Below are 72,089 nucleotides of genomic sequence, written 5' to 3'. Positions count from 1 at the left end.
GTAAGTTGCACCTTACAAATACCTCATTGTGCCTTTAATATATAAAAAAAAAGTCACTCTTGACCTAAACAAAAAATTAATTTCCACTAAAACAGCCTGACGATTGGATTCAAATTTTAAAGACATGAGGGGAGATTTGCAGCTGAGATACTGGGATTCTTGAAATCAATTATAAAGTCAGTATAACACTGCAGCAAAGCATTGACACAGAACCTGCGTTTTTGAGAGATAATATACACTTAATAATTGATATTTCAGGTGGAGAATCAGACCTATATATGGTATTAGATAAGGCCAATAAATTAGGAAGTCTGAAAACTGTCATGACTTTTCAAATTGGAAATATACATTGAACTATGTGTGGGCTTTTCAAACCAGCCTAAAGTCTGTGTGTGCATTTGTATGTGTGTGTGTCTGTGCGTGTACGTGTTTGTGTGTTTGTATTGAGGGTCCATGCCTTTATTCATCAGTACAAGTCTCACAAGGTGCCATATGAGTTGAATGCCGTTGACGTATGACCATAACATTTCCCTTTTCCATAGGTCAGCACACATTTCACTTGTTCATCGCTGTAACAATCACTTCGGTAAGGCGAGTGGCTTACAGTTATAGACTTAGCCAACTGGGACCTAGCTCCGAGAGGCACAGTCCTCTTGAAGAATCCTGTCTTTCTATTACAACCAGTCTGAGGATGTGACTTATTAGCAAATGGCGGCTGTCCCCTCAAATGGTGGGAAAAAGCCACAGTTGCTGACTTACCCAGGAGATGGAAAGTAGATTTTCTTGGAAATGAATTTTGTAATGGGGCTTTTGATTATACAGAGTTTTGGACGCTCTCTGTGTGGGTACAGGCTGATTATTACTGGTATCCTGAAAAAAAATTGCAGACCAAGGACTATCAAGGATTGAGATAAACAACATTGCCATAGTTATGTTACAGAAATGCGTTGGTGTTTAGCCATTTCAACACTGGGCTTGGGGATTGCAAGGTCTTGCAGATACTATTACTGGCGATGTATATGATCGAGAGAAGGTAGATGATGAAATTGTGAGGAATGGAAACCAGGAATTTCTAGAATACGGTAGTTTAGCATGCATCTAGGTGAAAAGGGAGACTTTAAAAAGTAGGACTGTTATAATTTGCATTCATTTTAATTTTTCTTCAAGAGAATTTAGTATTTTTTTCAGCTCCTATGGTTTTTGGATTGATTTCTCTATAAATGTAACGCCATGGTGATATGAGCTCCATGTGAACTCAGGTTTAATTTAAACTATAGATGATTTATTGAAGAATTTGCCATGTATCCATTTAATTAGATATTCAAAATATATACTTGGGTTTATCCAGGTAATCAGAAAACTATCAATTTCAACCACATTGTTTGATCCAACATAGAAATGTTTCTATTGAACTATATAATTAGTGTCATGTGGCAGATTTGAGAGATTTTTTAAAAGAACAGCTCTGTGATGCTTGTATTTATTCATGAGATGGTGTTGACCTTATTGTTAACTAATTCATTGTTAAATTAATTATTCTTTAATAATTAACTAATTTGCACCATCTATTTTTTTGAGAATTTATCGGAGACATTGTTCAATGACTCTTCAAATGTAATCGAGCCTCCTATTCAGCCAAAATGGTTTTCTTGAATTTTAAGTGTCAGAAATCACATTCCTAATCTTTTCCTATTTTTCACAAACAACCAGGAATCCCAGAGTCAAATAAGTGGTCTACCTACCTAATGTCTATATCAACTGCCTTAGGTCAACCTACAAAGTCACACCTGAAACTATCATTATCATTATTTTATTATTTACTATTTATTACATTATTTGGTTATGCTATTTTCATACCACCACTCATATCATTATTTTATAAGTAATGAGAGTTTCTAAAAGGCAAAACAAAAGAAATTGGGTACACATTTTGTCATTATATAAATACTAATACTGATTTTTTTTTAAATCATCCTTACTAATCAAAAAGAATCAAATTTTCTACATGCAGGCATTGTTATTACTTATTGTGCCCAGCTGCTAATTATCTCAAGGATTAGTTCTAAATAAAGATTTTATATTACTGCATATGTGTTTACTTTAAAAGCTATAAACCCCTCAAAGGCAGTTTATTTTTGTCTCCACTGTGGCCATCATGTTGATTTGCACACGGGGCTGGTAATCTTTTTATAAATGAATGAATGGCATTTTCATTATATTTCTGAGCATCGGTAGAAATGGTTGAATGAGAGGGTAAAAAGCTAGCAAAAATGAAAATTATATTAATAAGGTTGGAGCTCTGATTAAATGCAGAAATGAGAAACCCGGACAACAAAAATGAATTTGCTCACAACGAAAGCTCAAAGTCCATACAAAACCATGGTTTTGGGCAGCCCGGGTGGCTCAGGTGTTTAATGCTGCCTTCAGCCCAGGTTGTGAACCTGGAGACCGGGGATCGAGTCCCACGTCCGGCTCCCTGCATGGAGCCTGCTTCTCCCTCTGACTCTCTCTCTCTCTCTCTCTCTCTCTCTCTCTCTCTCAGGCTCTCATGAAAAAATAAAATCTTTATAAAAAAACCAAAAACATGGTCTTATTAGTTCAACCAAAAGTCTTTTGTAGACAGAAATAATTTCAATTTGGCATGGTTGGCAGTTATTTAAGTGCCTCCAAGAAAGTTCTTTGGATCAAAACCCGAATGCCTGAGATCTTCAGCAGCTCAGACCTCCGTGCTGGTCCCAAAAGGGTCACCAAAATGACCTTGCGAACCCCTGCTGACTACTTCAGTCTGCTGTCATCAACATCTCACTTGTAGTTGAAGAAGGTAATTAAAAGGTTTCTATGACGAGAATGTGCGTGCTTGGAGATGAGGTCCTAGGCTGTCCTGCTGTAGGATTTATGAATTAAATTTGCTTGCTGAGCTGCAGCAAAGGTGACAGCATCTCGAGTTTACAACCGTGTTTTTAATTTAGACATGTTATGCATGGCCAGAAACAACAACAGTCATTTCCTTTTACAAGCCTTATTACTTATAAATCAGGACAGTGGCAGAGCTGCATTCATGCAAAGGGATGAAGAGATAACAGTACCAAAAAACTGCCTGATTTTTAAAATCCCTTGTTTTCCAAAGAAGCAAAAATAAACCAAACAGCATTTTCTATCTTTTTTTTTCCCCACATCAAACATATCATGTGTTGAAGTACGTGGGTGACGTATACCCATGCTGCAATTTACTTTGAGTGGCACCCAGAATTAGGACGTGATGACTGGCAGGTAGAGGAGTAGAGAGACCAAGAAACCAAGTACAGGACAGTGGGAATGTCAGCATGCAGGTGGCAGGTGTGTGGATGTCCTCTGTAAAATTCTATCACATCTTCTGTATGTTTGTAAGTTTTCATAATAAAATGTTGGCAAATATGGGTTGGGAATGGAGAAACACAGCCTGAAGAGGTATTTAAAAAGCCTCCAAAGTTGTATTTCAATTATCTTTTGAGAACTGACAGCAAATTGGGTTAATTGTCAATGCGCTTGCTCCCAGTATGTCATTAAGAATCTGGAAATTGGAGCTTTTTATGCATTTGAGGGTTGCGCTGTTACTCTTTGTAGCACGAGCCAATTCTATCCATGGTAGGTAAGTTGAACTTCATGGCCTCATCCATTTATTTAATGACCTTCTGAGTTGATGACTGAATCTCAGTTGAATCGATTACATGCTGATCCAGCCCAGAGATGATTAGTGTGAGTGCTCTCCTCCGGGTACTAACTGGTCACTAAAAGCCACTGATGGCCATATACTCCTTTGCATGTTGCTCTTAACATTGTCGTTCTTGTGATTGTACACATTAGTTTCTATTAAAGGGCATCGCCAGAGGCTTTTCAACACAGTCTAGTTAGTTTAACATATCAAAATATATCACGTATCAACTATAATATATCAAAAGAAATGACTCACATGTCTGCAGATGGTCTGAGGTCCCCTTAACAGATAATACATGGAAACTGCTAAGATGATATTCTGTTTTTAGGACTGAGAAATATTGAATAATAATGTTCTAGAAGCCCGAAGCTCTGCACAAGCACATGCTTCAGGCAGGGTTGACACTTTTATTAAGACAAAATGGGGATTTAAAAAGAAAAATTTTACCAAGTTTTTCAGAAAACAAGGTGAGATTGCTGCGTTGGAGACAAATAGGGTGATATTTAAGCTTTGGGGACCTTGGATCACAAGGCCTGGACTTATAGCCTCCCGTCAGGCGCAGGAGCTCTCTGACCATGAGCAGGTCCTGCAATTCTCCGAACCTGAGCTTTCTTCACTGATATTGAGATGAGAATAGGGTTTGTTTGTTTGTTTGTTTTTAATATCTCACACTTCTTGTGAATTATCAGATAAAATGATACACAGTTACTCGCATTCTATAATGCCTGGAGAATCGTACGTAATCAATGAAAGATGATCCGTGTTATTAAAACTATCTTTCAATAACTAGTAAAGTGAGTGTTCAAAATGAGATGTTTTCTTAAACGTAAGGACAGCAAGTATCACTTTGAATTTGAAGTGCAATAGAAACAGTATATACATCCAAATTATTTAGTAAGCAATATAGATTTGTAGCTGAAAGACTGGAAAATCTAATGAATTTGTGCAGAGAACTGTTTTAAAAATAATAGATACTGCAGAGAATGGGCATCTCATTTGTCTGGGAGGGAACATTCTCTGAGAAAAGGGGTTGATTGGAAAGACACAGGTTGCTGAATTTATATTTTAAAATGTTTCTCCTTAGAAACTTTATTATTTACATTAAAAAGAAGATATTTTTATAAACAAAGTAACAGAACAATAAACCCATATATTTCCAAGAGTCACCTGTATAGAAATGCAAACACATTTTTAAAAAGCAATGATGATTCACATTAAAATTACAGATAATTACTTCTGGGGGTGGGGATGGAATAAATAAAGTGTTATAAAGTTAGTGTGGCCTGATATCTGACATTTTAAAGAGGGAAAGATATTTAACCAAGATACTTACTGCTCCTGGAGGCGGCACCTACAAACCATGGGACTAAATCTTTTAAGTAGCAAATATGTATCTTCTCACATGGTTGCAATCGATTGGTTTGTAATAACATATTCATTTACAGCATTAGTAAATAGGCAATAAAGTGTCTAGAATTTCATATCACCTGTTAAAGCACCAGAATTGATAGAATGTTTATTAATCTTGGATCATTCCTAAGGACATTTTTAATGATTAATGATATGTCATCATTCCTTAAGCCAAAAAAATAAATGCCAGGGAAATATTTTTCAACACAAATATATAGATATTGAAAAAAAACAAATATAGATATTGGAATACATTACATATTTTTAAAGTTGGCACATGGTGGATACTGGAAAGTTATACTTTTATTCTTAAACGTAGGAAGGAAAAGGATTATTATAAAACTGAACAGAACATTGTGCTACTGTGTTCTTTCCCTCACAATTAGAATCTATGTGAACAAATGGAGTAAATAACAAAAACTGATTGAGAGTAGGGACTTGAAAGAAGTGAACTGTATTGTAAAATTAATTGAGGAAAACAATTTTAAAGATACTTTTGTCTGAAGGCTATTAACTTAAAAGAAATGTCTTCTGTTCTACAAGCCCTGCTTCTTTAGTTATTTTTCTTTGGTTAGTCTATGCATTCTTTATGAACTAATTCCACGAGCGCATCCTGAGTGTTTGCGGGATGTCTGCCATTCTGTCTTGACCCAAGGAACTTACGTGAGAGACATACCGAGAGACACTAAAGCCAATCTACATTTCTGGGTTTCGGTAATTTTCATTTTTTTTTTTTTTTTTAGAAAAATCATCTGTTTCACCTGTCCGGTCAAAAATTTCAACGCAGAGTTGTGTGATATGATGAATTATGTCTCTCTCCAATGTTTAATAACCCTGTGTTTCCAAAACAAGCTAAATTGATCACATTTTAGCATTCTTAATAAACACTAAAATCTTACAGATTTTATTCAGAAATCTTGCATCTATATTTATGATGAAAGTTAATCTGAAGTACGCCTTATTGCATTAGTTTTACTAGGTGTAGGTCATGTTGTTATTCTAGATTATTAAATAGTATAAAAAACATTTTATCAGCTTTATTTTCAAAGTATTTTAGGGATAATAATATGATAATTATAATATCTTAATATATAAAAATTTATAACATTTAATGATACGTAAAATGTAAATATGCATCCATATAATATATAAATACATAAATAATATATAAGTATATATAAATTGCAGGTCTAGACTGTAAAGTCCTTTGATTCTGATGACATTTCTAAAGTTACTTTTTTACTTTTAAAACTTTCCTTAACATTTACCCTTTTTTTGTTAAAAGAAACTTACATTTTCCTAAATAATATTTCACTTAACCTACATTTTTGAAACATTTATGTAAAGCAGTGCATATTATTCTTTATTATCTCTTAAAAATTTACACAGGATTATGTTGGCAATCTGCTTTCTTTTTTGTGTTCTAGATTTCTCTTTCTTTTTTAGTCTTTAAAATATGACATCTAAAATGAATTATTATATTTGTTTATTTTAAACTTTCACTTTTAAAAAAATTTTAGGCATTTATTTTATAGTATTTTTTTCCCCTAAGTTTGGCTCTATGTGCTGAATCTTCTAGACTTATTTAATCATTTTTCCCTGATGCTACTTATATTTTTTCCACACTTCAAATGTTTATTCCAATTTAAAGGCCATGTTTTACTTCATATTTACATGAGATAGTTATTTAGTATTATTGAAGAAATGCAAAATCTTTTTTTCTAGCTCTACTGAGATATAATTGGCATATAGCTTGTGTAAGGTCATGATTTGATACACTATAAATATATCATGAAATGATTACCAAAGTGGGTTTAGTTCACACCATCGTCATCTTACATAATTTGTAGTGAGAATACTTAATATCTACTATCTTAGCAACTTGAAAGTTGCTCAGATAACTTACAATATTGTTATCTATAGTCATCATGCTGTACACTTAGATCACTGGAATTTAACTTACTCATCTTATAACTGGAAGTTTGTACACCTTGATGAACATCTCCCCATTTCTTCTAACCCCTGCACCCTGGCAATCACCATTATACTCTCTGTGTTTATAGGCTATAATTTTGGGTGTTTCCACATATAAGTGAAATCATACAAGATTTGTCTTTCCTGTGTGATTTACTCATTTAATGCAATGACTTCAATGTCCATCCATGCTATCACAAATGTCAGGAGTTCCTTCTTTCTCACAGCTAATATAATGTAATTATATATGTATATATATATATACACACACACACACATCACACACACACACACACACACACACACACACTACATCTTCTTTATCCATTCATCTATAGACAGACACTTAGGTATTCCTCTATCTTGGCTATTATGAATAATCCTGCAATAAACATGGGAATGCAGATAATTCTTCAAGATCTTTATTTCATTACCATTGGACAAATATCCAGAAGTGGCATTGCTGGATCATATGGTAGCTCTATTTTGATATTCAGTTTTAACTTTTTGAGGAAACAGCAACTATTTTCCATGGTGGCTGCATCCATCTACATCCCCACCATTAATGCACAAGGGTCCCCTTCCCTCCATGGCCTTGCCTATGTTTTTTTGTCCCTTTTCGTTTTGCTAATAGCCATCTTAACAGTTGTGAGGCAATATCTCATTGTATTTTTTATTTGCATGTTCCTGGTGATTAGTGATGCTGAGCACCTCTATATGTAACTGTTGATACTTTGAGCCACTCATTTCTCACTCTTGCGAATAAACGTATTTCTCTCCAATAAATTATTAGCTCAAAAGCCCTCCGCCTTGGGGTTTGCTTTGTAGAGGCTCCAAGTTATAATAATCCCCAATTTTAGAACAAGAAAATTAAGCCATTTAAACCCAAAAGGGTGGAAATTTTACAAAACAGTTACTAACTGAAGTCATTATAAGAAGACACTGCCTTGGGTGTCTGATCCTTAACAAGACCATTTCCTGAGGTTAATCTTTACATTCAGACTCATTAAATTGATTTTATTTAAACCTTCTAAAATAAATAAATGAATAAATAAATAAATAAATAAATAAATAAATAATAAATAGATAAAAATAAAGCTTCTATTTCTCTTATAGTCATCTAATATTGAACTAACTCAGTATTAGGAGTTTGAGCAGTAGTTTCAGTATGTCTGAATGGTTGTGTTGTACTTCCAGGGAAGCATATTCAAGGTATAATCAAGGATGAATAGGGCCTCACTCCACAAATTTTGTAGCAGCATTTAACAAAGCATACTTACATCATATAAATTGCATTGCTAAATAATATCTGTCTCAGACACACTCAGATTAAGAAGGGAAAATTTAACATCTATGCATTTGCACATCGAACAGTTATAGTAAAAAGAATTAACATTATAATATTTTAATTCAGAAATAGAAATATTTTTAACTTAAAGTGATGGTTCTCTAGATAGAGATAAGAAGTATTAAGTTCTAACATTTTTAGGCTACAAAAGTGAAAATAAAAAATAAACATGTTAAGCTAAAACATTTTTAAACTGCAATGAATTTGACTCAGTAGAGATATTTAAATGTGTTGCACATAACTTCCAGTTCATTAGAACTAACTGTTAAGAGGTTGAAGTGTAAGACTGGCCATTACTAAAAATGAACTCCCCTATCTATTTCAATATTTGAAGTATAAAGCATTGCTGGCTTGGCATGTTTATTGGCTGCACTTGGAGTATGTCTTATTATTCTGTGGATGCCCAATAAACTTTGATAGAAAAACAGATCATTCTACCATCACACTTAAATCAATCTTAAAAGACCTTTCATCTGGTCGCTAGAGTCTGATGGAGCTATAAACAAGGTTTTTCACCTGATATCTATCTATTAAAATCTAGTATTTGGAAAAAAATTATCTTTAGTTGAGAATATCAGATAAACCTATTAGAAAAATCCAAATTTTTATTTATTAGATTAATTAGATTTTGACTCAATACAATAATACTAACAGGTAGTTTTCTCTTTTATGATGGGGTGTTTCTATCCAATCAGAGATGTTAAGTGCTAATTTTCTTTAAAACCCAGATAGGCATTTAAGAGTAATATTTTAAAAGTTCATTGTCAATTACTAATACTGCCAACAAAATTCATTTTCTTCAATTGCATATTGCAGACGTGTTTTATAGATGAACCTAGATAAAAAGCACACATTTTTATTGAATGTTGATATTCTTTGAGTTTTAGGTCATAAGCCACGTAAGCCATTGGTCTAGCTTGCCCAGTTGATTTAATGATTTCAAATAACATTTTTGATATAAATGTATATATACTTATATTTATGGTTTAGGTAATAGAAAAGCATTGAATGATGGTGAAATCTTTAAAAAGCAAGAATATATTCTGTTTGGTTTTTGATATGTGATTTATAAGTTTCAAGGATCAAATAACCTGATATGCATTCTGCATTATAATATAGATACAACTGAAATCGAAAATATATGCAAATCTGTGTATGTTTATAGGAGTGTAATTGCAGTGCAATATCTTTTACAGTGTTCATGCAAAAACTAACTAACTGTTAAAATTTGCCATTGGCATGAATGACACCAAATATGTAACCTATTCTACTAATTTACAATTATTTATTTAGACTGGATAAGATTTAATTTAAAATACCCAACCGGATTGTAAACATATATTATCCTCTAGTTATGTTTTATTGCAAATAACTGGGGAAGTATTTGATATCCCAGAAACATCATGTGGAATGATGATGATAATCTCATCTGCTTTTATTAGGCTCCATAAGTTCTAAAACGTCATTAATTGCGTGCTTATTTCATAATTGTACTTTTAAACATATAACACCTAAAGTTCTACATGATTAATATATTTAACTTTTGGAGTGCCTTTCATTCCCATTACATTGGGTGGGATTGTTCTGCTTAAAGTTATAGCAACGTCACATCATGCCTATTTTCAGAATATTCCGAGCTCTTGGAAAATGCAATGTGGACATTTCAGAATACACTATGCTGATATAACTTTGAGAGAAGTGAGATATGTTTATTTTAGAGGATATCCAACTAACATATTACATAAACAAGGGATCTCTGCCCTCTCTTGAGGGCTCAGGCTCTCAGATCCATCTCCTCCAAAATCACCTTCACTCTTAACGCCTTCATGTTGTTACAGGCTTTTTTCTCCAATGGGGCCCATGGTCTTGGTCACATTCCTTTGAAAAATGAAGATGTAGACCAGACAGGATGATGGGCAGCCAAGCATGGCTTATTGAGCGATAGCAAAGTGGCAGTACAAAGCCCCCAAGGAAGGAGGGGGACCCGAGAAGGTTGCCACCAGAATTTCTAAGTCTAGGGGTTTTTATGGGCTCTATGGTGGGCTGTTTTAATCTGATTAGCTCTCCCTGCACCTGTCATCCAATTAGGATTTTGTCCTCTATCTCTCGCATGTGGAAAGGTGGAGGGCTCCTTCAGGGTGATGTAAAGTCCTTTCAAGCGTGGTTTCCTCTTAGGTGCAGGGGTCCTGTCCCTGCCTACCTGCGTTCCAACTATCCTTAATCTATGTCATTGCACAACCTTTTGTTAATCTATACACAATTGTCATCCTGTGAGCGTGTTTGATTGCCTGTTCGCAATCCACTTCCTAGTCCTCACTTTCACAGATATTGTTAGTGTTCAAGTATTCTCTCTTCCACATAACTGGCTCTGAGCTGTGCAGACTTAAGCTCATTGCCATGGAGCAGTAAGCTGGGGGCTTCTGGGAAAAAGAGTAACTTATTTTTAACCAAGTCACAAGAAACTCAATTTTCTTCAGTGGAGGGTAAATCTCCCGCTGTGAATAGGGAGCGGTGAAACAAAACATATTAAAAACCAGATTGAGGAAAATAGGGAAGAGCGTGACCAGCCAAATCTTATGCTTAATTACCTCTGGACTTCTTTTTTTTCAAGAGCTATCATTTCTCATGCTTGTTTGAACCCAGATGATTTTAGTGACCTAAAACACAAAACAAAGCAAACCTAGTAAGTATATCTACCATTTAATATTTAGTATTAGTTAACTGATCTAGAGCTTATTATCTTTCAATGTTTCACAGAAAAGATAAATCAGTCTCACAGTATGCATTGTGCTGTCTTTTCTGAGAAATATTTCTCTCAATTCTACTTCCTTTTAGTATCACTAGAAGTGGAATGTGTTTCTTCTACAAATATCTTAGTCAGTTATTTGGAAACAGAAATTAAAACAATAACATAGGTAAAAATACCAATTTTCTTTTTTTTTTTTTTTACAGCAGGAAAAAAAAAATCCCTTTTACCCCTACGTCCACATCTACATTCCAAATGCAGATTTTATATGAGCTTTATGCCACAATCTGTGTATCATCAATATGATCATCTTTGGGTACAGTAAGAATAGGGTCAATAAATGTTAAAGATGAGAGTCTATTTTATTGGTAGCAAATTAGCACCTATGAACATGTTGCAAACATATATAATACTATATTCTGTAAGAGAAATTATACCTAAAATAAAGGAAGGACTATCCTCAAGATAACCTTAAGTTATTTACAATTAATTCAGAAGAAATATCAGCGGGTTACAAAATGCTTTGCTAGGCACTGAAATTGCACCATGGAAAAAATTGCTTTTGCACATTTTCTAAAGGTACAAAATATTAATATAATTAAGTTTGCACTCTATTAAATCAAGATGATTAGAATACCAAATGAATTCTAATACACTGTGATAGAACACTACTTTCTAATGAAAAGAACAAAGATAAGAGTCAAAAACAACAGGAAAGTATACTAAAAAGGACGTTAGGTAAAATATAGTTATGCTTTCTTTTTTAGCTCTTCTGAGGAACATGTTGTATTTATGATTAATTACCAAAGTTCTTCTCATTCCTACTTCATACTTTAAAGACCATTCACATAAGCTCATTCACATAAGTTACTCTACTTATACACTACAATTTTAAGCTACTTAACTTATTGACATCTGTAACATTTTTCTAAAACATTCAAAAATCAACTACATCTTTAAGATTCTTTCACAACCAGACTGGTCTTATGGGAATTCCCACAAAATTATGGATAATTTTGTCAAGCCAGGTACTGATTACAACGATAAAAAGATCTGCTCGGATATAGCAAAATAAATATCATGAAGTTATTCCTACTGACATTTAATATTGAAACACATAGCAAAATATAATCTGAGCAATATATCTAGCCAATGTCAAAATCACCTAGAATTTGACTCTGGAATTACACATCGAGTTACTCATCTGAAAATAGAATTCCCCACTTTCGAAAATGCATTCCTTCAAGTTACTTTTAATTCAAAGGTAAATGTTAAAGTGGAGTAAGAGCTGAATTGGCTATTTTAGGATTGTAAATAAAAATATATATCATGAGAAATCCCCTAAGCTATTTATTATTTATTCAGATGCAATATATCCTGCCTGAGTTCTACTTGTTAGTTAATTATCAAACATCAAAACAATATTAAGATTTTAATTTTCCTCTCTTTTTTGTTGGATCAAGAGAGTATAAGTTGCAAATGTGTTTTTAATGCATTCCATACCCAGAAAGAAAAAGCTTACACACATTGTATAAATAAAATAAACATGCCATAGTTACTCTTAAAATCATATAATAAATTATTATTTAGTAAAGATTACATTTAGCTATTTTTGAGACATGTTGGTTCAATGTGGGTCTTTTTTTTTCTTTGAAGGAAAAATAAAACTCTCATTAGTATAAGAATGTTATAGTCTTCTTTTGTCAAAAAGTATCATAGAAAACTATTCTAATGTGTATATATGCTCAGATATGAATAACCAGCAAGTTGCAGAAATTCTTCAAAGATTTTTCATGAATTTTGAAAACAGAAATACAACATATTCACAATGTAATGCTTTCTATAATATTAAATAATGTTTTATGATGAGATTCTACTGGTCCAACTGAGGAATAATTTCTGTAATTGTGTTTGTATGACCATGAGTAAACTTCTCAACTTTTCTGAGTGTGTGCCTTGATTTTTTTTTAACCCAAGGCAAATGTAGAATTCAGCACATAATAAATGCTAAAAGACTAATAAATGTGCATTGTCAAACTAAATAAATTTGATTGCCATGCAATCAGTGTAACTGCATGAATCAAGGAGAAAATACCTAAAATAGTCTATGCTACCTTTAGACATTTTAAATTTTAACATAAATTTTAGTTCTTTGTTTTAGCATGTGCCCTTTTAATGTCAGGGATCATGAATAAATAGATTACACTTTTCTAATATCAACATAGCTCATGGCAAATCATTCCTTCACTTAATCACTATCACTTTCTGATGAATTGTATTTAATTAGCAAGGATAACTATTGCATTTGACTTGCTTTTATTACTACATTAGGTTATTTAATGTTGCTGATTGTAACTCATCATTTTCCTAGATAATAAACTCTCCTGATGACAATAACTGTGTGTTCACTATATTACCTCAAATGGAGAAAAGTATATGAGACATTAGTTACTTCATTGAATGGATCTCACTAAAGACATCAAAACTCTGACTTAAGAGGTGGAAATTAATACTTTGACATGGTTAATTGGGTAATTACTTTAATTACTGAGCCCCATGAATGAAATGAATAATAAGAGTTATTCACATGTTATATTTGGTAAGAAAAACTTTAAAAATCACCAGGTGAAATTTGTCTAAACTTCCTTTTCTGGTGATAACAGGCATGGTGAACTTAATTTAATTTTCTCAAGTTGTTATTTACAGAGATAAGAGAATTCTAACTGAAGAGTTGTTTTGAAAGTGTACCAGCATGCCCCTGGGCCTGACAGACAGAAGTGCCTATAGTGACCTCATAAAAATGAAGGGATTTTAAGGAAAATAATCTATATGTTCAAGTAAGACTATTTTCTCTTCATTATTTATTTATTGCTTGACTAGTCATTGAATATGAAGAGCCTTACATTCAAAACCTAGAAAGAAAAATACATTCAGGCATGAACAATGTGAAAGTATCACTGACAAACTAAATTTTGAAAATACAAGTCAAGCAACTCTGTATCTCATCTATATTCCGTCTATTATTTTCATCTCTTTGTTGGGTCACTTATGTCCTCAGAGTTATTTATTCCTCATAAATTTATGACCAGCTTATTAAAATATATGCATATGTGTTACATGTCAGATGAAGAATCAGGGAAGGGCTTATTATTATTAAAAACTACAATTAAATAAAATATCTAGGTCACAGGTACTTATATGTCTTAAATCTATGTATATCTAAGGTAGTCCCCAAATTTCCTTTAAAGTTATCTTATGAATTTAAAAACTGAGTTCTATATATTATATATATATATTTTTTTCTATTTGTAGAAAAATAAGTTAGATAATGTATAAAGATCTTACCCCCAAATATTCCAAGTGTTCTTAAATTATCAAAATTAACTAAAATAAGCCCTCCAATTTTAGCATCTATTGATGGCTCTTCAGGTCAACTTTAAAGAAATATTGTTTTTAAAAGATACTTTTAGTATCTGTTAAAATCAACATGATCTACATATAATATTGAATTTTCATATTTTAGAACATTAGAAAGGTACAGAAACTGTGTTAGATATATCACAATTAATTTACACCATACTGATGAGGGAGTAAAGGCAAGCTGAGGGCAAAGCACAAGCCGAACCCAGCAATAAGTCCTCTCCCCAGGTAGGATGTGTGTGATATTCCTCAGTCACTCCTGTTCCCTTAGAACAAAGGAAAGGGAAAAACAAAGATTAACTGATAGAGATCGCAGTCCTGCAGGATGTGAGTCTTCATCAGTTTGTAATATCTTAAAGATTTTCAAGAAAAAATCAATCTCTAGAAATAGACTCAATTTCCTGGGACCCTAATGTCATCCTCCCCACCATAGGATGGAAAATCCTATATAATGTGTCACTGCTCACAATTCCAGTACAACTCTTTTTGTCTACAAGTCCTGCCTCTGCACCATAATAAAAAAACACCTTTTTCCACCAAAAGCATCTCAAGAATTCTTTCTTGACCATCAGCTCTGAACCCCACCACTCCAAACCACATCTATATCATTATATTCCTCTTTTTTTTTTGAGGGGGGGGGAACAGTTGTTTTTTTTCTGTACTAAAGAGTCCTGTATTTGGGGTCTTAAAGAAATCCTTGAGACCAGATTTATCTAGTCTCTTTTTGGTTTCTTTACATTAGCGAGATTGTTTAACATAATCTAATTATTAACATAAAATTTCCTTGTATGTATCCAAATGTTTGTGGACAAACATTTCCCTAGTTATTGAATAATATTTTACTGAGTAAACTAGAAATATTTGCCCAACTATAAACAGAAAATAGTCTCTAATAACAGCATGTTTCAGTCTATTAGTGGAGCCGAAAACATCTTTGATCATCAACCATTAGGTCATATAGAGTCATAGCACATTCCCTGTTACACACTAGTTAGCTTATAGAATGGTTGAGCTGAGATTCCTGGGCTTATTTTTCATGCAAACACTAAAACATTAACAAAGTAGACTTGGAAGTCAAGGTAGCATGCTGAAGTTAGTGTCTACTCAAAGAAGACACCAAGGAAAATTTTTCACAAACATTTGAGAAACCTATAACAGACATTGATTAGAAATATAATAAAGAAATAGAAAGGCAAATAAAAATTCCCATTGTTTTAAAAATTGCTTTAAATTTGAATTTATTAGAAACTGGTTATGAAGTATAGGCTTGTGTTGGAGTGCTGGCTTCATAACTCTGTGTAGCTTAGATTCCAGTTTTGTGCCCCCTTATCTTTTCTGGTGATTGATTTGGGGAGAACAGAACTAAGATATGTCAGTTAGTACCCTCTTCTCATTTCTTTGGAGATCTATTACCTGCAGAGAGAATGTGTTCTAGTAAGCTCTTGTATAGATTAATTTTCCATATTTTATCATCCAAACATTCTTGAAATAAATTTACCATAAACATGAAGAGGTGTCATTTTTATGTATCTATGTTTCAGCATGCTATTATTTTTATATCCACGTTCATTAGAGAGAATGATGTGTGGTTATGATTTTTGTAATATCTTTGTTAAATTTAGAAAATAAGTACCAAACAACTAATCAGAAAGTGTTTCCTTTTTCTATTTTGTTTTCATCATCTTAGGTAATTACTTCCTTAGTAGTTTGGAAGAATTTATCTGGAAAACTCTCTAGGTTATAAAGTTTTTTTTATAAGTGTGTTTTGAATTAAAGATTCAATTTCCTTAATACATATAGGATTTTCTAGATGATTTATTTTCCTTCTAACAGAAAATTGTATTTCTCTAGCAATTCATCCATTTCATTTAAATTCTATAATTTATATGCAAAAAGTTTCATAGAAGTTTTCAAAAGTTTCATTTTCATATCTGTAATGTCTGTTGTGATGTCTTTTCAAAGTTATAACTTATGTTTTTAATACACAAATTACCAAATATATAATCCTACTGTTTATCTTGTCTGCTGACTCTAAGTCATGTGTATTAAGAAATATATTCTGCCAAAATCTGATAGCATTAGGATTGAAAGTTGTTCTTTCAGAGGAGTTTGATGTAGTGTGCTCCCCTGCAGTGGGTATTGAAAGGATCTCACTATTCTAAAACCATTTCATCTGCTATTAGTTTCTTGACTTTGAATTTTGAGATCTCATGACTGTCAATTTGATCCTTACATCAGGGACACCTGGGTGGCCCAGGAGTTGGGCTCCTACCTTCAGCTCAGATCGTGGTCCCAGAGACCCGAGATCGAGTCCCACGTCGGGCTCCCTGCATGGAGCCTGCTTCTCTCTCTGCCTGTGTCTCTGCCTCTCTCCCTGTGTCTCTCATGAATAAATAAATATATTTTTAAAAGATCTTTACATCAATTTATAGATTAGATGCCTGGTTTCAGTTTTCAATAGAAACCATTTTCTCTCACTTAAACCTCAGGTTAATTGAGCAAAATATCCTCATGTTTTTACTGAGCTGGTAGCAATATTTTTGCTTCTGATTTTTCTAAGTTTGTGTAAGTTCATGAGTCCTAACTTTATTTTCAGCTTCCAGGTCTATGTTTTCAATTCATACAAACACAGGTTCTCATCTCGTGTACCTTCATAGGCATGAAAACCATCTTCCCGATTACCTAGAGAAGTAAAATATAGCACTGTGCCATTTATAACTGCAGCATCAGCTCATAGCCCCACCCTCTATCCATTCCTTTTTGTATTTATAACTCCAGGGAGTTTCCATTACATTTGAGTTTACTTATTAGAATTAATTAAACATTTTAAAACATTTTACCCAAAATTCTTTGTGCTTTAAAAAGAGACATATTTCCTCATATTATTTCGTCTTTCATAATTTTGGGTGTTATTAAGATGTATAAATAATATAAAAATTTTAGCTGATGATAAGAGTTTGGTCATAGTATGAGTGATAAAATGGCTAATAGCTGCTCCTCATTTAGGAAATTGTATACTTTCTTTATATAATGATTATTAAAGCCTTTGGCATTATGAAATAAATATCAATTATATTTTAAACATAATGACACTCTTTTTTAACTTAGAAATAAAGAGAATGCACTTTCTTTCAAATACTGATAATTTTTCTGTCCTTTTAGTCGTCAACATAATGGGTTTTATAGAAATTACACATAGACTTTTTAAAAATAACAGGCAAGAAGATTGTTTTTTCTAAATGGTGAAGATAAGTAACGCGCATTATTGAATGTATTTCTTCTGTTGATGCTTTATTTAATAGATTAAGTCTGAACAATAAAAATAGAGACTCTATATAATTTTGAGTGTCATTCATTAAAATCCCATTCAAGGAAGCTTGCTCTATTTCAGGGACTTGAAAAGTAAAGAAATAATGCACCTACCTAGTTTCTTCTTTAATAAAAAGATCTACCAATATATTTTGCTGTTAAATAATTGTTATTTTACTTAATTACAAAGATAACACATACTTCGAGTTAGAAATTAACTTAGGGAAAAACACTAGATCTCAGACTTATTTCAAACACTTAATGACAACAGTACATCAAAATACCTGGGTATTTCACAGACTCAGTAAATATTTTAATGAAAGAATATATTTTAGTGCAATCCCTTTTGAATATGTAAAGAAAAGAAGACTGAGTTTTGCTCATGAATTTATACCTGGTCATTAGGTTAATTACATTTTTTGAAATAAATACTTTCTTTGAATCTGGAGCCTATTAAAACATGTACATTCATATTTTCTGCCAAATGCATATTGAATATAACATTGTTCACTTTGAAGTCATTTCAGTGTTTCTAAATTCAGATGTCCTTTAGTTCTTTAAATATCATACCAAAAAGGTATTTTTAGGAAGAAGACTTTCAAGACATTTAGCAGGTTTATCGTTAAAATTTAAAAAGAAACCACTTAAATTTTACAAAAGGTAATTGCAGGAACAAGGACCAGTCACTATGGGTAAGGGATCCAGGCTGTGAGCAAGCTAGACTCCAACAAATCAGTTTGTAATATCACTTGTCTCTACTTTTAAAACTTCTTTTTCTCCTTTCAAACAGGTTCTACTACATCAAAAGTGCAAGTTCTGGGAGTCCTTGAGTATGAAACCCGAGTCAATAAAATTGGTAATTTTCACTCATGCAATCTTTGAACACTTAAGGATAGAGAAATATTTCATTTTATTTTTAGTTCTACCTGTATAAACCACCCAATTGACCTGCTCTGCTTTTCCCAATGGTGATATCTTATAGTGTCATCAAACTCTCCTAGGATTGAAACTTCAAAAGACTCACAAAAATGAAAGAATATATACCATCAGGTCAGCAACAAACTTTTTTTTTATTATTACTTTTTATTTCTAACTGCACAGATTCAGGTTGATGACTATCATATGAGAACTTTTAAGGACTGCTAAGGTGAATTTTTGGAACAGAATGCACACGATTTCAAAGTACTTTTATTTTTTTTATATCGAGCACTACTAGCTTCAGAATATGCTTGGTCAACATATATTAATTAAATATCCTATATATACATTTAATAGACATTAAATGAATGAATTCCTTTAAAAGTTTAACAGACATAATAACAAATTACATAAAAGAAGTCTATTTTTTTCATAAATCACTAGCAATAATCTCTAATTATGTATTTTTACACATATTTATGTTTTACATAATTTGGTTGTTTTCAAGTTTAACAATTCTAAATATATATATATATATATATATTATGTCAGAAGTATAAAAATAATTTTTTTTCTGGTATTCTCTCTTCTCCAACCAGATTTAAGTGGGACTCACTGAAACTGATAAGCTTCAAGTCACTGGTGGCCACAAAGTTAAGTTATGTGAAGGTGAAATACACCTTTATTTTAAAGGATCGTTAGGGGAACTCATTATGATTCTTTTTTAAATTTTTTAAAATATTTTTTTTATTTACTCATGAGACACAGAAAAGAGAGAGAGAGAGAGGCAGAGACACAGGCAGAGGGAGAAGCAGGCTCCATGCAGGGAGCCCAATGTGGGACTCCATCCTAGGTCTCCAGGATCATGCCCTGGGCTGAAGGTAAGTGCTAAACTGCTGAGCCACCCAGGGATCCCCTTTTTAAAGTGTTTTAAAAATATATTTTTTTATTTACTTATTATGATTGTGATACAGAAATGCCTCTAACTGATTTTGCCCTCACTATCACACTTCCAGGGCATATGCTATACTTAATATGAGATGATAGATTGTTTGGTTATACATAATCTATCTGGTCAAAAATTTTCATCTATTCTAGAAATTATATCATAATAATATGGGATGTTTTTAGCTAACAATAAGCTTATCTCTTTCTTATTGTACCACAAAGAAGAAAATTGGTAAAATAAAATAAAGATTGTGATTATATTAACCAGATGGCTTCCAAATACTGAGTAGAAGGGCTGTAGATCCTTGGGGAAGAGATGTCAAGGTGAATATACTATTTAAGGATATAGAGCTTGGAAGAGCTTTCTGCAGTGTGGTGTAGGTTTGGACATTATTGGATTTTAGTGTCAGGTTGTAAAATCAGTTTTGTGCAAGAATCCAGGGAAGAATACTTAATGCAAGAAGAAATGAATCTCAAGATTAGAATTTTGGTGAAATTCTACTTATACAGGCAGAAACAAGAAAGAAAACTAGAAAAAAAATTGCTAGAAACTTAGAAGAAAAATAGAGTGTGAGGTCAGACAACTCCAAGGAGCAGAAAGCTTCCAGAAAGAAACGTAAAGTTCAAAAGAATAGAGGCATTTGGTAAGTAAAACGGATTTATATATACTAGACTGGGCAATTAAAATGTAATAGTTGCCAGAGTATTTACAATGAGGTAGGGCTACTGATATAGGTAGAGAACTAAGAACCTGGAGGAAATATTTCTTGATGGTCATAATTTTCTCCGTGAATTGTAAACAAGCTCTTGTTAGAGAATGAGAATAATGCTGGAGAGGGAGGGAGACTCGTGATAAAGGTTCAGATTAGCCCTAAGGGTCATTAGAAAGGGTCTTGTCAAGGGCTTGTCAACCTTTAACCTCATATGAATGTGGATACCAATTTGTATTACATACAGGTTTTTTGTTTTCACATCTCTTATTCCCATTATTGTCATTGTTTCTTATATCTGTAATTCACTTTCACTTATTTCCAACTATTGAATCTTAGCTACAGATACGTAATTGACTTCCTTCACAAAACATTTCTGATTGTCTCCCAACAGGATAAGATATCACCTCCCTGTGAATTATAATAACAAGAATGTCTATACTATTTTACACTCTGTTTATACCCCTGGGAAATCTCAAGTATCAAAATAGAAATATGATTGATTTCTTATCTTTGTATTCTCTTGGAATTGGGAGCAACTAAAACTTGCTTTTAGTAATGCCACCCCCCATCCTAGGATGCAAACGTAAATTTTTTTTTTTTTTGAAATTTTGTCATTCCTCAACTATTACCATGGATAAAATGTAGGAGTCTCATCATGGCTAAAATGTAAAAGCAAAAATTATCAAAGGGTATGTATTCTCAAGCTCAAAGAAATAAAAGGAGTAAAGATGTCAAAGAAATGCAATAGAGAAATACAAAGGAGAATATTATTGAGCTCTGGGCATTTTCCATTTCATTTTTAGCACTTTCCTATAGGTTTTGCTGTTATTTTTTAAAAAAGAAAAGAATATAGAGCTCAAAACTTGAGAATATTCTCTGTAAAGTATATGTATACATTTATATATAATATTATCATGTAATTATATACTATATATAATTATTATATTGATATATATAATATTTCAATGCTCTGATTTAGAAGGACTCCTTCAATAATTTGTGTGAAATTTAAGTACAGGCTACAAGAAGAGAACTTAATGGCTTTCTCTCGAATGCATACGTAAGGAAAGTTGAGATTTGGGTTTGGTACATGAGGAAAAAGACAAAAATATTAATCTAATACATATTTCAAGCTGTAGAATGGCTGAAGGGTTTTCAGAAAAGGTGATATCTAATATTGTCTCTTAGGTACTCCTGGTCTACAGACCATTGCTTTCTCAATACTTCTTTCAAAATCTTAAGTGGAAGTCACCAATACATAGTCTTCTGCAGTATTATGAGAACTTGGAAATGACAGAGCTGTAAAGATAAAAATATCATCAGACTATGTACTTCTACTGGGGCTTACATGGGGCAGGGAGATTACCTGGAAAATTGGATGAATTCTTGAGTCCCCAAAAGCAAGCAATGATACAGTGGCCAAGGTCATGGTCTAGCCTACAGAGATACATGAGAGGCAGCTGTGGAATATCAGCTCCAGGAAGCTTCTCCTAAATTCAAAGGGATTCTTGAAAGATGAGATGGACTCTGGGTTTTACAAAGGCCAAAAAAAAACAAAAAACAAAAAAAAAAAAAAGCAAAAAACAAAAAACAAAAAACAAAACAACAAAAAAGCAAAAAAACAAACCAGGCCTTCAAGTAGTTATATTAGTTTTGTTGTTGTTGTTGTTGTTGTTGTTTTATTATTTTTTAATTTTTTTATGGTGGCTGGCATACATTACCACTAAATTAGTAGTTTAACACAACATAAATTTCTGATCTTACAATTATTGTTGTCAGAAGTCTGAGTAGTTCTCACTGGTTAAAATACCCATAAAATAAATCTACAAAAAAATAAAAATAAAATTAAAGTGTGGGCACAGGTGCATTCTTTTCTGAAGAATCAGTTGCTTTTGTTTTTTTCAGCTTCTAGAGATTGCTTGAATGCCTTGACTCATGGACAGCTTTCTCCTCCCTCAAAGCCATCGATGTAGCAATACAATGTCTCTCTGACCACGCTTCCATTGTCCTCTAGCTTTCTCTGAACAGCGCTGGGAAAGGTTTTCTGCTTTCCAAGGAGTCAAATGGTTACTTTAGATTCAGTTGGATAATCCAGCATAATCTTCATCTCAAATTTCACGACTTTAATCACATCTGCAAAGTATCTTTTAGTCAAGCAAGGAAGAAGTCATAGGTTGGGAACAATAAGATGTGAACAACTTTGGGACCCTTATTCTGCCTACCACAGTGATTGATATATAATGTTGGGGCTTGGATAGGAGAGTTTACATTATGGGTTATAAAATCAAGGTTCAGGGAAGCCTGAGTGGCTCAGCAGTAGACCATCTGCCTTCAGCCCAGGACGTGATCCTGGAGTCCCATGATCCAAGTCCCGAATCGGGCTCCCTACATGGAGCCTGCTTCTCCTTCTGCCTGTGTCTCTGCCTCTCTCTGTGTGTCTCTCATGAGTAAATGATAAAATCTTTAAAAAAAAAAGGTTCAGATTTATTGACCCGAACTTGTAAATTTATGAAACAAATTATATATCCTAATGCTTATGCAAGCTGAGAAAATTTTGAATATTATTCTATTATTCTGATTTAGACAGACTTGTGGAATTCACAGTTTAATGACAAAGAGTTGAATATGGAGACAAATGATAATTAAAAATACATAAAAGTTAAATAATAGTAATTGTTATTAGGAAAAGCTTGATACTTGCCCCTATAGAATCAGAGGTAAAGTAAAAACAGATAGTAAAGATAGAAATACATCTTTGCTCTCTGATTTCCAAATACATCAAAGACTCACTGGTTTATACCAGTGTATTTCTCAAACTTTAATTTGTAAAATTTTCTTTGATACACTCCATGCAAAACTTTCCATGAAAGTAAATCTAGACTATTTTAAGAAGAGAAATTCAGTTTATGTTGCACTTATATTGTACCTGTGAAAAAGAATTGCATCTTCCACAGGGATCAGGATCTTTTCTTTCCTGTGTGTTATATTAGACACAGCGGGCTTTTCAGCCAAACAGAACTAGATTGGAATTCCAGTTGTACAATTTCCCAGCTGAGTGAATCCATAGAAATTATTTAGCATCTATGAGATTATTTACTTAAATTAAAATGGGAATAATGCCATCAACTTGTGCAATTATTAGAATTAGATACTGTAGTTAAGTTTTGATCATAATAGGCTCTCCCCGATAATGGTAAGCATTAATATTATCCCATTTACCTCAGATTTATTTTTAATCAATCTCTCACATGCTACTCTATCATAGACATAATTATATTCCTAAGCCTTTTGACCATCAGAGTTATAACCTTTTGAATAAACATTAGCACATTTAGAATGAAGTTGTTTTCACCAGTGTTTATTTCTGTCCTACTTTATTAAAAATCAGAATTAATTCACTTTAATTAAATACCAGTCCATCACTATTAGGAAGCTTGGCTTATTGCCCATATTTGAAGGCAGTCTCATGGAGCGCTTGCTGCTTTGACTTGGGTAAAACCAAGGACACGTACAACTTTCGTGAAAAAATCAAACATCTTTGACAATCTTCTATCTCCCCCCATCTCATAACTTGAAAACTCTACTTTTTTGCAAACTTGTGGCACAGGCTTCCATTGTCATGGTATTTGTGCTATGCAATACATTCCATTTTTCTTCTTCTTTTTCAAAAGCAAACTCACTGAAAAACAGTATATGTTTCCGACTCCCCTTTTTTCTTGAAATTCACCCCTTTCTTGGTATTCTTAAAGTTGTTTGCTTTGGAGGGTTTCCTTTCTACATTTTTAATGTGGATGTTTCCCAGAGCTCTATTTTGGCCGCTCCATTTCTCCTCGCCAATGAATGTAAACAGTACATCTCAAGGAACCCTAACAGAATTTGCAGGAGAGGGACCTGGACTAGAATTGAAGATTTGCCTTTTACTACTTCATTTTCTAATTCTGCAGGAAAATTCCAGAAGCAGTCTTTATATTCATGTCTCTCTGAGAACTCATTTCTTAAACAGGATATTAGGGGGCACGTGGCTGGCTCAGTTGATAGACCATGGGACTCTTGATTGTGGGGTTGTAAATTCGAGCCCCAAGTTGGATATAGAGTTTACTTTAAAATAAAATCTTAGGGACACCTGGATGGCTCAGGGGTTTAGCACCTGCCTTTGGCCCAGGGCATGATTGTGGAGTCCCAGGATCGAGCCCCACATTGGGCTCCCTGCGTGGAGCCTGCTTCTCCCTCTGCCTATGTCTCTGCCTCACTCTTTCTGTCTCTCATAAATAAATAAATATTTAAAAAAAATAAAAATATTAAATGGGACTTTAGAATTTAACAAGAGATTTTTGGGAAGATTAAGAAAAATAATGCATGTAAAGCCATTAGCACAGCAAGGCACCTAGACAACCGTGAATGCTAATGTCCACCCTAATTCCCATTCTCTATTTCAGGCCTGATTTCTGACACATTTGTCAGCTATAATGTGTTCCATAGAATCTCTAATTCAACAAATTCAAAGCCAAACAATCATTTCTCTAGCTCTAGGTCTCTCCACTTCCTTACCTTCTGCAATGATATTGGTTACTCTTTAAACATCCCTAATGGGGATCCCTGGGTGGCTCAGCGGTTTGGCTCCTGCCTTCACCTCAGGGCATGTTCCTGGAGTCCTGAGATTGAGTCCCATGTCAGGCTTCCTGCATGGAGCCTGTGTCTCTGCCTCTCTCTCTCTCTCTCTCTCTCTCTCTCTGTCTCTCATGAATAAATAAATAAATAAAATCTTTAAAAAAATAAAATAAATAAAATAAAATAAATAAAAAATAAACATCCCTAATGGTGAAGTATTTCGGTGAATGAGAACATGAGTTCAGTTAAATGAAAAGTTTGAGAGTCATCCTAGAATTTGCCCTAAACCTACATCTAGCCATCGCTGTAATATTAAGGATCCTATCTTTTTAAGGAATTATATACTAAGCCATTGTTTTCTAAACTCCCTGTAACTGCAGTATTTCCATTCAGGCTCATATTATGTCTGGACTCAAAAATTATGTTTCTGGTCTCCTAGAAACTCACTCACATATGTACTAGGGTTGAGAGATTTTTCTAATATGTAAATTTTTAAAACATTCAGTATCATAGTTTCACTTACAGCAAAACTGCAATTATTTGTTGTTACATATTAGTATATATTCATAAAATATCTTACACATTTTTAAAATTATTTTTAAAGTAGAGTTACGATATGATGTCATAATAGTTTCAGATCTACAGCCTAGTGATTCACCAATTCTATACATTACTTGTTGCTCACCATAGTAAGTGTAGTTACCATCTATTAACATACCACATTATTACGATGCTATTGATCATATCCTCATGCTATATTTTTCATCTCTGTAATTTATTTATTTCATTACTGGAATTTTTTAAAGATTTCTTCACCATTTTTACATGAAATGTGATATAAAGTTATTTTATTTTACTATTTTATTTATTTATTCATGAGAGACACAGAGAGAGAGAGGCAGAGACAGAGGGAGACAGAAAAGCAGGCTTCCTGTGGGGACCCCAATGTGGGACTCAATCCCAGAACCGTGGATCATGACCTGACCATAGGGCAGATCTGCTCAACCACTGAGCAGGTGCCCCGATATAAAGTTATTTTAGAATAACATTTTATATTAACATATTATAAAATGCAATTATATCTTTTATTATAAAATGTAATGATGTATTTTTTCAATACTATAATGTAATAGCATTATAATATATAAGAATATTAAACTTTTTCCAAGTAATATTTATTTCATATTATTTAATTTACTTTAAATATTTTAGCAAGTAAAAGCAAACTTTTTATACTTAATACATAGACCAAATAAAAATTAAAATTTGGATCATGCTTCAGATATATAGCTTAGAAAAATAGATTATAAAAACTGCTTTCCTGAACCAAAGTTAAAAATTGCAGTTCTCAAATAAAAACCAGTAACTTTATTAAAATATCAAATTAAGAGAGAAATGGAAAGGCTATTCTCTTAAAGCATGGTTCCTACAAACAGCATCTGAAAATACTTACTACTGAATGTCAAATATCCCAATAAATGAAAGTTAAATATTTTATAATGTCATTATACCCCTCTTACGAACATGTTTTAAACATTAAAGGAATTCATTGCATATTACTTTTTCCACAAACAAAATGCAAATTTTAAATCTAGTGAAACATATTCAGATGAATTTGAGAATTTATTTTATTTGTCCTTTTTAGATATTTGGAATCAGGATTAATGGCATAAAAATCCACTATACTTGTCAAAAGGGCAATTAAGAGAGATAATATTGGACCTCTGGACAGTGGTCAGATTAAAAATAAAGTTTAAGATGTTCCTGCCAAGAAGATGGGAAGTTAAGAGAAAATAAAACAAAACAATGCACTGCATTAGGGAAGAGTTGACTCTGGATGCATTTATTTATGAACTAAATGCTTTTTATTTGTCACTCCTTAAAATTGGCAAAAGAGGCCATGTTCTCCATGATCTAACTAATGAATTGGGTATATGTTAGTGATTTTTTTCCAGATGTGAAAGACAAATCCATTATAAACTAGTTGGCCATAATCTCCATATAAGCAAAAATGCTAAATGTCAGGCATTGTCCATAATCTTCACAGAAATAACAACACACCCAGGTGTACACAAATGCAAGCTCCTTGTTAGTAGATGATCCTTCTGGTACCTTCCGATGGAAGTTGGAAAAAAATTGTACTGCTCTTCTCCAACTCATTTTTTTCTCTCATAATGGAGTGAGACTGAACTGGGCTGAGTGTGGTGGGGGGCTGCTTGCTCAAATTCTTCCTCATTCAAATTTCTTTTGCATTCAAAATGCAATTACACATAGATAAAACCATTGCGATAATAATGTTTTACTTCTAACTTGTGAACAATTTAGTCATCACATATTTTTTTTTCACTAAAATAGTCCCATCAAAGACCCTCTATTATTATAACTCAAGCTAATTGCAGTGCCACCTGAATCCTCCCAACCAAGAAGTTCACTGTATTCTCTTGCACTTGTTTTGCTTTTTGGCATTTAGCCACCACTCGTTTACTACAACATGTATAACCCCAACATCTCTTTCATCGTCTTTTAAACTTCTATTCCTAATATTGAAATGGTATGTGAAATATTTATCCTTATATTCTCATTTTTGTTTAGCAATATTTGCTTAATAAGAAGTTTAGGTCACTGTGCCCATTCCTCCCTGTACTCCATCCTTTCCTCTTGTCACTAAACACCATACCATACATTGTGCTATCACTAGATATCATTTACATTTTATTTAATCAAGGATTAATTGACACACTGTTGGAACAAATAGAGGAGCAAATACATTTGTGTGATTGTCTGATACAATTAATAACTAAATATTACAGTGAATTTAACCTAGAAGCACATTCAAAGGTGCCACAACCACATTAACAAGAAATTTCTTTTACAAAGTAGCTTAAAATTATACAAGATTGATAGTAAATATCTGTTAGCTAAAACTTCCTATTCCAGTTCTAAATACTTGATTATTAGCTTTTAAATTATTATTTTTCAGTTTCTTAATATCAAGTACCCCAGAGCCTCTGTTCCTAACATCTATTGACCAATGGGATAGAGACTGGAAGGACAGATAAATTTGGATGGTGTAACTGCTTTGTTATATCACCTGGGTATGCACTTATACTTGCCACATTATTCATCTCTGTCCACAAATAATTTAACTTTTCTTTCAAGTTTCTTTAAAATTCATTTACATGTTTTATTTTTATTTTCTTTAATCCATATAAACACAGTGGGTAAAATACTTCATTTAACAGAGAAATCTTATTTTGTTTAGACTGTAAGTTAAATTACTTTCTTAAGCAATGTATATTGAGAAGAAATGCAAAGGCCCGTTTAATCAATGTGCCTTTAAAATGTCTAGTAATCAAGAGGGAGTGACTACCATTTGACCCCTGAGCCAGTTGGACTTGGATGATCCGAGGCTCCTCACCCTCACCCTGTCCTTCAAAGGTAAGTTTTCTACCTGTTGTTCCCATAATGGGAACCATTTGAAAGACAAAGCCTAAGAGAGTAAGGTGTTGAGATCCTATGGGTGGTAAATGTAACCAAACCCAGCTAAGACTTCTCTGTAAACTTTTAAGATTCTGGTAGTAGGTGTGCAGATCTACCCATCTTGTGACCACTCCAGATAAGCTTGGTATGTGAGTTTCCTTGCTTTCTGAGCCTGCCATCTACCAAGCTGGAGTGGTCTGCCTCATTCTAACATCTATTCTTTCCCTGTGTGGACAGGGGCTAATTTGAGAACCAACAATTACTAGTGAAAGTATCAATCCCGACTTTTATTGAAGAAAATAGAATTATTGCACATTAATATTCAAAACTCCTCAAAGCCAAAATGGGAGTGAAAGTTTCCTAGAACGTCATTTCCCTGCAATCATTTCCATATTTTAGAAACAGATGGATGATGAGCTTTGGCACAGGACATCCTTTGTATGTTCAAAGAAATATAAGATTATACCTATTATTTGTATTTGCATATTTCTAATTATACTCCAAAATTGAATCTACTAATTTAATTTTTAGTAAGAGATCTATTAAGTGTTTTCTGGGTTCATGGTTACCTAGCTACAGGTGAATGTTATCAGTAAGCATTTAATTTGGTCCAAAGTAAGATAAAATATAAAATAAAAGTAGATCCAGGACTATAGTTATATATATGTGTATATATATATATATATGTATATATGTGTATATATATGTATATATATGTATATATATATATATGCAAATCTATAGTTTATAATCTTAATCTTAAGAACTGGCAGTAATCTATGTGATACACCAGATCTAAATTGGGAAAAGAAAGAACAACTAGAGCCTCCTAAATATTTATGTAAGATTAATTATTTCCCTAAAAATTTAGGTCTCTATAAAGGTGTGGCCAACTCAACTCAGGCAATTCAACAATTCATCTGTACAAAATGATTTCAGCTCTGTAGCTATTTTCTATGGCTCCATAAAACTATGTTCATTAGGTTCATTGCTAAATCTAAAATTTCCAAATTGGATTTTTTTTTTAAAGATTTTATTTATTTAATCATGAGAGACAGAGAGAGAGAGAGAGAGACAGAGACCTAGGCAGTGGGAGAAGCAGGCTCCATACAAGAAGCCCAATGTGGAACTCGATCCCAGAACTCCAGGATCATGCCCTAAGCTGAAGGCAGGTGCTTAACCACTGAGCCACTCAGGTGTCCCCTAAATTGGATTTTAAAGATACTGGACAGCAATTCTTCCTCCAAACATAGACTATTGGGTTTGAGTTTTCAGCTGCTCAAAAAAACTTTTGCTTTTGTCAGAGTACCAACAAATATTGATTTAATATGAAGCTTTAACAAAGGTTACATGAGAATCTATATAGGAAACAAAGGTTTCAAATTTGTCATAACCTCAACCAAGTCAGCCTAGAACGGGTTGTTCACATAAATTTGTCTCTATCAATCATCATGATTACTAAAAGGCCAAAGGCCTGAACAATTGGACAGTCTGTTACCATAGTCTAGAAATAATATATAAGAACAAATATTAGTAAGAAGTACAATTGAATGTACACACATGCTATGAGAACTATTTTTAAATCTAACCTCCCTAACAAAGCTGATTCATCATCGCCTAAGATCTGAGAAGCAATACTAGTATAACAGCCATAAGCTTGACAACATTTTTAAAGAAAGCCAGCAAAGTTTTTAGACTATGAAGAAACAGTAACTCATGACTGATGCTAGTGTTATCCTGGGAGACTAGCCAATGTCAGAAGTAATGACAGATAGGGGACCCAGACTTTGTCCTATCCTGTATGTACCATATCCATTAATATTAGAAATTTCATTTTTTGGTCACCCCCATTCTCTTCAATCTAGCCTCTCTGACCACTGCAGTATCTCCCTTAAGTATTACATTGACAGAAAGCCCAGGTGGTTCAGCAGTTGAACATCTGCCTTTAGCTCAGGGCGTGATCACAGGGTCCTGAGATTGAGGCCCACATTGGGCTCCCCGCAGGGAGCCTGCTTCTCCCTCTGCCTGTGTCTCTGCCTCTCTCTCTGTGTCTCTCATGAATAAATAAAAATTAAAAAAAAAAAGTATTACCTTGACAGTGAAGCCATTCTTGACCACCTTATATTTAAAAGACGGGCACTGAGGGGGGACACTTGACGGGATGAGCACTGGGTGTTATTCTGTATGTTGGTAAATTGAACACCAATAAAAAGTAAATTTATTAAAAAATAAAAAATAAAAAAAATAAGTGTCTCTCTCCTATCTCTCTCTCTAATTCACTACCACACTCAATTTTTCCCTATAGTATTTATTAACATCTTCCAATGATGTATTTATACTTTTTAAAAAATATGTTTCTGCCTTCACTTAGAATATAATCTCCTTATGGATATTTTAATTGTTTGTGATTATTGCATTAGTTTCTAGAACAGTGGTTTATGTATAGTACATGATTTATACCTGTTGAATGAGTGAATAAGTGAGGCCAGAAGGTAGAAGGCACGCTTGGACTCTGACACCACATTGTTCAAGACTTCTGTTTCTTTTGACGCATTATATTAATATGTTGAAAGGGAACAATTACATTAGGAGTGAGAAATGCCATTTCCAGAAATGAAATAAGCAAAATGGTTTTTAAACATTATTTATGATGTTTAAGAGACTAAAGAATAAAAGTTTTTATCTGGCTGTGACACATCTGGCTTGGATTGCTGGGGCTATATTGTCTGGTAGACAATTGTCTAATTTATTTTCTGCTTAATATCCCATCCATTTCTGCAACAAAATCAGTAAAGAAAGGCAGAGCTTCAAACACAATTATTTCACAATTACTTTCTGTTAATATGGCCTCAATACAATGAGTAACTCTAGCATTTGAATTAGGTTTAGGCCACCTGTTTAAAGCCCACCTTACTCAATTATGACATCATGCCAGATAATTTAAATACCCAGGTGGTTGAACAAACAGTAAATCAGAATGCTGGCCCTGCAAGAAAAAAACAAATTGCTCTTGATATCCAGCATTATCAGAGACTGGTAAGATCACCTAAGCCAAATCAATGACTGCATTCCAATCAGCAGTAATTATGAATCATCCTTCAATGTAAAAATATGGTCACAATTCTTACCAAATTACTACCATTTTTTAAAACAAATTATGAATCTAATTTTATTCTATAAATAATGGCCACAACTCATCTGATTTTTGTACTAGACAAAATGAGATCATCATTGGAATAATGTTACCATTGGGCATAACCCACCTCTATGATTTCCATGTTGGAATCAAAACATTACTCTCTCTAAAATATGGCAATAATGACTTAATATGTATGATTTTATTGTGAGAGGAGGACTTCAAGGATTGACATTTAATATGTACAAGGAAGTCCCTACACTGTTTCTCCTCATCCTTTCAAATAAGAACTCTTCCCAATAGAATCACAATAAACTGATTTCAGTATCAGTTGAAAGAATGGGAAAGCCTCCACAGAAAATCACCTTGGTTCTCTAAGTCCAATCAGGACATTTGGCAAAGTTCTGCCTTCCCGGATTCTTTCTCTTCAGTATCCCTGCTCATTAATATAATCCATTTCCCAAAACTCCCCAAATATTTTTGAAAGTCAGTATTCATCAGAAATATTTGAATTTAGGGATCCCTGGGTGGCTCAGTGGTTGAGTGCCTGCCTTCAGCCCAGGGTGTGATCCTGGAGTCCAGGGATCAAGTCCCACATCGGGCTCCCTGCATGGATCTGCCTGTGTCTCTGGCTCTCTCTGTGTGTCTCTCATGAATAAATAAATAAAATTAAAAAACAAAAAACAAAGAAATATTTGAATTTAGGCATAGAATTTGTGGTCTCCACTAAGAGATTTTAAGTTGTTGATGTTGTTGGCAGGCAGCAACTGAACTTTATTATTAGTTTCCTAGGGCTGCAGTAACAAAATACCACAAATAGCATGGCTTCAAACAAGAGATATTTATTGTTTCACAGCTCTGGATACTAGAGGTCTGAAATCATGGTGTCAGCAGGGCCATGCTCCATTAGAAATCTGTACAAAAGTCCTTCCCTGCCTCTTCATGGCTCCTGCTGATTTGGCAGCAATCTCTGATGTTCCTTGGTTTTTAGATATAACACCCCAATATTCAGACTTCATTCATGACGTCATTCAAACATCATTCATGGCACTTCTCTGAGTTTTAGCCTTATAGGATCATCTCCTCATAAAGATATCCATTTTACAGAATTAGGAGCCCACTCTACCATAATATGATCTGATTTTACTTTTACTAATTATGTCAGCAATGACGGTATTTCCAAATAAGGTCACATTCAATGGTATTGGGAACTTCAAAATATCTTTTTGGGAGGTAACATGATTCAACCTATCACAACCCCTTTCCTTTGTTTTTTACAATTTGGCCTCTTGCTTTTGGAAGGCATCCTCGCCAATGTTTCTGTGGCTGCGACTGTGAGCAACTCCACTCCAGCAGCTGCATCAAGCAGAAGTGATCACATACACTAATCAAGACCTTGGACTTCTGGAGTTCCAAAATTAATGAGCCCTGAGATGACACTTGTCTGCATCTAGAGTAGGTAATTGTCACTGTGGCTGAGCAAATTCTTCATTACCCGGTTCTATGAACTTTAGCTTTTGCCTGTCTTTGGTTAAAAGTTTCCAGCAAGGTAGAGTTCATTAAAAAAACCAAAACGAAACAAATTTATTTAAATTTCAATGGGAGGTGAGTCATCTTGTCAAGTGTTTAATCTGATCAAAATGATTAATATAAGCATGGAGATGCTCTTCACTGATTTCCTGGACTTTCATTTTAAATGTTTTCCACAGGCAGGGCATCATTACTTACACTTTCACAAATTGGAGCATAGTAATCTGCCTATTTTTCTACCTGCTATTATCATTCTTGGTTATCTAACCTCTTAACAAGTTATATTGTGTGATTGGAGCATTTCCACCAAAGTCCTCCAAAGCATCTAATTTATCTTTGTGCAGCTTGTCTCTGTATTTTGTTTAATTTCTGCAATCACTAGGTTATCATGACACCTGCCATGGCTACAAGAAATTGGCAACATATTTCAACTAATTACGGGTATTATCAGGTGAGTGATAAGAATTACTGTAGGATCCTGAGAGTTTATGTAGGATTTTTAAACAATGTTTGCCTTAGATAAAAGTGTTTTGAAGAAGAGAGAAAAATAAATGTCAGAGCTGTGAGAAGCCTGACTGATACAACCCGGCTGACTCAGGCCTCTGACAATATAATATCCAAATTTAGCCACGGTTCCTAAACTGCTGATTTAGATCTTTGTTTCCACTTAACAAACCAATCCAACATCACAGTTTATTATTTCTCATGATTCTGTGAGTTTTCCTAGGCTTAGCTATGCCGTTCTTTGGCTGGTCTCACTTGGGGGTCTCTACAAAGTTTCATTCAGCTGAAAGACTGGGAGATGATGGTCTTTTATTTTCCAAAGGACTTTCCACCTGGTCTTTACTAATACAATAATCTAGCATGGCGCTGCCATACAACATGCCTGGTGGGTTCCACGATAGTACACCTCTTCTGTCACAATTTATCCATCAAAACAAGTCACAAGCTGGTCCAAGGTCAAGTGGAATATGGATAGACTCATCTTGTGTGTGAGCAGTAGCATGTGCATGCAGATTGGCTGGTATTCTTAGCAGCCATACATGGGGATGACTTATCTCTGTAACAAATGCCCACCATTCAATATTGCCACTGATTCTAGTTCTTACTTTTTTTTTTTTTTAGGTTTTTTTTTAGTTCTTACTTTCAATAAATCATGATGTTCTACTGTATCAATAAAGGTCCAATCAGGAGAGTGAAACCCCAAGATAATTTTCCCAGGGAGAGCTTTATGTAAAAAGTTTAATGGTCACAGGGGAATGGAATAGTAAGGGGAACAGTTAGGAAAAAGAGAACTCTAAAACATATAGGACACATAGATTCGAGGAACATCATATACCCATAGATCCTAGTCATCGTAGACAAGTGAAAAAACACCCTCCAACCAGGGAAGCCAAATATGATAATAGATTCAAAAGAAAGAGGTGTCCTATTTTTAATCACTTCCACTTGGGCAGAAATTACAGACAGCGATGGTATATTACTACAACATATTTTTCCTTATTCAAGTCACAGAAGCATTTTTTTTCCTAATAAAAACTAGAAATGTGAAGAGAAATAACAAATGAGATTGATAAGTTCTGGGGACCTAATACACAGTAATGATCATTACGGTAAACATAAACATACTGTATCATGTACTTGAAAGTTGCTAAGACAGCAGGTCTTAAAAATTCTCAACACAAAAAAAATTAAAATGGTAATTATGTGACTCGATGAAGATATTAGCTACTGCTGTGGTGTTGATCATTTTGCAATATATAAATGTGTCAAATAAACAGGTTGTACACCTGAAACTTACACAATGTTATATGCCAATTACATCTTCATAAAGCTGGGGAGAAAAGAATTTTAAAAATAGCAACTATAATAAAGATACTATAAGAATGTTACCGAGCAGTACAGATTTTTATTTATTCTGCTTTATTGAAACATGTGAAAGTTACCTCTAGGGTTTAAATATCCAAACATACTTGCAGCAACTTGTGTTAGGAAAATTAGTGACAAGTTTGATTCCATTTTTCCTTGGAGAAGGAAGAATTAGCACATGGCAATTCTCTGAGGTCCTCTGGCTAAAAGACAATATTTTCTAAGCATGTTCTGAAAATATTTAGGCCATGTTAACTCATAGTTGTCTTGGAAAGTTGTTACATGAAGATCAATGAGCAGCTTCTCACACAGATTTAAGTGATTTAAAGATAGTATCCTTAGCAAATCTAAAAAAATGACAGTGTTTCTTGAGACATACCTTTTGCTTAAAATTATCCTTACTGAAACATGAATCAATAATCTATGGCTTTAGATTATAAAATATCTTAACTTCTATATTTTGACCCAAAGACATTTAGACATTATTATTTGATGACATTATTATTTGACTAACAATTTTACGTTTACTCTGGTAATTATATATACCATTAAACCAAAATATTTAAAATAAAACTATAGTGAACATCTTGATAACGACTGAAATAAGTAAACAAAAATAAATAAGTAAACTAGTTATAGATTATGTTATGAAAAAAAAAGTTAAAATATTTCTTATGGGCAGGCCGGGTGGCTCAGCAGTTTAGCGCTGCCTTCAGCCAGGTTGTGATCCTGGAGACCCGGGATCGAGTCCCATGTCAGGCTCCCTGCATGGAGCCTGCTTCTCCCTCTGCCTGTGTCTCCGTCCCTGTCTCTCTCTCTCTCTAATGTGTGTGTCTCTCATGAATATAAAAAATCTTAAAAAATATATATTTCTTATGCAATAGTTAAGAACTAATAACTAATTATTATCATTTATCTACTTCATAGCACAAAATACTCATAGACCGTATCACCAGAAATAGCATAATCAATTATTATAATATATACACAGTAATAATTAGCAACCATAACAGTACCAAAGTGTTTGAGAGGGCATAATAAACTTAAAAATACTAACAAGAAATAATATGAATGTTACATAGCATCATAGAAGAAAAATACATTTTAAAAACTCAGGTGATATAAATAAATAAATAAAAATAAAAACGTAGATGATTGTGTTTCATATACAGCAATGTAGCGAAGGTAAAGGGGATGGTGGTTATCTGGGAAAACAGAGTACGCCAAAATAAATAAAAATACAAATACTTAGAGTCATATTTGAAAAAAGAATTATTATGCAAAACTGATGATAGAATAAAATGTATTTTGAAAATATAAACCTGCACGTGTTTTTACCTGTAACAATTAGCCTCGATATGAGTAACACCCAGAATAGCAAACCCACAATAACTTAAATATAATTGCCAAAAATTTCACATGGAATAAAAATAAAAAATGAATCAAATAATAGTTGTAAATGTTTCAATATCTTGATGAAAATACTTATAAACACAATAAAAATTATATTGAGAAAGTAAATAGAAATATTTTAAATACAACTTACCAAAAACTGATGTAGCCATCAAACCCTTAATGGAAAATTTAGCTTCAGAAAATACATTTTCTCTGAAGATTCATTAGTTCTGTAGAAAATGATAGAAATAATTGATTTCATAAGCAGAGAGTCAAAACCATCATGCTTAAAACATCAAAAAAAAAAAACATCAAAATTAAATACCCATGCAGACCAATCCTGGAAGGATGGGGTCAAAATGGCAGAGTGGACATTTTCTAAATCCACCCAGAAAGCCACTGCTCCAGAAATGGTTAATTTAAACCAGGATGGTTTAAATTTGGCTATGCTCGCAAAGAAACATTCAGGAAAATAAAGAAGCAGTTATCAGTGAGCTAAGTTTCCAGCTTTTGCTCCCTGTTTTTGTATTCATATAATGAATGAACAGCATTGTCAAGAGCACTTTAAAGCGTCTGAGGATAGGACTGGCAACCAGCCAAGAAATTCTGCAAATGCAATTCCAAGGGGAATGAAAAAGAAATATAGAAACATAGAGGGAGAGTTGTATTTTGTATTGCCTTTGTCTCTTTGTACCGTCTCCAAATACTTCTACAAATCAGTTCCTGCAGCAACGGGACCCAACGTCTGGGTTTTCTCTTGAAAAGAATCTAAGCTACTGAGGCTACTGTTGGAGAAGGACGTCCAGTGGCTGGTATAAAACGCACAGAACAGCCCATAAATGACAAACGTCCCAGATTGGACAGCCCCACACAATGACACTGGAATAGGATGAAGTAGTCAAATGCTCATTTCCAAGATGTTTGCTATTCTCCCCATAAAGGAACCAGATTACGGTCATATCCATGACCACTGTAGATGACCACGTACCGATGTATTTCTGGTGGGTCTCACAAAGTACATTCTTTGAGAACAGATGCCTGCAGCCTCATAATTGAACACACAGAGCAAAACAATGTGATGGTGAAGAAACAAAACATAGAGGAAACTCCAAGATGTGTAGAGATTAGGAGGCTGTAGACAGAGAGAAGTTCAGGTAAAGAAGAAGGGCAGGTGAGGACCTTCTTTGGGTCAAAGCTGAAGGAATGATCTAGTGCTGGAAGAGTCAGATAAGTTTTTTTTTTTTTTTTCTAAATCCACAATGCATTTTATAAGGTTAAGAAGTTGAATCAAGAGACAAAGGGTCCTTGAATGAAAGTCAGCAATTCTGTTGGGTTACCTGGCAATGTTCAAGTGTGGCGCAGCGCTTAGGGTAAGCCGAAACTTGGTAGGACTTATGTAAGTAGTACTGTTGCACATGTTACAGTGTGTATTTCTCTGAATAGTGGGGCTGTGGAGTCTGGCTGCCTGATGCTAGGGCCATCGCTAAGTAGCTCAGGTCCTTGGCAAAGAATGGATAATTATACTAAATATACTATCTGTTGTTTATTGCGAGGCTGAAATAATAAATCAATATTTAGTGTTATTGGAAGATATATGTTCATCAGATTGTAATAATAATTGACTATTAATATTGTTGTTGTTTTCTGGATATTATTAATATCATGTAGTGATTAGAAAGCGCCTAAGGTATATCTCTAGAACAAAGATTTAAACAAATAGCACATGCAAATTAAACATAAAATTCAATTTTCTTGACAGATATCCAAAATTCTTAAGCTGAATTTACTTAAAAAAATCATTATCAACATATTAGCATATATTTTCTGATTTTTTCTATGAATTTCTATGTGTAAATTTACTCATGTAACATATATTAAGTATTAGTGACTGAAAAATTGATCCCTTTTTCAGCTCTAAAATATTTATGTTCATAGCTATTTTCATTCATATGGAATTTCATAGCAGTATTCTAATGTAAAATATAATTTTAATTAAATCTCAGCAAACACTTAAAAAATTCTGCATTTGTTTGAGTTTCTGACATTCATTCTTAATAAAAAAAAAAGTTTCCTCACTTTAAATAAGTCTCTAAAAATACTTTCAAGATTTATATTCTTTCTACAAAGTAACCGCAAAAATTCAACATGATTTAAATTTAAAAAATAAAACAAGAATCACTCCAATCTACTGAAATTCAAATTCAATCCAGCAAAGTGGTTTTTGAAATAGCCCTCACTTCTGTACTACGTTACACAGGCAAGATTTATGTTTTGTTGATACTATGACATCTGTATTACCATCTCTTCTTACTGTGTAAAGATAATTGATAAACATCAGAACTGAAAAAAAGTGTTTTTTTAGAGATAACAATGTAAATCTTAAAGATAAATTGATGGATTTAGTTGAACAGAAGATGCATAAACCATGAGACTTTGATTGCAATTTACTTATCTCAATATTTGGAAATACTGTTATGAATTTGCTATTCTAGCTAAGCAGAGAAATATTTTGTTTCATATCCATCTGCTCTGATTTTGCAGTGAAGTAAAAGGAAAATCAGCCTATATATATTCACCTACTGATGAACATGAAACTGAGTTTATGAAGAGTGTGTTGTCCACAAATTGGGTACAGATTGTCATTAATGGAAATAAATGGATGTGGGGGAGGCAGGACCCTGTGGAGATTTTCTTTAGCACACATTTTAGCAAATATATACCTGCAAAAATTCACTTTGCGAATGTATGCTGACATATAATGAATCATCTGGAATGTTGGCGTGCTGCTACTCCTACATGGCTATTGGATGGACAGGTTCAAAAGCACATTTTTGCTTCCAAAAGTTTTATAATTAGAAATAAAAAATATTCCGTTTGCCTAATTTAGATTTATTGTCAGATTCCAAAAAGAGTTATCAGTGTTAGAAGTAATTTCGTTGACTATTCCTACCCATTACCAATCTCTTCATTATGGCCTAGGGTATTAATGTCCAAAGTCACGTAAAGAAAACAGAAATCCCTTGATGGTATTTCACTCTACTTTTTAGGAAATCTTATCCCTCAAAATATCACTAAATAATCTTTACAATTCAAAGAAGTAATAAAACACTGTATCATGTAAACTAGTTGTCTTGACTGAAAAGGGCCAATCTCCACCTCCTTGGGAAATTTGCCATTTCCATGTTTCAATATGCTCCCAAAAAATCAAGAGTAAGAAGTACTCATTTCCTGTCTCATTTTTGCATATTATCTTAAGCAAGTTTGCCAATGCTTCAGAACCTAACACAGAAACCTTAACAAAATTGTCTAGTAGATTTTGTTCATCAAAATTTGCTGTTTTCTCTCTGAGAGAGTTACTCATGGGCCCATTGGTCACAAATGGTGGGAAAATTTGAATTATAAACAATGTTGAACTAAAAATGATTCATTATCAGCTCCATCTCTAACCCATTTTGTTTAGAATACACTAACTTCATTCAAATCTTAATAGCTTTAGGAAAAGTTATTAACCAGGACATGTCTTATTCTTTACAAGTAAAATTTTTCAATGGGTCTGTTCCATAAATTATTCAGATGTGACTGTTTTGTCTTTTTTTGTTTTTAAACAAGCTAAACATAGCATGAGATTAATGCTAGCATTAAGCCAATGTCCTGCCTCGTTTTTTTATCTCGTGCATTTTAAAGTTATTTGTAATTTCCACCTCAATCTCATTTTATGTTTTTATTTTCCCCATGGGGTAGCTGTCTTTGTAATACATGCTTTGTTCCAGACCTTCTGACAAGGACACTTCATTATTTTCCTATTTGGATCTCTTCAATCTTACTGTCCATGTCTTCTTCTCTAGTAATTTGCAATAACTATCAATGGCTTAATTTTTAGAAATAATCTTTAAGTATACTTTACATATGACTTTAAAACAGTCTATCTTTTTATTTTATATTTGTATATGAAGTTTTTGCATATTTAAAAGTTTAAATTTTTTTTCCGGAAGTTTTATAATCGTAATATCTACATTTTGTCCTATGAACCATTTGCAGGAATTTTGTTTACGCATGGGTTGAGTTTCAAAGTTTTTTTTTTTTTTTCCTTATACAGTTGTCCCAGCATTATTTTTTGAAAAGACTTTCCTTTTGCCCATTGGCCTTCCTTGACATCTTCAAAAAATTCAAATGATTGGGGTGCCTGGCTGGCTCAGTTAGTGAAGTGTACAACTCTTGATCTTGGAGCTATGGGTTTGAGCCCCATGTCCTGCCTAGAGCCTACTTAAAAAAAAAAAAAATCAAACGATCAAATATCTGTGGACCTATTCCTGTCTATCTATACTGCTCCACTTTTTTCTATATCTTTCCTAACAGATACCACCTTACCTTTTTGTTGTAATTTTATTGTAAGACTTGTTGTCAAATGCTAAGGCCTCCAATCCCATTCTTCCTCAATTGGTATGGCTCTTCTAGGTCCTTTGAATTTCTATATAAATTTTAGAATCATCTTGGCAATCTGCCTAAAAAATTCCTCGAACTTTGGTCCAGATTTCATAAATCAACAGATTAATAATATTAAGTCTTAAAGTCAATGAAAATGACTAAGCCTTCTTTTATTTCTCTCAGAATTATATTGGAGATTTCAGTTTTGAAGTATTACACATGCTAGATTGTTTCTCTAAATATATTATGTTTTGGATATTGTAAATTATATTTTATTCCATATTCTAGTCTTTCTACTAGATAGAAATGCAATTAGTTTTTGTATGTTGAATTTTTTTCTGGTGAACTTATGGAATTTTCTAGTTATTAATATATTTTTTTTACAGATTCCTTAGGATTTTCTCCACAAACAATCATATCAAATGAAGATTGTATTTTATTGCTTCGTTTTTATTCTACATGTTTTTCAATTTCTCTTTATCACACATGCTAGGACTTCTAGTAGAGTGGTGAATTACATTTATTGCTATTCCAAAATCAAACGAATATTACATTACAGAGACCTACAACTTATTTATAATAACCTAATTCTTTATATGTTTTTTGTTAGCTAATATTTTGCTAAAGATTTTTGTTTTTATGTTTTTGCATCTATTTAAATATCAATGTTTATACCTTTCTACTGTGTAAATAGATACATACTTAACTTTAAAAACAATATTTTTAGTACTTTTTATAACTTTGGTGTCATGGTAATTTTTGCCTCATTAAATGAAATAAGAAAACATTTACTATGCTTTCTCAGATAAGATTTATATTATTTACTCCTTAATATTTAATTGAACTTACCAAGATATTCATGTAGGCTTGGACTTTTCTTTATAGAAAAGTTTTTAATGAATAATTGTGTCCCTTTTCAAGAAGACGGACTATTCAGATTTTCTATTTTTTCTTGAATCATTTTTGATCATTTGTGCCTTTTATGATATTGCCAATTTTATTGAAATGTTTTAGTTTTGGAAGCATAAAGTTGTTCAACAATATTATCTTAATATCTACTATTTCTTATATATGTAGTAGGAGCTACACTTTCTCTTTTTTTGTTTTTGGATCTACACTTTCATTACATTTGCTTACAGTCCAGTTATTTATACCAAATAACTGGTTATACCAAATAACCAAATAAATTTGGTTATTAAACCAAATTTAATAATTTATTTAAAATTAAAATTTTGGTTTTATTTATTCCCTTTATTGTTGATTAATTTTTTTCATAAATATCTGCTCTTGTCTTTAGTTTCTTTCTTCATCTTACTTATGTAAATTTGTTTTCTAGTTTCTAATGGTAGACATTGATATGACTGATTTTCAATTCCTTTCCTATTTTCTATTATTGGCAATTATAGTTTTGAATTTTTATCTAACCATTCTTTTGCCTGCACCCCACACATTTCAAAGATTTTACTTGCATTCAGCTAAAATATTTTTCTATTTTTTCTTTAGATTATATTAAATACTGGGCTGAGATCCTAGCCAATAAAGAAATGAAAGAATTATGATGGAGGAGGAAAGAGAGGAGAAAGAAATAAAAAAAGAAGAAAAAAGAGAGAGAGAAAGAAGAGTAAAAAAAGAAAGAAGAAAGAAAGAAAAAGAAAGAAAGAAAGAAAGAAAGAAAGAAAGAAAGAAGAAAGAAAAGAAAAAGGAAAGAAAAAGAAAAGAAAAGGGAAGAAAGAAAAGAAAGAAAAAAAGAAAAGAAAAGAAAAGAAAAGAAAAGAAAAGAAAAGAAAAGAAAAGAAAAGAAAAGAAAAGAGAAAAAGAAAGAAGGATGCCTGGTTGGCTCCCTGGTTTAGCGCCTACCTTCATTCAGGGTGCGATCCTGATGTCCTGGGATCGAGTATCACTCTGGGCTCCCTGCATGGAGCTTACTTCTCCCGCTGCCTATGTCTCTGCCTCTCTCTCTGTGTGTCTCTTATGAATAAATAAATAGAATTTTTTAAACAAAAAGAAAAAAGAAAAAAAGAAAGAAAGAAAGAAAGAAAGAAAGACTGAAAAAACGAGAAAATGTGGATACTTAGAGATGCATAAGTAAATGTGCACAAAATCTAAAATAATCTAAGTATTAACTATTAGTATTATTAAGTGACTATAGTAAACTGCTAAGGCCAGCAGTTTCTAAATTCATAAAAATGAATTTAAAAGATTTCTAGTTTTATCTCCATTATATAAAAAGTTTGGAAGTCATTACTCCCATCATAACAACAAGAAAGAGTTGAATAAATTGAAAATCATCAACTTTTCTTGCCCCATCAGAAAAGCAAACATTCACAGTATACCAAGTAATCTGAAATCTAGATACAGGTGCATCCACAGAGATAAAGCTTCTTAGGTCTGCTTGCTTGGCTCTACATAAATAATGGAGGAGAAGCTGACCAAAAAAATAAATGAGGTAAAATACATTGTTTTCTTTTTATTTTTAATTGATCTAAGTAATGATATTTAAATAATATTGTTAATTAATTATAGCAGATAAATAAAATTATCTTAACAACAAGGTCACATGGTGTAGGAGGAAGAAATTAATTATACTAATTATAAGATATTTGTACTACAAGGGAAGAGTTATTTTGAAAAGTTGTTTACATAAAGCGTTATTTTAAAATGTGTTTTGTAGAAACAAGGGAAAGCACTAAACTTTTTACCAAAAAAGTTTAGCTAATATGCTAGTAGAGGAGGACAATGGAGTCAAATAAAAACCACAATTAAAATGAGGGCCAAACAAAAAAATTAAGAACAAGGGCAACAAATAGAAAACAGGAATCAAGCCACCTGGGTGCCTCAGCGGTTGAGCGTTTGTCTTAGGCTCAGAGTGTGATTCTGGGGTCCTGGGATCGAGTCCCACATCAGGCTCCCCAGAGGGAGCCTGCTTATTTCTCTGCCTATGTCTCTGCCTCTCTCCCTGTGTCTCACATGAATAAATAAATAAAATATTGGGGGAAAAAAAAGGAAAGAAAACAGAAACCAACATGGTAGATATTAACCCAACTATAGTGATAGTCAATTTAAATTGAATTACATAAATAAGGTACTAAAATAGACTTTATTATTTCTATTATAATTTGTAAAGGCCGTTTTATGGCCCAGGATATGGTCTGTCTTGTTATATGCTCTGTAGGAACTTCTCAAATTATTGGAAATGTAGTAATTACATAGCAGTCAAAAGGTTAGAATTAAAAAGACTATCAATACTATTGTTCAGCAAGGATTTGTAGGAAAGACGACTATTACACACTTGTGATCAGACTGCAAATTGGTATGACTACATTGGCCAAACATTTTGGCATTTTCTACATGATTTACACATAAACATTCTTTATGCCTCAACGATTTTACTCCTTGGTATATAATCAAAGGCATAATTATTGATCAAAAAGATTTTTATTAAAATGTTTGTAACTACATTAGACATAATAACTAAATAATATAAGAAATCCATCACTAATTTGTGGAATCCTTTATATGATAATTTGTTTTACAATTGTATAACTCCTGAACTAAAGCTATACACTTGAACACACACACACAAACAACGAACAAACAAAAAACATTCCTGTCATATCCAATGAATTTCACTAACATAATTTTGAGCAAATTATGCAAAGCATAAAATAATACATGCTGCATACATAACATTAATTCATAGCTTTAGAAGTCATGATGGTCATTTTCTTTTGGGAGGAGAGAGATTAATGATCAGGAGGGAACACAAAAAAGCTTTCCTGGTGATATTCTATGTCTTGACCTGGGTGGTAGTCACCAGGGTGTCATCATTTTGTGTCGTACACTTGAAATGTGTGAATTTTTCTTAATACGTGCTACAGTTAAATTTTGATGAGGTTTCTCCTATAATTTCCTGAATATACTAAGTGATTCACTTTACAATTATCCTAGATGAACTTGAGTAGCAGTACGATGAGTATTTTCCTAAGCATGGTTGACATGAATTTGCATTCTGACATTTTCATTAATGGTTTTTCTCCATAAGTAATGCAGCCTCTATTTTCTTCATTGATAATATGAAATCCTTTAAAGTTCCTTTCATATCTAAAATTTCAAAATAACATATGCCTAAATATTCTCAAGTAAAACGCTTTGTTAAATTTTTTATCGCATTCTTAAAAATCAGTATAGGCATTGCTCTAAAAAGTATTTTTTTTAAATCATTAATTCTAACAAAAACAAAGAGAATTGTTGAGGAATCAAGCCACTGGACAGTATTAGGATCCGATGTTATCCTCACAGTATCAAATCTCACAGTATAAAAGACCTCTTCTACTGTATAAAGTGCTTTTTAGCATTTACAATATGGTATCAGGTAGGTTGAGCAGAAAGTTTCCTACATGGTCATGGTTATATGATGATGTCTTAACAAGGCAACTAGTTCCCCATGGGGCTAATCCAGCTTCTCCTCATACTCAGTGGATAATTAACACATTTTTAATATTTTAAAAATATTCATTATTATGGCAACCAGTTGCATTTGATTATCTAGCATCACTGAGGCTCTATTATCTGTCATCTCTAAATGACAGGCATGGCTCAGTTTAGCCAACAAAGTACTTTACTTCCAAGATTTTGACTTGTGATTAATCCAATTATCTCCTCTGCTATAAGGAGAAAAGATTATATTGGATGGTTTTGTTTCCTGCAGCAAAGTAATTTTCTGCATGACCAGCAATAATGTAATGTGGGGGATTTTAATAAGAGGCAATTATTTTTAAAATTAAACCTTAAACAGAATGCAGATTGTAATAATATGGCAGAGATGTGCACAAAATTATGAGTTACTTTAAAACCTGTTAACCCTGCAATGTGTTCTAGAATGAAACAGTACAATAAAAGAAACATAACTGAAACAGAAAAGATTTCTGGGTCTTCTAAACGCATACACAATAGCGAGACTGACAAGGTTATACTCCCTTTCAATGGTATTCCAGAATTTAATGGGCTATGTTATTTTTATGTTTGAATTTAACAACTTCTTTTTTAAGATAGGAAAACATTTATACAAAGGGTACATGATAATATTTTTTTTCTCTCCAAAAGAAAATATTTATATCTGACATCGAAAAATGATCAATGATGAAAGGTGAGTGTTAGCAAAATCATCCAAGTCATCATGTGTGCTGTGGGAAAATGGAGCCTCACAGACCTCACTGCCATGGCGTGTAGGCTCAAGATTATAGTGATCTCTGAAGAATCTTTATCTCCATCGGTTCCACTCTAAGGACAGAAAGCTATCACCAAATCAAGGAGTGTCTGTTCTTCTTTTACACATTAATCCTCTTTTGAAATTACTTGTCACATTTGAGGATAGTTGAGGGGAGATTTTGAAAACAGAGCAAACATCTAGAAAGATCTGAGGTAACGGAGGAACACACGTACACAAGTACTTGGTTTGAAAGGAAACCTTGTCCATTAACACATGGCCTATCTCTCATGGGTTTCATGGTAGTTTGGTTTATTTTGTGTGGCCCTATGCCACAATTCTTTCTTACCTCTATTGTCTTCAAAGAGTCCCTCAAGAAAGTTTAAATAAAAATGAAATTCTGTTGTTTTAAAATGCTTCATTTCTCACCTTAAATATACATAGTGCATCAATTTTTAAAACCCTTTAAATTATTTCCCAGTTGAATATAATCCCTTAAATAGTAATAAAAAGTTGACTTTTAAAAAATTCTATAATGTAGTGGATCTTCTGGACTAAGTATTTCATAATTACATAATTGAACACAGTCATGACTATCTGGGCCAGCTTATTTGAAATTGCTGCATTCCACTAACCCTCCAAAGCCTGCTTACTGGGATCTTTTTTTCTTTTCTTTCTTTTTTTTTAAATTTTTTATTTTTATAGGACTTGCTAACATTTCTGGTCATTTCCTCTAAAATTAAAATGTTCCAACTGATCAATGAAGACTTACATTCAACGATGAGAATATCACTGATCATAGAAACTGGCAAAGACTTCACTACGAGCCATTTGATTTTGATTTCTAGTTCTCATCCCCATTCATTTAGAAAGACAAGAACAGTTGAGAAGGATCATGGTTGACAAACAGACCCATCGTATTTGTTTCCTGCCTCAACTTCATGATCATTAAAATGTTCAAACTTACTATTAGCCCTAGTGACAGGGGAATGTTGCTTCTAAATTAATCTTGTATTTTATGTTATTGAGGTGTGGTGAAGGTTGTGCAGAGCTCAGCTACAACAGCTGTCTATCTCTTTTTCTCCACTGATAAAAAAATACTTCAACCTATAAAACGGCGACAGAAGGAAATTCTAAAGATCTGTGTCCCAGCCCAGCACAGGGTTTTAGCATTTGGCTCTTGACAACATAGTGAGCTTTGCATTTCTGCTTTTTGTGCTGAAGCTGTCTCCTCAGTGATTGAAAGAGAAGTGTTGTGCCAGGCTGACCTGGGCAAGAAAGAGAAAGATGAAGTTAGAGGTAAGAGAATCAGGAAGACAAAGGAAAGGAAGTGGAGAGAAGGAAGGAGGGAAAGAGGAGAGAAAGGAATGGCCTAGAAGCATTTTTCTGTTGGCCCCAGGATTGGCGTGGTGATCTAGAAAAAGCTTGAACCGTGTTCATATAGCCCATATGGGGTTTATTTAAGACAAATAAACATAAGCAAATGCATGTGCATTTTCCATAAAATAAACTGTAGAGTGTGTTAGATGTTGATAACGCTATGGAGTAAATTTATCTTTTTAAATTAAGTGTGGATAGTGGCCAAGGGAAGGTTTTTGCAATTTTTAATGGGGTTAGAGTTTATTATGTGTTATCAAATTTTCCAGTAGTTGTCATCACTTAGTTCTTGAACTGTATCATGTTAGTTTTCATTTGCATCTATTTTACGAGAAGTGATCATAAGCACGTGGCTGTATACTGACGATTCATCTGTGTTTCTTTTTCCAAAAGTCCACATGAGCTTCACCAATGTTGTAGTTGCACTGTTCACTTTTTTCTCAATAATATGGAGAATTTTTATATATATTACAGAAATCTTTTTTTTTTCCTGATATGATCTCAATTATTTTTTTCCAAACCATCATTTGCACTTTGATCTTACTGGGGACTGCTTCTCCCTCATGGACTCCTTTCCAGCCTTCCAGAAAAGATGACCCTTCACCTTCAACTCTGTTTGGCTGGCTTTTTGTTCTTTTCTACTTGATGCCAGTGAAATCCTTGATCCGAAAGGATTTTCTTTATCGATTATTAAGCTTCAATGTCTAAAAAATAATTATCTTTTTTTTTTCCTATTTTCCAAAATTCTGGACTGATTTTCCTCTCAGGCTTAAAAGTCTGGGGGAAAAATAAAATCAATTTCCCAGAAATGCCAAGCAGGTATTCCCCTCACATAAATGCTATGTGAAGTTCTAACAAGTTCATGTACTTTAATAGTAAGAAAATATTTTAAGACTATTTGGAGGCAGAATGTTGGAGGACACAGAATCAAAAAACCGCAAACTGTGCGTCGAATCACAAGTAGATATGGCCCTAAAAGTAGGCACATGAACATACTCACTTTCGTGTGGTCTGGTTCTTGTCATAGCATTTGCTGCACTTTAGAGTGCAATAACTGGTTCATTCACTGAAATAAAGTTGGGGTTTGTCTTCCTACAGTTTGTGACACATATTCTAAAAGAAACACAGGAAATTATTTCATATATGCATGGACTTATTCATGTATTAAGTTAACTTTTTAAAATTGTATGTATATAAAATATACATGCATTTATAAATATATATAATGTAAACATGTATAGACATGTAGATATAAAATATACATCACATGAATATATAAATATAAAACTTATTAATGCACATATAAAATATACATGATATACATAAAATGTTTTTTAGGTTTTAATTTTTTACAATCTAAGTAAAACTAGCTAAATTGTATATTAAAATCATATGTATTTTTGTTATCTTTATGACTTAAAACTAACCTAGCAGATCGAATCATCATCACATCAGCAAAGAAATGGTCACATACTTTGGTTTCCTTTATTTATATGGAATTCATTTTCTTCAATCCATGTTACATCTACCTTTGAAATATCTGCCAACTGAATAATCATGATCACTTATTTAATATTCTTCTTATATTTGAGGTCAGGCTCATGAAATATCATGAGGAAGAATGCATGATGATGGGTAAAAGTTATAAAAGAAAAATAAAGTTTAAAAAGCATGAAGTCAGGGGGGTCATGCCCCTTTTACAACCTTTTAATATCATATAAAGGTCATCCCACTAATTGTTAAAATGATTCTAAAATGTGGCAAAGTTAAAGAACAATAAGATATCCCATGCAGAGGCTACTGGCTCTCTGCCCTGTGGCCTTTTCCATTATCCCACATCTCTAGTTTTTCACCGACATCAAAGCCAACTGAAATAGAAGATACAATTCTCATCCTACTTTGAATTGAGGAACAGCATGTGACCAAAGGAACAAAAGTTGGAATATTACATAACAACCCATCTTGAAAAATGTACGAAAGGGCTTCTGAGACCTATATTTGCATAATTCGAAATTAGCCACCTGAGGGCTACAGTTTCATATTGAACTGTGAGGATATAAAGCTATAATGGGCATGGTAAGAAAGGAAGTGGGAAATAGCCCGGTCATGGCCAACTTAAATACTAGGTGGGACTACTACTGTCACAGCAAACTAAACTTCTATGTTTTAAGCCATTTTTAAAATATATCTGTAATTCGCAGACAAATATTGTCCACCCAGATACAGAATATGGTACTAGGAATGCTACTCTGCAAAAACCAAAATATAAATTATGGATTTGGTGTATGGAATTAGCAGAGTGGTTAGGGGTAAAAACATAGTTATTACAGGCTAGGAAGCTGGTAACCCTGTCATGTTTCAGCGAGTAAGTCATCTGCTTTATCTTTAAATACAATAACATGTTAATTTCAGGCATATTAGGGAAATGTTGAGATTACTTTTTTTTTAATTAATGACAGAGAGAGGTAGAGACAGAGGTAGAGGGAGAAGCAGGCTCCCCACAGGAAGCCTAATGCAGAACTCGATCCCAGGACCCCGGGATCACACCCTGAGCCCAAGGCAGACCCTCAACCACTGAGCCACCCAAGTGCCCCTGAGATTACTTTTTAAATTTGCATTATGTTCACTGCTTTTACACTTTTTCAGAAGAGTCCTACAAATGATAGATTAATTTATGTTTGAGGTAAAAGGAAAACAGATAAAGAAAGGAAACAAAGCTTATTAAAGGAGATTTTCTCTGCCCGGAATCTACAAACAGGAGATAGGCAAACTTTGAAGTTGGAAATATCTAGCTTTACCTTTATCTCAAACTGAAACAGGCAAGAGTCTACATAACTACAGCCTTAGCAGTCTTGTCCTCTTCTCTACAAAGACATGGCTACTATATCACAAGAAGGATGAACAGAACCCAGAAGCTAGAAAAGAAACAAGAAATCTCATTCACATTTTAAAAATTTTATCTGGACAAAGGCTTTGACTGTGATTACGTGAATATACAATTGGGTAGAAGCAACTAAGATTTTTCCAATATTTTTCAGGGAATTTTGTTTAAAGAAACCTACTTTGACTTGTAACTAAAAGCCTTAAACACTCTCCATGGCCAAATGACACCAATAGGAAATGGGCTACAAGATTTTTATAACCCCCAAGAATGGCAATCTCCACAACGCGTATCTGAGACATGGCAGCCAGAGAAAGCTATTGAATAAGCGTACACCCGTCTCCTCTCTCCAATGTTCCCAAAGACAAATCCAGGGTCACAATGGACAATGGGGAAAAACGTGTCCCCAAGGAAGAATCAAGTTCTTACACTGTGAGCTAGCTAGGATACTTATTCTGGCCAGAGCAGTCTTTATTTTTCATGTTTTGTTTTTATTATTATTTTTATTTTGGTTTTGGCTTTGAACACTCAGTTTAAATTTAAAACAGTCACAAGTGCAAACAATTCACAAAAGTTTATAGAGAAGATGCTTTTGTTTTTCAAACTCTGAACCGTAAAAAAGTCCTTGAAATTGTTTTGGGGGGGATCCCAAGTGGGCCACTAGGAAGCAGGGGAACCGGCTATCCGCTAGTGTGTTTCTCTGACTCTTCTTCTCTCAATGGAATATCTGTGGGTGTACATGGGGCCTGTATCTAGAATTTCAGTTTGTAGATTTCAAGATAGGTCCAGGTCTTATTTGGATCTGTTGGGGGGAATTCCATGTCACTCAGAGATCTTGAAGGTTTAGCTATTAATGGATAGAAGTAAATGAATGACATTAGTGTTGCTTCCATTAGGGGAAGGATGGATGTGTTATATACTCAGAAAAGCAAATATCTAGACATTAGTAGCCAAAAGGACTACTAGAGACTTCTGCCAGCCTATCACAAAAGCCACTCTCCCTACCTTCAGATGACTGATTTCTCCCCAGGTGCATAGGCACATGGAATAATGACATGACATTAATAGATTTTAAAATTTTTATTTTTTTTAAATATGATTTTTATTTATTCATAAGAAACACATAGAGAGAGAGGCAAAGACACAGGCAGAGGGAGAAGCAGGCTGCATGCAGGGAGCCCGATATGGGACTCGATCCCAGGACCCCAGGATCACGCCCTGAGCCAAAGGCAGACGCTCAACCACTGAGCCATCCAGGTGCTCCTTAAAATTTTTAATTAATATAATGTATATAATTTTCAATTGTGTTGTCTTTATGTTATAAAATTGCAAGCATTCTTTGTATGTTTTTGATGCCAGACCCTTATTAGATATATGGTTTACATTTTCTCTCCTTCTATAGGATGTCTCTTAACTTTGCTCAGTGTGTCCTGTTACAGACTCAATCGTGTTGCCTCAAATACATACACTGAAGCCCTAACCCGCCATGAGACTGCATTTGGAGTCAAGTTCTCAGTCTATATTCACAGATTAGGCCTTTGTGTACATGGCTTACTGGTGAGTATGTATTTGTGGCCATTAGGCAAGTTTAGTGCATTCTTCAGCTTCCAACTTTTTTCTAGTATCTTTTTCTAACACAGCATCTCCTTATGTGAGGGCACAGACTACATTGGTGCCGAAAGGTTTTAACCAAAGCCAATAAACTCCAGGTTCTTAGTTTCTATTTTTAGGATGGCAAGTAATAATTAATGATACAGTCATAATTACTGGCTTTTCCATCACATAAACCACTTGAGATGATAGAATTCAATAATAGGATTATGAGGAGGCTCAGAAAATTACAGTAATTTTATTCTGTGTCTGCAAATGTTGAAAACAGGCAAATAAATATGACCATCACAATATTTAATGGAATAGTAGGAAAAAAACACCAAAGAAATATTTTGTTGCGTTCCAATACAATACAATAAGTACCTTACAGTTTCTTCAGTTTAGAATAACTATCTCAGAAAGAATTCTGAGAAAATTACTTTTTTGATGTTTATTTTGTTTTTTTCTCAGAGCAAATGATTTTTTAACAATTTAAAAAAAAAAAGACCTCTACTTCAAATTTGCAAAGTTTTTTACAAAGATTTCACATTACAAATGTAAGTGACCAAGGAAACAGATCTTTAAAAATTAAATTTAATTGCTTGAAAATGTATGAGCTTTGAAGGATTAATTAAATTGACACTGAAATTACTCTTTAAAATTTCATATCTTTATAGGAACTTATATAATATAATTCATGCCATTAAGACTTAATCTTCCGAAACTCTACTGGAGAAAGATGAAGCTTTTAGATAGCAAGCAATATCAGAAAATTGGAAGTTCTCAGCTGTGTAAATCTCTGACTGAGCTCCAGCAGAATTTGGTGAAGGCACTCACTATCATCGTGGGGAAATTCATAGAAAATACCTGACCTCCTACAGAACTGAAATTTCTCAGTATTAGCTATCTTTTGCTAAATGGGCTGATACATGTAGCCTCATCAAAGGAACGGCGAATATAATTTTATGACATCTTAGAATATGTACATCAGTGATTTGCATCATTTATTCACTTTTTTTTTTTTATTAGGCTGGGGGAGGGCAGGGAGAGAGGGAGAGAGAGAATCTTAAGCAGGCTTCACACCCAGCTCAGAACTTAAGGCAGAGCTCAATCTTACAGCCCTGCGATCATGACCTGAGCCAAAATCAAGAGTCAGATGCTTAACCAATTCAGCCGCCCAGGTGCCTCTTTATTCATTTCTTAAGAACATTCTATCACCAGCCTGAAGGTCTTACAAAGAGATGCTTGGTGATGTTACAGCATCCTCATCAGTCCTATGTGCTTCTGATTCAGGTTATCGCCTAGAAATCACCAACTCTTAGTGTAAGAACCGATAGTGGAAACAATTCTAAACGAAAGTAATGGTGGAAAGGTTCAAAGTGACTCAAAAAAAAAAACAAAAAACAAAAAACAAAAAACAAAAAACAAAAAAAAACCAAAGTGACTTTAAAAGGTCATATAAAATATATAAATAAATAAAAATAAAAATAAAAGGTCATATAGCAGCAGAGATGAGGTTAGATATCAGAACTTGTGATCACAGTCTGAGAAAATTTTCATAATACCCTAAAAACTTCCACTTTCTCCAGGCTCATGAGTGTTAATAAGAATCGAAACAAAACAGTACGCAAATACAATAAATTATTTTTTTTTTCCCGAGGACAAAATTTCCTTTTATTATAAAGAAGTTCAGGCTTGAAGGATACAGAATTTTGCCCAGATCATAACAGCATTTGACAGCACAGCTCGGAAAGGACTCTGCTTTCTGACTCTACATTTAGTCCTCAATCATTATTTCTGTCACTGGCTTAGAAATCATTGATAGAACACCTACTTTGCTTCAGTCCTTTTGTATATCTTCAGGTCACAGATCATTGGACAGAGACTCTGCCTTCAAAGATTTTTTTTTCCCACCAAGCATATTTTATTTTCATCATTAGAGGTAAAGTATAGTTACTGAACCATTATATAGTGGTTTTCTTTTATCTATATTGATACAATTTTTCAATCTCCAGAAAGTTCACATTTAAGCATAGATTTTTTTTTTTCCTGCATGTATCAAAAAATACAATACCTTTGAATTGGCTATATTTTCATGTTTTATTTTTAAAGCCAAGAAATGTAACTCTAGATAAAAATATTCCCTGATGTCTATAATTCCATGAATAATTGTTATAGTTAAATCAAATTTGTTTTTTTTAAATCACATAATTCTAGGAATTGCTTAGTCATAAATCATGTTTTTACTTTACTCTCATTTTGACTCCTTAAAATATTTTAATGACCACTTTTCCTTTTCCATACTCAACATATGAGGTCAGAAATCAAACAAGCCTTTTTCATTTTGCCTCCAGTAGGACATTAATACCAAGAACTAATCTGAGTTTGAATTGCATGTCTTTCTAAAATAGCATTGTGTTTATTTCTAGCATAAGGAATCAAGATGCTTTTTCACCCATCTTTCTGTCAACAAGGAATTTAAGCACCAAAGCTGCCAACTGTATCTCATGCCAAAGTAGAGCTTCTGGAATGAGTGAGCCGATTCATGCAAAGTAAGCCTAGCAGCTGAAGTATCAAGCTCTAATAATCATTATAATTCTAGATACTTTTTTATAAATAAGAAGATTTAAGATAAAAGTAAAATGTATTGTATAGGAAGATATTTTTGCTGTTGTTGAGGTGGGTTTGAGACGAGAGATTAAAATGCCCTTACATGCATGACTGAGGAAATCACCCCAGTGACCCCTGAGTGGGCATCTTCGTACTCCCTGTCAAAGTCAGCAGAGACAAAGCTGAGTAAGAATTCCATTTCCAGCCAGTTAAAATCTGAAGCACCTTGAGTCAAGAAGGGTAAGAATTAAAACCTTTTTTTCTAAGAAAGGAAAGGACTTAAAAAATGGAAATAAAAGTGATGTCAGACACTAGAAGATTAAAGAACACGGAAAGAGGTGGTTAGACACACTGAGGAAAGAGAAATGTCAGGTCATCTTCAGCTTGGAAGCTGGTGTATGTCGCCAGTAGAGATTTTGTTAATAGCCTGAGTGAAATAGCTCGAGCCACACTGTCTCATACGGAGCCACTAGACACATGTGACTATTCTAACTTATCTTTATATTAACTAAAATTTTAAAAATTAAAATTTCACTCTCTGAGATATATTACCTACACCCCAAGGACCCAACAGCCACCATGGTAGCTCACATCTACCATGTTGAATTGTGCTGCTATAAAACATTCTTTGCTTGCAGAAAGTTCAATTTAGAGAGCATTAAGCCAGTTTAATAAGAAAAAAAGAGGCAGAAGAAGGGGAGATAAGAGATTTTCCAGTCTAGAGTTCACAAAACAGGATTTTTTCGCAGATTATTAAATACATTTTTCATTAATAACACATAAATCATGAGGTTATGAGCAAAGGGAAATGTAATTGGATTTTTAGCCAAAGGCAAGATTATGGCCTTTTATACCATTCTAAGTAACTTTGAATTTATACTTAAGGCACAGGGCATATTTCTACAGTGTTCATGTAAGTAGGATTCTATGGGATATTAATTGAGGGTGAAACAGAAAAGGGAAGAAGGTGTTTAATGGACAAAGTAATCATGGAAAATAATTTCTTCCAAATCTATCTTTTCTACAAACAGACCATTCACATGAGCATATTACATCTCCTAAGACACAATCTAAAAACTTTCTTAAATTTATTTTAAAATCCAAATTGAAAAGAACCATCTGGGCAGCCTGGGTGGCTAAGCGATTTAGCACTGCCTTCAGCCCAGGGCATGATCCTGAGACCCAGGATGGAGTCCCACGTCGGGCTCCCTGCATGGAGCCTGCTTCTCCCTCTGCCTGTGTCTCTGCCTCTCTCTCTCTCTCTGTGTCTCTCATGAATAAATAAATAAATAAAAATGTTAAAAAAATGAAATGAACCATCTACCTGGATAGATCCCATCGCCCCTTTTACTCAACTAGTAGTTGGCCCCAGAGCAGTACTTAAAAAGTAGAGCTGCAAATGATGAGGCCCTAAAAGACTGTAACCAAAAGAGTGTGTTAGATAGCTAGCTATTCAAGAATGCTCACTTCCCAGTCATGTGAAGGAAGAATTTAAGTCTGTATGGAAGCCAACAGTGATCAAAGTCATTCAATTAATCCATCCATGAATGACAAAATAGTTCATTAAACCAGGACATTACAGCAGAAGCACTGGGTTTTGAAATTTCAGAAAATGTTAGAAAACAAACTTGTAGAATATGACTTAGAGAAAATGTAAGGAAAGAAAAGTCTAACATGCATCCCCTTTTTGGCACTGGAGGATGCCATGCAATTTCCTGAAATAGAGCATTTTAGAAAAAAAATATTGTGGTAAAATGCAGTCTTTCATTTTAAAAAGAAGATTATTCTTAAATCACTCTACATTTCCAGTACAACCAGGTAGTTATACCCCCACTCCACTTCTCCTCTTCTGCCCCAAGCTGGCCCAGATAAGATAAAGTTTTCCTCATTTCTTTATTATTACTATTACGTTATCACTATTAGAGACAGTGATGTATGTGCCAGATCAGAATGGAAATCTGTGGCAGTGCAAGGGCTTTGCATCACAGCAGTGCAAAATATGTAAGAGAATGTCTGATCTTCCTTTGGTGATCTGCCTGGCAATAATTTCTCACCAGTTCTCTTAAGGTCAGTTGCGTTACCCGATATAGGTCTCCCATTTCTCTCTGTCCTCCACACTCCCAAATTTCTGTCAATTGATTACAAAAAAAAATAGTGTAACTTCCTCTTTGGTCCTATTGGCTTCCAGCTATGGTCTCAGAGCTTGATGTTTTATCTTACAAAAGATTCATCTAGTTAGTTTTTAACCACAGGTTGTTCCCTTTCCATTATGAAACAAAAGGGGGAGTTTTTTTGGCTCCCTCCACCCCAATTTTAGTTTTAAAGTTCCTGATATGTTTACTTTAGATTCCAGTGTTAATATATTGCCTTTTTAAACATATACAATTTCTTAAACATGAAACCTGTTTCGATTTACCAGGTTTATTTCCAGGTCAATTGTGATGCGTCAGTTTATTGTGCAGTCGAAACTCTAGGTCCCCCACTACCAAGTGAACTCTGGGTGACTGCCAGCTGTTCTAGAACTTCTGGGACTAATCAGCTGGCATCACCCAGTTTGATACTATAGCCCACAGATTTAACAGCTCTAATCGTTCCCTGAGGAGAATAGAATGACAGATATTTGTTTTTTCCTTTATGATCTAACTGATCATACTTCATCAGGCCTGAATTTGTCTGGATATATCAGTGTTTCCTTAGCTGGTGATCTTTATTTTTTTCCAGATAACTAATTATATACAGTGTTGTGACTCCTCACAACCAATGAATATTAAGCCACTTGATTTATTTGTAGCTATGATCTGCCTATTTATATTTACTGGTATTTTAAGTCAGTTGTTTCCCTAACAAGGTTTTAAACTTTTCTTTTAACACCAGTTTGTTGAATGTGAATTGCTTTCTGGCTTTTTTTTTTTTTTTTTTTTTTTTTTGCGTACATTATTTGGGTGTCAATTGAATGTATGCAAATATGCTCTTATAAAGTCCAGATTTCTTTATTCTTATAAACTAGTAAATTACCACTCATTATGACATGAAATACCTATGCTATTGTTGCATTTTCTCACTTGAAGATGAACTGCTTTCTTGCACTTTTCTTTGTGAGTGAGGTGTATAGATGCAAGAAATAGCTTGGGAGAATTTAGCTTCTATCTCCCCTTTACAATTCCTTTCTATCCAAGAGGCTTATTCTGAGGAACAAGGGAGTAGGTACTAATGGGAACACTGAATGTTATAAAGCACACATGCAAGGTGTGTACACGTATATGTTTGAATGAGATTGTGTGTGTGTGTGTGTGTGTGGTGCAAAAAACCTGAAACCTACAAAGATACTTAAAACGATGTTTGTGGGCTCAATTTACTATATCAGACTCATTAAAACCAAACAAAAAACAAGATTATGGATGAATTCCTATCAAAGTAATTCCATAAGAGAGGAAATTATTCTTTCTAACTGAAAATCATAAAGTATCAACTCCATTTAAAAGAATTTTGGGGAGATCTCTGGGTGGCTTAGCAGTTTAGTGCTGCCTTCAGCCCAGGCCCTGATCCTGGAGACTCGGGATCGAGTCCCACGTCGGGCTCCCTGCATGGAGCCTACTTCTCCCACTGCCTGTGTCTCTGCCTCTCTCTCTGTGTCTCTCATGAATAAATAAATAAAATATTTAAAAATAATAATAATAAATAAATAAATAAATAAATAAATAAATAAATTATATTTTTTTTAATCTGGAAAACACACTTGTTCTTTTATTCTCATAATGCCTTCTGCAGTTTCTTTAAACTATACCTGGCCATTACCTTGTCTCTCCATCTAGGTTTGCATGTAAATAAAGCCATAGACTAGACTTAATTTACCAGTCTGTGAAATTGTGGACAACACATAATTGCCACTAAGTAAATATTCATAGAAAAGCATGCATCCCAACCACAGAAATATTTTGGTGATTGAATGAAATTTGGTCATAGGGGATTTAACTCCTTGATATTAAGGTATATTGAAAATAGGTACGTCAACCAAATTTATAACTTTGTGCCACTTGTGTAGAAAGATTTAAGCAATACAGTATGTTATATAAACATTCAAATTAATATAATGATTTCTCTGTCTGTGGTAAAGTGGTAAGTTTCCAGCTTATATCCCATAACTATTCTAACATCGCTGTAGTTAGGTTATCTGGCTAATTATATTTGTGTTTCCATATCCTAAAATTAACTACTTGGTGACTCGTATTTGTGCTAGAGATTCCTAAACTTTGAATTTTGTGGAAAACTTTCTGAGAATCCAACAAAATTAGTTGTCAATCCCATTGATCCCATTCCTGTATTGGTTGATATAGGAGAAGAATGAAGAAAGAGATACGGTTCTCCTCAACGTTTTTCCTTTCATCTTGTCCAACATAACCACTAGGCACATCAGCAAAATGGATGTCGACATCAATAACATGGACATTAACTATCTATAGCTAAACCTATCTTAATTTTGCATATATATTTAGATTTTTGCCTTCTGATTTTTATAGGCCACAGTTTTATACATTGTTACTTTGATTTATATTCTCCATTTATCTCCTTGGATTAATAAGCCTATTATAGACTGGCTTTGATTTACTTGTCCTCTTATGTCTTCTCAACTCTGATTGGAGCCAACTGTAGAATCCACTGCATTAATCAAGCCTCAAATCTTCTCCCCAACTATGCCTATGACCGCCTACTCCAGACACTCATCCAATGGTGAAAATGGATCATAAGATATTTTGAGAGATCTCATTAATACTTTATCATTACTAACAATCTTATTAAATCCTGTGGAACTAGTTTTGATACTTTTATTTGTGATCTATTTTAATGTTCATATTTATTTTTCTATTGTGTTCCATAGCAATTTCTGATTCATTTTGCTTCACTACATCTCATCTGGTTGTGGCTAACTACTTGAAAAATTAATATTTTCAAGTAAATTGATAATGAATCTATATATCATTGGTTTAACGAATTGTACCGATCTTTAACGTCCATCTCCTATTTCTAAAACACTATACTAAGTGCTTTGAGAAAGACTAAGGTGAATAAATCATGTTACACTTCAAAAAATATATCCACCTTGGTATATATCCAAAAGCAATGAAATAAGGGTCTAGAATAAATATCTGAACTGTCATGTTTATTGCAGCATTATTAACAATAGCCAAGAATGGAAACAATATAAGTGTTTATCAGTAGATTAATAGAAAAGATGATGTAGTAAATATATACAATGGAATATTATTCAACCACAAGAAAAAAATCCTGCCCTTTGCAACATGAATGAAGCTTGAAGGCATTATGCTAAGCTAAATAGGTCAGACAGAGAAAGAAAAATACTGTATCCTCTCACTTATATGTGGAATCTAAAACAAAAAAAAAAAAGAAAGAAAGAAAGAAAGAAAGAAGAAAGAAAGAAAGAAAGAAAGAAAGAAAGAAAGAAAGAAGAAAGAAAGAAGAAAGAAGAAAGAAAAAGAAAGAAAGAAAGAAAGAAAGAAAGAAAGAAAGAAAGAAAGAAAAAAGAAAGAAAGAAAGAAAGAAAGAAGAAAGAAAGAAAGAAAGAAAGAAAGAAAGAAAGAAAGAAAGAAGAAAGAAAAAGAGGTTAAAAGGAACAGAGAGTAGAGGGATGGTTACCAGGAGTTGGGGAGTTGGGGACTTGGGAAGAAAACGGTCAAAGGGTGCAAAATTTCAGTTATAGAACAGTTAGGTTGTGGGGATTTAATGTCCGGCATAGTGATTACAGTGAATAGTACTATAATAAATACTTGAAAGTCGCTAGGAGGGTAGATCTCAAGTGTTCTCACCACATACAAAAAAAGAAATGGTAATTTCATGAACTGATGGAGGTGTTAGCTCATGCTATCATGGTAATTATTTTGCAATATATAAATGAGTCAAATCCACACCCTGTACACTTTCCATTTACACATTGTTATATGCCAATTATATCTCAATAAACCTGGGGGGGGATAATATATACAATGTAAAGGGATAGAAAATAGATGTAAATTACAATAATATAAAGAAGAGAGTACATTAAGATTCCCATCTTAATGGGAATCCCACGTAAAAAACTCACAAAAGGTAAAGAGGGCCTTCAAGTTGGAGGATTAACAAACCAATGAACAATTTTTAAAAACCCACTAATCTGATAAGATACGTGCATCCTTACATTTACCATAACCAAGATACGGAAGCAACTTAAATGTCCATTGATAGATAAGTGAATAAAGAATATGTGGGGTATGCACATACACACACACACAGGAATATTACTCATTCATAGAAAAAAAATGAAATCTTGCCATTGGCAATAACATGGATGGACCTAGAAGGTATCGTGGTAAGTGAAATAAGTTAGAGTAAGACAAATACTGTATGACTTCACTTACATGTGACAGTGAAATCATGCTAACTTGCTAGTTAGCCACTTGGATTATCCAAATGGGTCTAATATAATCACAATGTCCTTTATAAGATTCAGAAGATGAATTACGAGTCAGTGGAGATAGCAATAGGAAGCCAGGACTGAATGATACATTTTGAGAAAGAATCCACAAGCCAAAGAATCCGGGTAGCCATTGAAAACTGAAAAAAAAAGGCAAGGACATAGATTTCCTTTCAGTGCCTTCCAGAGGAGCCAGCCTTTCCAGCACCTTTCCTCTAACCTAATAAAGCTGATTTTAGACTTCTGACTCCTGGAACTGTAAGAGAATAAATTTGTGTCCTTTTAAAGTCACTATGTTTGTGGTGATTTTTTTTATAGTGGCATCAGTTAGTTCCCCCATCTTTCACTGTACTTTAAGCTCCATGAAAAGTGGAACAAGGTAATCCCTCTCTCTTTTCCATTAAAAAAAAAAAAAAAGACACTAGACACTATATCCAGAGTCTGGCAATGTGCCTACTACAAGGTATATACTCAGTACTCAATTCATGTTTTATTAATTAAATGATCAAATTTATTAAGAATAATGGGACACAGGTGAGAATCCAGAACATTGGATTCAAGAAGCCTAGGTACTATCTTAATTTTACCACTAGTGAGTTAGGTAATACACACACATTATTGAACAACACTGGGGTCAGTTCTTTTCTTATATACAGCTAGATATTGTTATGTCTTGCTGTTTCTTTTTCCAGGTGAATCATTGAAGAGTGTCTTCAAAAAACTAGCTTTGGGAAATATGTCTTATCACATTTTCTGTACTGGGGAATCACAATATATTTAAGCATTTTAAAGAATCAAAAGCTCATAGAATATTTTAAAGTACATATTTTTCATTACTTATCATAGTTATTGAGATATATTCAACTATATCTCAAGTAAGAAAAACTTATTTCCTTGTATCTTCGAGTAATAATATATTCCTAAGAAAATGTTGAACCTTACCAAAAATTACTCCCATATCTAAAATACTATGATCGTTTAATCAAAGCAGCTTCCTCCGTTTCAATTATTCTTTAGTTTAGATTTTCATTAGATTTATGGAAGAGGTAAGAAACACTTTTAAAGATTCTCTATATACACACATTCCATAGAATCCCAGAAGAATGAGTGAACAATGAAGTTCTTTCAAGTGGACCTCAGCTAAAAAAAAATGTTAGAACTGTGGTAACTGGAACTATACAAATACTAAGAAATAAATAATGGTTTTCAAATACCAATTATTTCAAATAGAAAAAATAAAAAAGTTAATTGCAATCTTGCAAATGTATGAAATTAATTAGTAAATTAAAAGTCTGGGGCACCTGGATATCTCAGTTGGTTAAGCATCTGCTTTCAGCTCAAGTCATGATCCCAGAGTCCCAGGATCCAGCTCCAGTCAGGGGGGGTCCCTGCTCAGTGGGGAGTATGCTTCTGCTCGTGCTCTCTCCCTCTCTCTCTCTCACTCACTCTCTCAAATAAATAAATAAATAAATAAATAAATAAATAAATTAAATATTTTAAAATATAAAATAAATAAATTCAAAGTCCTATATTTTTTAAAGAGTTTATTTATTTATTCATGAGAGACACACACAGAGAGAGAGAGGCAGAGACACAGGCAGAGAGAGAAGCAGGCTCCATGTGGGGAGCCCTATGTGGGACTCAATCCCAGATCCTGGGATCACTCCCTGAGCCAAAGACAGATACTCAACCACTGAGCCACCCAGGTGTCCCAAAGTCTTATAATTCTTAAAACTGAAAGTATTCCAACAGATTATAAAAGTTCTAAAGCAATTGGAATCTCTGCTAAACAGAATAATACACATGTGAAATTCATTATTCCAGATATGGTAAATCTGGAAATGTCAATGATATCCACATACAACTTGGATGACTAATCATAATATTTAAGGCAAATTAGACAGGGATGAATGTGACCCTAAACAATAAGGCTGCTCCAAGGAGGTTATTAATGGGACAGAAAAGATTCTCTGAAATTACCTTCAGAGGAAAGATATGGAGATGAATTGGCCACTGGCTATTTCTTATTCCTCTTTTCAACATTCAGATGAGGCTTCAGACATGGAACAGAATAGAATCCACACACAGCAATGCTGTTGTGTATGCATAATGTGATTTATAAAACTTTCTTCAAATAACAGTGAAAGGGCTCAGCATAAGGGTAATTACAAGCAGGATCATCTAAAGAATTTACAAAGACAGGAAGCCTACAACCGAGAATGAATGGGTCCATCAATAACACAAATAACACCACGTGAGACAATGATGTACAAATTACAAGGCAGAATGGACATATTTAACAGCACCTGGGAACTAATCCAGGAATATTTTATGTTTTCTCTGAAAGAACATTTAATGTGCATAGAAAATAGGGCAATTTTCATGACAAAGTCCTAAATAGAGGGAACATTCAAATGTCATCAAATTATGCTTCCTCTAAAGCTAAAATATAAAATGCCCTTCCAATTTTTTGACTAATAAAGTGTATGTGATCTTTTTCTTATTTTCTTTGATTGGTTCTTATAATAAAGGCACCCATCTAAACGTGCTATCATAAATTATAGTGATTGTATTATAGCGGAGGAATATTATATTCATTCAATTACAATATACAATTACTAAACTTGTTCAATATTAAAGCAAATGTCACAAATATTAAAGGTTAAAGAATTGCCTTTCATTTCATTTTGGGTTACCAATGTGCAGATCAAGTATAGAAACAATTTTGTGTCAAATTTAGAAAGAACCACTTCTGTTTCTTCTGTATATATCGTAAAATATTTACTTGTACTTCATACATCTTGATGAATGTTTATTAATTAGTAAGTATGGATACAAGTAGGTCACCTGTCCATTTTGTGAGACTTTTGTGAGCTATGCTTATATTTTCAAAAAATTCCTTCAATCTTTTGGGTAGGACTTGATAGCCAGTACAACTTCAAGCAGTCCAGGTGGCACACACAAAAATGAGGGAAAAATCATCACATAAAATGAACTAGTTACCCAATTCCTACCCAGCTATTAGGCCTATAACTTGTAGCCCCGTCTGAAAACTAGAGATGGAGACGTCTATATGCAGGATATGGGTAGGTGCCGGGTGGATTGTAAGACTTTATAACACGGCAATTACCTGAGGCCATGTCATAAACACTTCGTGCTTACGAGGGAAAGGTGAAGGGGGTAAGTACAGAGGGAAATAATAGAGCTATGAGAACTACACAGAGGAGAATAAAAATATAAAAAGTGGCAAATAACTGTTCCCACAATTGTGAACATATAAAAAGATTTTAGACCAGAGTGAATATATGTCAAACCTGTCTGCTTATTGACTTGTGTCACTTAGGAACTGGTGTTCCTGCTATAAAAAAGGGGGAATTTCTTTTCTCCAGAGAAACATAAAAAAATATTTTTAAATATTTATTTATTTATTCATGAGAGATGCATAGAGAGGCAGAGACACAGGCAGAGGGAGAAGCAGGCTCCCTGCAGGGAGCCCAATGAGGGACTCGATCCTGGACCCCAGGATCATGGACCCCAAGGCAGATGCTCAACCTCTGACCATCCAGGATCCCTAAAAAATAGTTTTTGCTATGAATTATTTCCTTAAATTCAAAATTATTTATCCTATACATTTACATTTCCTAAGTCTTCACTTTTCCTGCTGAAATTCCATTTCTCAGTTTACATCCGGATTTCCATCCCATTGATAATGCACATAGGCAGAGGCTACTTTATAATTAGGATTTTTTTAATTTAACTCTTTCCTCAATTTCCTATATCAAAAAAAAATTAATAAAGCCAAGGAATTATCAGAGGCACACACTTTCACTGCTCTTTTTCTGCCATATTCACTGAGTTACTACATTATCTCCAAATTATAGCTCAAGTTTACCTTCTCTGTATCTGAAGCATCATGGCTAAGGTTACAACCCTCTTGCTTCCCATCTAGATCACCGATCCAATGTTGAATGGGTATCCTTGCCTCTAGAGCTATAGTAATCCAATAAAACCTTTCAACATATTGACAGTATTTTTTGAAACTGCGGTATGACTATGTCATTCCTCTGCTCAATATCCTTCAATAACTTTCAACCACCTACCAAATAAAGTTTTTATAGAAGGAAGATGTTAAACCACAATATTTTTGTTCCAGAGAATTTCTAGAGCCTACCATATTTAAGGCTTCATTAGCCATAAAATAAAAGGTATTCCACGGTCTATGATAAGGGCAGGACTTGATTGATAATAGGGGGATCATTGTTTTTCTTTGAATATCAAGATAGCATTGGGGTGGTAAACTAAAAGCTCAGGCAAGAAAAATACCCTAAAAGCAATTTAGATGCTTCAGATATTTTTTGAATAGAGAGAAGGAAGATTTCTCAGAATTCCCAAAGTGGAATTTTTTATGTGTTAGTATGAGTCTCATAGTCTCAGACCATAGAGTTTCGTTGTTGATGATTATTTTGTTTTGTTTTGTTTCATTGCTGTTTTATTCTATAAGGCAGCTGGAAAAGTATAGCTCTTCAGACAGTATTCAGATAAAAGAGAAGAGATAAATGGGTACCATTTTTGTTTCTAAAAGATGGGACAAGGAGAGAAAAAGAAAAAAAAAAAAAAAAAAAAAAAAAAAAAAAAAGATCTGTCTCTATTCCCAGATCTAGCTAAGGGTTTGGCTGAAAATAAATTGGTTATAGGCTTAGGAGGCTGATTTCATTCCTCCACTCCTCCAGTGCTGAAAGACTACTCTTCTTAAAGAATCTTACAGGTGCCCTAACAATGAATCTTTTTTTTTTAAGATTTCATTTATTTATTCATGAATGATATAGAGAGAGACAGAGATACAGGCAGAGGAAGAAGCAGGCTTCCCTCAGAGAGCCCGATGTGGGACTCAATCCCAGATCTGGGATCACAACCTGAGCTGCAGCAGATGCCATCAACTACTGAGCTGCCAAGGTGTCCCCCAATAATTAATCTAATATGATGTCTGAGCATAAGAATGTTGATGCCAAGGAAAGTACTTATATAGATGGCCCTGAAATACTTCCCCTCTTTCTTCTTAGACAACACACAACAAATAGGTCAGTAAACCTATTTGCTCCTGTGGGGCAAAGATAATAGAGCTGAGAATGCTCAATGGGAGATCATTGGGAAAAGTCCACATTAGGAGGAGTGAGATGAGTAGATAGATACATGGACAAGAAAAGGCCACCACAACAGTGACACTCATGACAACTACAGTGAGTCACAAGAAGGGAATCATTAGGCATTGGTCATGATGAGCAAGCAAACTTTTGTGATGAAAACCCAACACTGCTTCTACGACCATAGGGAGGTCCTGAGGCCAGTGTGAGATGGTGTAGCACATCCCAGTGATATGAAAAAAAAAAAAAAAACACAAGATACTGATGCCATTTTGGAAAGGTAGATCACAAGGGAAGGACACCTGAAATGTAAGAAATCATGAAGCATCAAGTAATTTACAACCAACTAAGAAATATTTCATTGGCAAGATCAAATATACTCACTGTCACTGAGAAAATATATCTATTATAGGAAATAGCACATTTATAGTACTTCTGACATTCAATATAAGTATTTTGACCCTTTTCCAAGATCAAACTGGAATACATTATTTCAGTTATTTCAGTCACTAAAAAATATCTTGATAGTGGTTTAGTGGTGCTAGGGGTATAACAGCAATTAAAACAGCACTGATCATCCATCAGAGAGTATAAAAAAATAACCAGTTAAATAAAATAAGGTATAAAAATTGTATGTGAGAACCCAAAACAGAGTCAAGAAATGTACACAGGAAGGCTAATAACTTGTCATTTTTCTGCATGCATCCAACACACTAGCCATAGTGAATTTCTTAACATGTCCTAGATTCACCAAGTTCTCAAACTTTCATGCACTAGCTCCATATACAGATCTGTATTCATTTCTTATTACTGCTATCACAAATCAACATAAATTTTATAGCTTAAAACAACATAAATTTATTATACTATAATTCTTGATGTCAGAAATCCTGGAATCAAGGTGTCAGTGCAACTGAGTTCCTCCCAAAAGCTCTAGAAGACAATCTGCATCCTTGACTTTCCTAACCTCTGGAGACCAACTATGTGTTTTGGTTTATGGGGCTTCCACCTGCTGTTCTAATTTCTGCTTCTGTCTTCACATCTCTTTTTTTCTGACTTGATCTCATGCTTTCTTCTTATATGAATCCTATGACTACATTGGGCCTTCAATTGTATTCCAGGATACTGGTGGTCCCATCTCATGATCCTTACCTTAATCACATCTGCAAAGTTCCTTCTGGCATGTAATATAAATGTATTACCATGTTTCAGAGATGGTCATTTTTGAGGGGATGAGGGATAGCTATGCAGCCTAGCATAGCCTGTAGAAATTTCCACCTGGATATTTTTAGAATTATTTTTTAACTACAAAAGGAAAATGAAGTGGGTAGGTAGGGAATGAGAAAAGGAAAGATAATTAGAAAAGGAAAGAAAAAAAGAAGGAAGGAAAGAAGGAAGCAAGTCAAGCTCAGATTATTATAGTATACCTAAATAATATTCACCAATATTTACTAAGCCTACAGAATACTATGGTTTTTGTTGCAATTGTAAGTAGGATCAATTCCTTAATTTCTCATTCTTCTGTCTCATTGTCAGTGGATAGAAATGCAACTGATTTCTGTGCACTGCTTTGCTGAATTCCTGTATGAGTTCTGGCAATTTTGGGGTGGAGTCAATTACACCAAAACCCATAAGATACCTAGGAATAAACCTAACTAAAGAGGCAAAGAATCTGTGCTCAGAAAACTATAGAACACTCATGAAAGAAATCGAGGAAGACACAAAGAAATGGAAAAAATTTTCATGCTCATGGATTGGAAGAACAAATATTGTTAAAATGTCTAGGCTATGTAGAACAATCTACATATTCAATGAAATCCCTACCAAAATACCAACAACTTTTTTCTCAGAGCTGGAACAAAGAATCCTACAATTTGTACGAAGCCAGAAAAGACCTCCAGATAGCCAAAGGAATGTTGAAAAAGAAAACCAAAACTTGTGGTATCACAATTCCAGATTTCAAGCTCTGTTACAAAGCTGTAATCATCAGGACAGGATGATACTGGTATGAAACCAGACACAGAGATCAATGGAACAGGGTAGAGAACCCAGAAATGGATCCTCAACTCTATGGTCAATTAATCTTTGATGAAGCCAGAAAGAATATGCAATGGAAAAAGGACAGTCTCTTCAACAAATGGTGTTGGGAAAATTGGACAACCACATGCAGAGGAATAGAACTGGATTATTTCCAGTTTCACAAAAATAGACTAAAAATGGATGAAAAATCTAAATGTGAGACAGGAATCCATCAAAATCCTGGAGGAGAACACAGGAAGCAACCTCTATGACCTCTGCCACAGCACTTTCTTGCTAGACATGTTTCCAAGACAAAGGAGATAAAAGCAAAAATGAACTACTGGGATTTCACCAAGATATAAAGCTTTTGCACAGGAAAGGAAACCATCAACAAAACCAAAAGACGATCAACGGAATGGGAGAAGATATTTGCAAATGTCTTATCAGATAAAGGGCAAGTCTCCGAAATCTATAAGGAACTTATCAAACTCAACACCCAAAGAACAAATAATCCAATCAAGATATGGACAGCACATTAGCAGATATTTCTTCAAAGAACACATACAAATGGCCAACAGACACATGAAAAATACTTAACATCACTCAGCATCAGGGAAACACAAATCAAAACCATAGTGAGATGACACCACACACCATTCAGAATGCCTAATATGGACCAAGCCAGGAAATGACAGTGGTTGGCCAGGATGTGGAGAAAGGGGAACCCTCTTACACTGTTGGTGGGAATGCAAGCCACTCTGGAAAACAGCATGGAGGTGCCTCAAAAAGTTGAAAATAGAGCTACCCTGTGACCTAGCAATTGCACTACTGGGTATTTCCCCAAAAGATACAGATGTAGTGATCTGAAGGGGCACCTGCACCCCAATGTTTATAGCAACAATGGCCCCAATAACCAAACTACAGAATAAGTCCAGATGTCCATTGACCAATGAATGGGAAAAGAATACAATACACACAATGGAATACTACTCAGCCATTAAAAAATATGAAATCTTATTCTTTGCAACAATGTGGATGGACCTAGAGGGTATTATGCTAAGCAAAATAAGTCAATCAGAGAAATACAATTATCATATGATCTCATTATATGTAGAATTTAAGAAACAAAGCAGAGGATCATAGGGGAAGAAAGGAAAATAAAACAAGATGAAATAAGAGAGGGAAACAAATCATAAGAGACTCTTAATCATAAGAAACAAACCGAGGGTCACTGGAGGGGATGGAGGTGAGGGGACGGGGTAACTGGGTGATGGACATTAAGGATGGCCTGTGATGTGATGAGCACTGGGTGTTATAGGAGACTGATGAATCACTGACATCTTCCTCTGAAACTAATAATACTCTCTATGTTAATTCATTGAATAAAAAATAAAAATAATAAAAATAAATAAATAAATAAAAATAGATTAGAGATAAATAGAATCACCCTAAACAAAAAAAATCCCTGGAAACGGAAACTGAATAACTTGGGCAGAACATAAACACATTTTAAATTTTGACAGGTACTGCCATTGCCCCCATAGAGGATTAATATATACATGATATTTAAAAAATTACATTAAAAACCAAAAAATAAATAAATAAAATTAAAATAAGTCTTCAGAACACCAAAAATTGTATTTATTTTGAAAGGGAAATTTCCAGCGGTTGCTCCAAAATATACTCATCAACACGTCCAAGGAATGATCCAGAGTGGTCCTGTGTCATCTTTAAGAACACAGCCAAAAGATACTTTTACTTTTTTCCGGCACAGAAGCTAATACCAACACCAGCTGGATATAAGAAAATGAGAAATGTAGGATGTTCCATAGAATATTCTTAGCTCTGCAATATTATCCCTCCATTTGTCCTACTGAGTCAGAATTACTGACCCTCAGGGCATGGTGCTAGATCTATTATTTTAACATTTTGCATAGCTTGGTCTAATAAGTAAAACCCGTCAGGCTAACATAAAAGACGTTCCTCGTTAAACTCAGATATAAGATCTACTTATAGGATATTATCCAAAGCACGAGTCTTGTTAAATAAAAAGTCATTTATATCTATTTATATATATAGTCATTTATATATTTATATTTCACCTACAAAATGTACAGATAGTCCCTAGCACTAACCAGGAAAGTACCTATTCCTTACTGCATACAATATTTGTTCAATACATCTTTCTTTTTAAAAATTCATGCTGTCTAGGTACTCAATCACTCGTTATATGTATACAATTTTCTCCTAAAATACAATTTTTATTGAAGAAGTCATTTACTGTTGAGATTATATATGCCTCTGATATATCTTTCTTTGAGTGCCTCATAAAAAAAGTAACTCTTCATTTCTTTCCTTATTGAAGGAGAATCCAGCAAATACCTTCAGCTGATTCATCTTAGAAATACCTGTACTCTCACGGGAATATAGCAAATCACCCACACAGGCTAATTTGTCCTAATGTCTCTTCCCTTCAAAGTTGCAGCAATACTTCCAATTACTTTTACAGCAGTATTTGCTGAGAAAGAATTGCACTGGACTTTATTGCCGTATAGTTTTCTAGATACTTCTGCTTTTCACCACGAGAGGAAGATCGAGTGCATCTCCAGTGATAGGTGATGTTTAGTACTTTGCTATTCTATATTAAAGGTGAAGTCTAAATCTTTTCATTACGTTGCCTGTAAGATCACCAGTAAACCTCGTCGGGGGAGGTGTACGAAGGCTTTCAGGGTCACTGTTCAACTCCTTCCAAAGCATTGTCAAGGCTTTTGCATATTTTGTGAATTTTTTAATGTACAATTAACCACATGAGTGTCATCTTTTTCAGGCCCCTACTCCAACCATCAGTGGCTTCTCACTCAGATTTAATTTAAATCCCATCAAATCAGAAGACACAAGGCTCACAACAGTCTGAGTCTCCACTCCCAGGTCACTGAACTAACCTCCCCCTACCTCCTCAGTGCCATTTTGCCATCTTGCTTTCCAGACATCTGTCCCTTGCTCTTACCTCTGAGCATTTGCACTCCCCTCTCCCTGAACATTACTCCTCCCCACCAGGTGTGAGAGTGCTCACTCTCTTACCTCCCTCCAAGCTCACTCTCTTTGACTACTCTCTTGAGTATTGCATCCCTCCTCCCCACATTCTCTTTTCCCCTCCAGCGCTCATTATCTCCTAAGGTGTTGTGAACTCATCACGTGTTTTGTCCATCAACTTCTACCCGAAAGTAAGGGGTTTGAAAATAGCTATTGCTTTTCTTATGCTTTCTGTTTGTATTTGACGTGGGGATCCTCAAAGTGTCAGTCCAATAGTACTTAGCCTCTAGGTAGTGGATCAGTGTTTGTTGAACTAATTTCTACTGCTGTACTTAAGAGAGGTGTTGGCCATCTCTTGTCTGGATTATCACAATTACCTTCTAGTTGGTTGTAGTACCTCCATTTTGTATTCCTTTCTGACATGCTCAGTAAAATGAAGGCTTCTGTAAAATGTTGGCACAAGACCTTTTGACAAATGGGAGAAGCAGAGACTGCAAGAAACAGGATATACTTGCAGAGAAAAAGCTTCTTAGGAAAATGATACCACCACAAGGGCATTCCATAAGGCATAGCACTGCCCACATTGAGGTTAAATCTGTGCATCAGGTACATCAATATTAAGACAAATAAAGTACACCACAGGCACACGTATTATTTCCAAACTTATTTTGTTTATGCACTTACGAAGGAAACTGGTAAAGTGGGAGAGAAATTTCAGCCACAAAACCATCCCCACTGGATGAGCACTGGGTGTTATACTACATGTTGGCAAATCGAACTTCAATAAAAAATATGCATATAATTTTTTAATGTGAAAAATAAAACATCCCCACTACTGGAAAA

The 72,089-nt window shown here is 33.9% G+C and overlaps 2 long non-coding RNA genes across 2 annotated transcripts; both read left to right on the top strand.

Annotated features, from left to right (window-relative positions):
- Positions 1-31,529: 31,529 nt before the first annotated feature.
- LOC112652831 (uncharacterized) lies at positions 31,530-42,528 on the top strand. The gene is made up of 3 exons (XR_003131752.3): positions 31,530-31,604; positions 33,007-33,163; positions 42,427-42,528. It is a non-coding gene; the product is annotated as an uncharacterized LOC112652831 (long non-coding RNA).
- A 202-nt stretch (positions 42,529-42,730) lies between these two features.
- Positions 42,731-54,531, top strand: LOC125754928 (uncharacterized). Its single transcript, XR_007410076.1, has 3 exons — positions 42,731-43,369; positions 51,790-51,944; positions 54,407-54,531. It is a non-coding gene; the product is annotated as an uncharacterized LOC125754928 (long non-coding RNA).
- Positions 54,532-72,089: the final 17,558 nt, after the last annotated feature.

This window comes from Canis lupus, chromosome 4 (genome assembly GCF_003254725.2).
Source record: "Canis lupus dingo isolate Sandy chromosome 4, ASM325472v2, whole genome shotgun sequence".
NCBI lineage: Eukaryota > Metazoa > Chordata > Mammalia > Carnivora > Canidae > Canis > Canis lupus.
The sequence above is the reverse complement of the archived record's forward strand: the minus strand, read 5'-3'. Positions and strand labels throughout refer to the sequence as shown.